This window comes from Manacus vitellinus, unplaced genomic scaffold (assembly GCF_001715985.3).
Source record: "Manacus vitellinus isolate BGI_N305 unplaced genomic scaffold, ASM171598v3 scaffold_13_pilon, whole genome shotgun sequence".
Classification (NCBI taxonomy): domain Eukaryota; kingdom Metazoa; phylum Chordata; class Aves; order Passeriformes; family Pipridae; genus Manacus; species Manacus vitellinus.
In genome coordinates this window covers 500,870-572,958 of record NW_021938999.1, presented here as the reverse complement: position 1 = coordinate 572,958, position 72,089 = coordinate 500,870, and the positions used below count along the sequence as shown (strand labels likewise).

The window sequence follows — 72,089 nt, the reverse complement described above, 5'->3', positions numbered from 1 at the left end:
GAAAGCAAGTGAACACTAGGATTGAAGAGTTTAGTCCAGGGAGAGAAAATTACCTGGTAAGGGGGAAATTCTGAAGCTTTTTTCTGTTTTTTGCCATAGTGCTTAGAGATAGAACAAGATATTTTTGACCCTTGTATTTTACAAATGAACTAGGAAACAGCAATAAAATATCTTCCTCATCTAACATTTTCACATGTTACTGCAAATTATACCCTTTCTTGAAAGTAATAGTAATTTGGGTTTAGATCCATGAAAAGATTTAAGCACTGCAATGGTTAGTATTGTACTAATTCTTTAAAGCATTTTACCGCCTCGTGGAATTCCCCCATCCCAGCTCCAGTGCTTATGCCTGAAGAAAATTAGGTGCTAAGAATTAAGGTCAATAACAGAAACAGGAGCTCATTTCTAAAGATAAGATCCATTAAAAACAGGAGGCAGCAAAAGGAGACATTGAGGTACCTAATAAGACACAGTGAAAACAGGGCTTAAACCCAGACATTTAAGTCCCAATTACAGGATACCATTCCTGTGCACTGGTTCCTGACGCTAGTTGTTTATTCCAACATCTCTGAAAGAGTATGGCTAGAAGAGGAAGAGAGTTTGGTTTCCTGTCCTCCTTTTCTCATTGTTCCCTCCAAAATTCCACACAATACAAAAATAACTTATAAGGAAATAGGTTTCTGTTACTACTTCCTGTTGAAACTGTCTTTTTTTCTCCATAAAATAAATACATTTTTGTAGGAGCAACAAACATTAAAACTTCCTTCCAATATATAGCACACTCCATTGAACAAAGAAACTAGGTGTCAGTAAATGATCACTACTCTATGTTAAGTATTCAGTAGAGCATATAATCAAAGATTCTTTCCCTATCCACTAGCCTGTGAAGTCATGCTTAAATATTTAATGCTGAACATGTAATCATTTTATATGAGCGAAATAGCTAAACCAGGAGGGACTAGAGTGTTGCTTTTGCTTCACTGGGCTGCAGTACAGAAACAAGCTGAGTTAACAGCAGTGGCATGGGTATGGAAGACAAAGGTGGGATGAATGTTTACATGGGACATGCCCAAAATCTGGAGAATCTGACCTTCTTTGCTGATAAAGCTGGAGAAAACAACCTATCCTCTTGTAACACACTTTGTGTCAGCCAGCAAGTGTACAATTAATGTCTACTAAACTTGGCCTCACAGATACTGTGGAAAAAAGAAACAAATAACTTTTTGTTGCTGTGCATATACAGTGGTAATATGTAAAAGCAGTGCCTACTCAGGGAAAACTGAGGCAATCTACAGTTATAGCTGTTGAATATGAGGTTTCAGAATCTAAATATGAGGTTTTAGAATATAAATTTTAGATTAGAGAATCATAGAATGGTTAAGGTTAGAAGGGAGCTCTGGAGGTCTGCCATGGTCCGAGGGGGGATGGGGCCGTGACACAGCACAGATGGGTCCAGAGACAAGGTAGGGATGCAGATGGAATGCTTTAATGAGGTGTGCACGGGATTTTTTATCAGTTCAGGTGGGGAAAGGACCAGAACTTGGGGTGGAGCATGAGACAGACAAACGGGGGAACTAATCGGGATAGGGACACAGGCAAAAAGGGAGGAGCCAGGGAAGGAAAGGGCGAATGGTGGCTGTCTCCTCTCCGCAGCTTCTCCGGCCAATCAGAGAGGGGAACGGGGAAGCAGGGTGCAGGGAAGCAGGCATGCCTGGGCACACCCGGGAAATATAAATATAGGGGCAACATAAAATGTGTATATTTATAAGCACATAGAAACTATAAAGTCCGTATAATAAAGTCCTGTCAATTGCTGTATATCTTCCTCCATGCCTGGAACTGTTCCCATCCGGAATCTTGCTCCTTCACAGAGGTCATCTGGTCCAACCACTCTTCTCAAGCAGGGCCACCTAGAGCCAGTGGCCGAAAAAGTTTCTCTAGTCACCTGGAGAAGATTCAGGCACCTACAGGAGTTTTCCAGATAGATTTAGGAGCTTATGTCCTTTTGAGGGTTATCCCATCCTATTAATTTTTTAAACATATGTCAGGTACTATACCAGTTAAAATAAATGTCCTTTTAAAAGAGGATCATTTCATTGTTCCCAAAGGTAAGAAATTAATAAATATAAATCAATCATATATCCATTCAAAAATAAAAAATACATAGAAATAATTCATTCTTATTCCTTCCATTACTGTTTTCTTTCCCAATTCAATTTGGTTTCACTCATCCTAACAGAAGGCCTACCAATTTGATGTTATTCTATTGAAACACATATGAATAACTGCTGAAAAATGCTTGTGAAATTTATTAAGTATTCATTGATGAACTGAGAGTGAAATCTATTGCTGTCCCCTCTGTAGTATTCTGCATTTATATATGCTCTCCTCCAAATGTTACGGTCAGAGTTTTCAGCTGATCTTCTGACCAATGGAACTAGCCAGTGCTTTCCTCAGAAACAGAATTATAAGCAGAGAAGTGTCCAGGTGATTGACTTAACAGCAGCACCCAACCTATTGTAAGCCTTTGGGGAGACTTAAGCACAAGTTTAGTACAGACATTGAGGTAATCAGATAAAAAAAAGTGTTCTGAATATTTACTCTGTGTGAGACTGGAATAATACTGGCAAATCACAGCACAGCTTTTGTTCCATTTCCTTGGAAAAACTGCTACTGCCTCCTTGCCTGTAGGCAACCAGTCTCTGTGGTCATAGCTTCTACCTGGCTTGTTTCCAGTGATTGTGAGATGTCAGTCCAGCTGACTGCTCCTGAAAAGAAGAGTCCAGGTCTCAGCTGGGTTTCAGGGACTCAGAAGCACACAGGCATTTGAAAATTATAATGATCGATAACGATGATGCTGGTAATGCAGGTAGTAGTAATAAGATTTTGAGCTAGAGCAGTCTTCACTTGGACATAAGAAAAGCATAGTGCTTGGTCCATACAACAGCTGTCCTTGTTTCTCAGGTATTTCCATCTTTTGACAGCTCTGTAAACCTCTGTCCCTGGCTTGTCTCTGATCTCCATCACAGGCCAATCTGACTGACAATTTAGCTGCTTCTTTGTGAAAGTTCTTATTCCTGCTATTCCTTGATCTCCTACCCCTGAAAAGTCCTGTTGTTACCTGCACTTTTTATTATTCCTGGTGAATGAATGACTCAGTTCTATACAGTGTTTCAAAGCTGAAAACTTGTCCTTAGCTGACAGAATTAATGTATTTTATTTTGCTATCTCTATTCAGCAGGATTCAGAGATTCTGATGATACTGGACTTCTTTACTGCTTTTAGCTAGACCATGGGAGATGATGAATCTCTAAGCCTTTGGTTTTACTCTTTCTTTTCTTAGCAGAGAACAAGGAGATTACAGAGGGTCTTGTCTCTACTGCTAATGCAACTTGTGCATAACCTATGAGTATGGAACTCAAGGGAATAACAGTAAGTCAGGTCCCTTTTAAATACTAGTATCTGGTGGTGTCTGAGGTAGCAGAGTAGTGTACTATGGATGAGGTGAGAATGGCTCAATAATACAGAGAATTTCCAGGTGTTAAACAAAAGTTTGAGGTTAGGTTCTGTGCCCATGACAGCCCATTTAGCATGTGCAGACCTGGCACAGTGTCATAGTGTCCTAATGTCTTGGTGTGCAAAAGCTGGCAGGAACCTTCAGGTTGGAATAGCTTTACATACGTCCTGGTTTTATCTGGGATAGAGTTTGTTTTCTCTCTAGTAGCTGACGCAGTGACGTGTTTGGGATTTAGGACGAGGATAATGTTGATAACACACTGATCTGGTTGTTGCTGAGCAGGGCTTAGCCTAAGTTAGGGACTTTTCAGTGTCTCATGCTCTGCCAGTGAGTTGCTGCACAAGAAGCTGGGAGGGATCACAGCCGGGACAGCTACCCAAAATGACCAAAGGCACATTCCATACAATAGAACGTCATGCCCAGTATTTAAACTAGGGAGTTGGCTGGGAGGGGCTGGTTGCTGCTGGGGAATGGGCTGAGCATCAGTCAGCAGGTGGTGAGCAATTGTGTATTGGGCATCACTTGTATTTCTTGGGGTTTATTTCTTTCTCTTTTTTTTTTTTTTTTAAATTACTATTATAATTATTACTATATTTTGCTTTTTTTTCCCTCAAATATTAAAATGTTTTTATCTCAGCCCACAACTGTTGGTTTTTTTTACTTTATTTTCCCCCACTGGAGTGGGGAGGTAGAGAATGAGGGAAGGATCATCTGTGTGATACTTAATTGCTTACTGGGGTTAAACCAGAACAACAGGGCAGCTCTTAAAAGATTGTGATAGTTGTATCCACTAGAAAATTGTTAAAATTATCTCATTGTTGACTTAACCTCTTCAATTTACATTTTCAGGTCTACTTAAGAGATGCAGACTGTCATAGATAGGGGGTATTTTTTCACCTGAGATCTGGAAAATATTGTATTCCTTATTTACTAAGTATATCAAATCTTTATAAATTTTGAAGTTACTTCCAAATCAGATTTTTATGTTTCAAATAGGATTTGAATTTCAATTGACCTAAAGAAACTCAATGATGAATTTGCTAAAAATGCAAGGGTTTTTTGTTCTGAAATTGTGCTTAGTACAACATGGCACAGTATCATTATTCTAGTGGTTTTCACTAGCTGAGAGCCAGCAAGGACTTTCAATCTGATATTCCTCTTTTCACCTGCCCCTTCCCTTCCCCCTCTCCCTTCTCCCTCCTCCTCCCCTTCCCCTTCCTACTCCCCCTCCCCTTTCCCTTCCCCTTTTTCTGTTCCATTCCCTTTCCAGTTTTCCCTTCCATTCCCTTTCCCTTCCCTTTCCTTCCTTCCTTTTCAGCAGAATTCTTTTCTACATTTGTGGACTGTGGGGAGAGCTAGGTTACTACTTTAACAGGTTAGGGACAGAACTGTGTATGAGACTGTGTGTGTTTGGTTTTTTTTCCTTCTTCCCTGAAACAATAGAACTTTCTTTTGAAGACAACAGCTCAGTAGCTCATTAGGTAGAGTATAACTTAGAAGGGAGAGTCAATATTAGAAGAAGAGCAAAACCAGAGGAAAGCAACTGGTTTCTAGTATGAACTACAAATAAAGGAGATAGAATTACCATTATAAGAAATATTTATATTTAGACTTATTGTCAGTTTATCCCAGATGATGAAATATGTCAGTCAATGATGTTGGAGGAGCTGGCACATTCTCATTTTAGAAATATCTACTGTTACTAGCTTGCAATTGTCAAGGTCTACTAAATATGGCCTGCTGGCTCAGAAAGCCCTTAAGGCCATTTTTTAATCTTTCAAATGCAGTTCCTTGTTGGATGTCTTTAGGAGACTATTTTTTTTTTCTTTTGGTGGGGGAACTGTAGGAGAAAGAACCAGCTAAAATAAGTGAAAGAATATGCTTCAATATGAATTCAAAAGTGTCATTTGAAAATAAGCAAGGGTCCACCTACACTGATACTCTCTTTTTGTTTGTGGTGACTTCTAAAGAATGCAATTAAAGAGGCCATAATATGCTCAGTTGTGTTACAGCACAGCAGTAAGCATTTTGCATCTGTTCCCATAGCAACAACAACACTACACAAACAAGTTGTTCAGGCTACAGTCTCTGTCACATTGGTATGGGGAAGCTCTCCCTGGCAGGGTAATAACTATAAGTTTCTAGGTCTTAAAAGACATTGTTTAGAACTCTATGACTAAACAATGACATACTTAACAAAGTCTTATGGTACCAAAGAAGGATGAACTGCAGATGAGATACATACTTCTATTTGTAAAAATAATTCAGTATTTCTAGTGACATCACTTTAAAGAAAAACAAAATAATTTTGTTGGCTATAGATACAGTAGGAGTTTTAAAAGACCTTGAAATTCTGATCACCTGGAAAGCTGTAAGAAATGGTAAACAGTAGAAAGTTACTAATCAGACCCAATCATGGCATTGTTAAAATAGTGTTATCGATTATGGCATTGCTAGAACTATTTTTTGGTATGTAGATGAATGTTTAATGGTTATTTGTTTTTAAAGAGTTTGTGTTTTTGTAGTACACGATAAGAGAAGAATCACTTTACACTATTAGATTAATTATGTGAACTGATGTTCAATTAAATATTGACATTCTTTCTTCAAAAATAAACAGTTTATTAATGTTTATCAAATATTTCTTCTATGTTTTATTAGAAGGGTACAGAAAAATGCTTTGTAAAAAAAGTAAGCTAAATAATGACAAGAATATGAAAATATAAGGACCTTTTTCTTCTTTCTTATGTGGAAATTCTTCACATTGAAACTGCAAGGATTAGTTGTATTACCGAGCAGTTCAATAAGAAGTATCAAATTAGAATACATTATCTTAACACACTTGTTCCATGGTTACAAACACAATAGTTAAGAATGCAAAATAGTTTCAGATATAACCTCTAATTTTCACACCTGCATAATAGTTTAAATCATCCTTTTGTGGGGACACTTTCCATATTTTTCTGTGCCCAAATTAGTTTTTTTTTGTTTGCAGCTTTTTTCAGTTTTAATGATACTCCAGCCAGCTATCTGCAAATCAGGGAAAAATACATGTTTGTAATTTAAAATATATTATCTCTATTTGTTTTAAAAGGCCTCTCTAGAAACATCTAGAATATGAAATAAGGAATTTAAGCCCAAGTCCAAGGAGAAAGTTGGACTTATCTTGGCAACATAATTAGGCAGATCAACTGACAGGCTTGGGACTTCCTCTATCCCATAGGAAGTTTCACTAGGGCTGCTACCTCTCTTAAGAAGACTTTAAAAAATCAGAGACAGCCAGTTACTGTGAGGGCAGACAGCTGGGAGTTACATGTGTGGCTTTCAGTTGTATCTGGGCCACATCAAGAAGAAAACTGGATTTTTAGTCAATTTTTTCCCATTTTTTTAATCACTTGCACCTTGTTGATATAAGCATCTTTCTCTTTGATTCAATGAGCGCTGGCGAATCCTGCTCATAAGTGCTAAGTCACTGAGTGGCACATCTTCAGAAAAGGACACTTAATTACAAGATTCTGTTTAATTTTTTTCAATAATTTGTGGACTTGAAAACCAATGAAGCTTTATGACTTAGCATGCTGTAATTATTTTTACTCAGATGATGAATTTGATCAAACAGGGACATAGCACAAAAACATTTACAAAGAGTCTGTAAAAGAGCTATGTATAGATTGTCCTACTCCTTTTACACTCTACCTTTCCTTCCAACCATACCAAACAGCGTGAACTTTAATCAATTATCCCCTCTGTTCTGACTTTGTGATACATCCATATTTGATAGATCCAGGCTTTCCAGCACACCAGATGATTACGCTGATATGGAGGATATGAATACAGGAAAAAGGAAAATAGTTGCTCTGGTGGAAAGAATGGAGAGAGATCATTGCAAAAACTAATGTTTGAACATCTTAATGTCAAATTCAATCCACAGCTCTGAGGTAAGTCTCTGGAGTCTCAAAAAAATACACAGGGGCGATGAGATTCCTGAGTAAAAAAGGCTGTGCCAGCTGCTCCAGAATGTAATGAGCCACATAAACTGCCCGAGTGTTCATAGAGCCCTGGTTCAGTCCCATTTATTTTGCACATATATGTATTTACACATATTATAGGTATCATCCTTCAGGATCGTCTTTCTGATGGCTTTAACCATACCATTCCCCTAGCAATGCATCAGCTAGTCTCATGAATGAGTCTTTTGCTCATTAATGTCTCTCTTGTGGCCTTTTTTCTACCCTCTTTCTTGCAGAAGTTTGTAACCCAGTAGCTCTGTTCAAACAGTTCCAGCTTCCTGGCATTACCCCATATGCTTTAGCAGACTGTCTCTCCTCCTTCTTGTTCTTATCCATTGAAATCCCCCTTATCTCTGTTTTTCTGCCCCATGGTTTTCTGCCAAGCTCAGAACTCCTGCCCATGTTTTATCTCGTTTTCTGGAGCTACAGTTCTAACAGCCTTGCTAAGTCCATTTCTTTCTTTCCGTATATTCTGGATTCGTACTTTTAATATCCCATTATCCTCCCTTCTTCAGCAGGATCCTTTACTCTGAACATGAAGGACAGTCACAAATGTGCCTGACTTCCCAGTCGCTGGCAGTGGCTGGGGTTGGCCAAAATTTTTATGCTGTAACTCTGCAAAAGAAAGACCATGACATTGATGATATTGTTTTATGGTTGGGTCAGGCTCCACCCAGGAGGATAGAATCATTAAAGGTTGCACACAATTACCATCAGTGATTCCTGCACTGGCAATTTTTCACAAGACACAGCAAAGCAGATTTTCATGACAAGTAAAAAAAGCACTCCTCTGACACATGGCAGCCCTCCTCCATTTCTAAGCCTTATGCCAAACAAAGAATATTAGTCCTGTTAAGGACTAAGGTCTTCAGAAGTTTTTAACATGCACTACTTTTTGAAATTACTGAAATTACTGAACTGCTCTGGTTAAGCTTAAAAATAAAAAATAAAGCAAAAATAAGTTTGATCTGAGGTAGGCATCAAAAAGAAATCAGTGTAAAACATACAAGTTTTATAAAGTTAAAATGTTACTGAAAATGAGGCAGTCTAATAGGAATTCTACAGAAGTTATAAAAGTATATTGCCTGACCAGCTCCAGATTTTACTCAGAAACAAACAAAAAAGCCCAAATCATTTGCTAAGGACTTTGGGACATTTTTAATAGCAGATGGGGAACAGGGGAGAAATGACAGCTGAGAGCAGGTAAAGGAGGAAACCCCCTTTTCTTTCATAAGAAAAGCAAAATACTTCTGATTCATATTGCAAGTTCATATTCTTAGTGGTTAGTTCAGGAGAAGCTGTTGATAGAGTCAAGAGGGATTAAAGGCAGGAGAAAGCCTGAAAGTGTATTCTTTGCCAGCCAATATAAATGAAAATATTTGGAGAACAGGTGGGCATGATAAAAAAGGTTACTATGAAGCTTCATTTTCTCTTGGCTTTGACAGAAAACAGCTACCTCACTACTTCACAATTGTCTGTGTAGTCAAGGTAAGATGAGATTGAGAAGAGTTTATGACTTAGTTTTTCAGCAGCAGTAGTCAAAGTAAAAGGCAAGTAAAGGGCAAGAATTGAGCTCAGCATTTTCATTTTCCACATGGGACATTATATATTACATTTGCATTTTATATGTTGCATGCAATTTTCTGAGCATTTCCCTTCTGACATTCATGCCATATGAGATGGTCGAGTATTTGTTCACTTGCATTACTGTTATCTCTTCTGGCTACCAATGCAAAGCATAGTGCTGTGAGGGCTGCTACAGGGAAATGGACTCCATCCTAACTCTGACCCAATACAGACATCTATATACTTATATAAGAAAAGCATGGTCACATTATTCAGAGAAAGGTGATGTATTCTTAAAATGGTTTATTCCAAACTTATTCAGATGAAACATGGAAACTAGTTTAGATAGTCCTCAAGGATCTTCACTTGTCACTTCCCAATGTGATTTGTGGTTTTACTATTTTATCTTTTTTTTTCCACTCCAATAAGTGCTAAGTTTAGCAATAAGGGAGGAAAAAGGATATCTGACTTTTAAGGGGGTTTGAGGGATTGTGTAACAGCAAGCTGAAAGCCAGGGCTTAGTGCATATACTGTGCTGTGGAAAGTACTTGCTTGTGTTTTGCTAATCCTAAAAATTCCCCAAGGTTCTCTGACTGCCTGTGTCTACAGTGAAGTGCATTAGGGAGTGCACTCATTCCCTTTTTAGTTCTCAGAAACCACAATTCACTGAGAATTTTTTTCCATGGTGCTTTAAGAGATTGTATCAATACCATTTACTATACCAGAACATATGTTAAGAGTGATTCTACCCTCTGCATTAAGAGGTGGCAAACCTAAGGGAAAAGGACACACACTGAAACTTGCAGAAATTTCCCACTACTCAGCAAACCTTCGCCAACTTGACTTATGAAAAAGCAGACTGACCATCTAAATCATCACAAGAGTTCCCTTAATTTCTAACTCAGCAACCACAGAACGACTATTAAATACACCTCTGGGAAACTTAAGGTTTATTGATGCACGCTTGATGTGAATTTTAAGTCCAGCTTGTGATACATGTCCAGAATGCTGATTGACTTATACACTCTGAAAAAAAATCTTCAAGACCAAAGTTTAATTCTTAGGTGAAGACTGTTATGAAAGACAGAGATTTTCTTTTTGTCATGATCAGCTAAATCAACAGTAACATCTTGTCCATCAGGGACCTGAAACCTACTCTCAGTAAAATGCATGGTTGCAGTTTCCCACAGCCTTCCTCTGATGACTGTAGGCAAAAAAAGGAAGAAAGAGTTTGGAAAGAATGGGAAGTGTCTTTTTCCTGTAGTGCAGACTTGAACCCAAAAGTGACGTATCATGCTAGCTAAATATTTAGATAAACATAGATGTGCTATAGAATTTAAATGTTTTATTTGAGTTTCAGGCCAATATAGTGCTTTGAGAATTAGACATTATTTTAACTGTACTGATTCCTAAGAGAAATACAGTCCTGACTCTCTGTTAAAAAGAACACTTCTTAAGTGCTTTCCTATATTTAGAGGAGGATAAATTTATGGTTTGTGTGTCACATGACATCCCAGCCTCAAGTGCTGAGCTATGTATACCACTGACAAGACTATTCTCCAGGTCAAAAGTATACTTATACATTAACAATGTAAAACAAAGGTAACTGTTGTGCAAGACAAATGTTGTTCCCTCTTTAATATGCGTCATACAGTGGCAATGGCAATAAAAAGGGACTGAAAAAGAGCAGATGGCAAAACTATTATTTGGAAGAATGTTAACAAGTGTCTCTGCTTCCCTGGTTTTTGTAACACTTGTAAACATGGAGGAGCCTATGCTCATTCCAAAACATTCAGGTCTGGGAAGGCTAGAGTCTTGCGACCTCCAGTGAGGAAGCATTAGAAGCAAATTTAATAAGAAAAACACACTTGCATGCCAAAAACTATGGCAATGCTGAGCCACATATTTTTGGTTTAATGTGGGATGTATTACATCAGCCACAGATATATTCTCTTAGCAGTATATCGTAGTTTTCACTGTGTTCAGACAATACAGCCAGACTCACAGAGGAACATATAAACATCATGAAGTTCATAGTACAGAGCTCTAGCTTTTTTTAACAGAGTTTTGCTAACCTCTTGCCTAACCTCGCCTGTATTTAGTTGACTCGCTAAAAAAGAATAAGGGAAAAAGAAACAAGTAATAGACATCAGACTTGTTTAGCAGCAGAACGGAGTACACAGACTTATCACCATATTCTTTATTCCTGAAATTTCAATTTGATGAAGTGCCTCACAAGTTGGCATAGGTGATATATGAACATTATCATTCTTCAAGTCATACTAAAATTGGAGCAGTTGTGATTGGTGTGTTGACTCTTTTGTGTCAATTGAGAAAATAAGAGTGGAGTTGAAACAGATGACACTGACTGAGTGTCGCTGTGGGCACATTTGACAATAAGCATGTTATAATGGCTCAAGTTCTTGAATGCTGTCAGTAGCATTTATAATGCTGTCAGTAGCATTTATAGTTACAGGAGTTTGCTGATCTGTTGGAGTAGCAAACAGAAACATTTCTAGATTTCCTCACTAGAGCAGTAAAAATAAAAACCATAAGCATATGAGTAGTTTTTACTCGTGTTCCAATGACACCAGGGCCAATTTTTGAGAAGAAAATGAGTGAAAAATAGCATATTTAGTGAAAAGTGAAAGCTGTCATAATGCAAGAGCTTCAGCACATTGAGATAACGGTGCATGCTGTGAGGGAAAAAAAAAAACAAACGAGGTGGTATTTTACAGTATGTGGCAGTGTTTTCCCATGTAAACTGTCTGAATGCAAGAACTGAACAAATTCTGCAAGTCTGGCAAAAGGCAGTATAAGAGAGTTCTGACATACAATATAATTTCATGGTTGCTCCTGGCTATTGGCACTTCTTGCACAGTTATGATGTCCAGAAATCAAACAATGACATTCTTTCAGGGTTGAGATACCAAGGCCTCACTATAGCTAACAGTTCTAAATTAATTTTCTAGGGAATAAATAAATAAAAAATAAAATTTTTGAGACTGAGGAGGCAGGAATTAGAAATACCAAAGGCCAGGAGTTCACAAAGTGTAAGAGGTGTTCATTGCACTCAGGTCAAAACAGATGCTGAAAAAACTGTTTAACAAAGATGTTGTGCATACTACATCTCCAAAAATGTCGACATGTTATGATATTTGGGTTACATATTTGGAAAAAGGGAATTTCCCGAAGAATTAGAGATTTTTTTTCTGTCTGATTTTGGCCAGCATTCCAGGATGTAACTATGTGCTAAAACACTTTTTATTTTGTAGATAACACTTCCCCTCTGATGACAGGTTTTTTTGAGTGAGTTGCTATGGATTAAATACTTACCGATTCCCTTTAAGACTCCAAGAACAGCAACTCTGCTCAGCCAATGGCAAAATGATAGAGAATATGGAGATATCAGAAGGTGTGTTCCTGTTGTTTTTTTCTGATAGGTTCTTTCGTTTACTGCTTAACTGCAATTGGAAGAATACTTGCTGTCAGCTCTGTGTATTTCCTTGTTTTGTTGGATTACTTTCATTGGCTTGCACAGTACAGAGGCTTTCCATGGTGTTTGTGAAAAAAATGTGTTTATTATTTTCTACAAAGTGCAAACAACCTCAGAAGAAATAGTGGCAGCCTAACTACTGTTAAACTGCACCAAATTATCTCCCAAATATGACATAATTCAGAGTTACACATCATAAGGGGTTGCTTTAAATACAAGTTTATGAAAAAGGTCAATTTCATGCTTAAGTCTTTCATTAACTCAATTTTCCTGCTTTTCTAACTCAATAATAACTTAATGAAAACAAATTTTAAAATTTTTTTGGAGTATGCAAGTGGATCATTTACAATGATTATTTTCAGGTTGGGTGGCAGACTTGGCAAAACTAATTACTTCTGCAGTTCCCAACAACATTCATGAAACCAGTTCATAAGTGACCAGGAGTTAGGGTGTGGGATCAGAGAGAAACAAGGAATGAGCAGAGCATTGGCTTTCATTTAGGTTCTTGGCTTGAACATTAAGGTTAGTGGGACAAACACCACCATTTGTGCTGACACAGGCAGTGCTAAATAAGAACCAGAAAGCAGTGTTACCCCAGAGCCTTTTGCAGTGCATGTCAACATTAGCATTATTGGCCCATCATTCTTACAAGCAGTGTCACATTTTCTCATACCCAACAGACTTAGCAAGCAGCTATAGCTTCCATAATAGTTGCTGCTACGGAGCAAGAGATAAAATTGGGCTTCAGAGACACTGTACCTCTCAGATCACATTTATCTGTGTATTTTACAGGACAGAATCCAGTTCAACAGGTACATTTGCAGTCATCCAGATGTGTTTCTGGAAGCTATAGATTCTACTGAGCCTTTGAAAGTAGGGCTTATTATTTCATTGATGCTGTCTGCAGCTCTGGGTGCTGAAGGAGTGAAGGGAAACTGGTATGGACCTAGCAATGGCATTTACAATAAGGCAGGTACATGATAGGACTGCAGCTGAAGGCAGAGACTGTTTAAAAGCTTGATGGATGAAAGTGAGTGAAATCTGGAGAGCTGACACTGAGATGTGACACCAGGAGCCAAAAGACATCAGAAAAACTGAAACATTCAGTCAGGAATAGCTAAAAGTTGTGGACAAGAAATGTTAATAACCTCTGAGAATGGTCTGCCAGGGAATTCAGCAGATATTTCAGGATAAAAAGAGAAGTTGAGGGAACAGAAGCCATTGGGAATTTAAATATAGGCAGTACACTTGGGAGGGTGTGGAGCAATGTGAGTAATTAAAATGTTGAATTTATATCTATAAAATAATTTAACATAAAATACTAATGAGGTCATAATTCTGAGTCCTTAACCTCTGCTTGCCTAGAATTCAGTTGTCATTTACAGAAATCTTTCCACTGCATTTTTTAAAGCAACAAATGCATTCTTTAAAAGGAAATTTTATATGTGGCAAGAACACTATCTTCAGTTTTCAGTTGAATGTGATTCTAGTGATATATATGTAGGCACTGTGGCAATAAAGATTCAGGGAAGCCTATTGACCATAGAGGTCATTCATTACCAAATACTCAGTCTGACATATATACATCTGTCATACAATTATTGTAAATGACACACTGGGCCAGTTGTGACTTTTTTTTTCACCTCAGTCATTACTCTTATTATAAAGCAGTATTATTAGCGTGTCTCCATTTTGTCTTTCTACCAGATCATTGTCTCTTGCTTACTTTATTAATGTATGAGCTTTTCATATAAAAACAACACCCACAGAGATAAAAAGGTGATTGTCAGCTGTTGTACGGTTACTTGGCAAAAAGGATCTATGTAAACGCAATAATTATTTAAATTGGGGGTAATGTTGTTACTTAATGTTTGTGAACATTACCTCCATTAGTACAATATTTGTAAAAGAGAATAATGTTTTTTCAGTAAGGTGCATCTGCTGACAGGGAGACAGATCACCCTTCTGTATTGCATCAGATCATAGACTGTCATGTGTCTTTATTAATACAGTAAGTAGATCAACACTGTACAGCTGTACAGCTCTTTTTTTTCTATAAAACAAAGCCAAAATTACTTAAATTAATATGTTTTTGAGATTTACTGCAAATTTATTTTTTATTATGATAATGATATTTATGAAGTTAATTATATTAGTTCCCAGACATGCTACCTGAAACCAGAGCTCTAATGTGTCAGACACTGCAAAAATAAGAAACATAGAAAAAAAGTTAAAGGCTGTTTGCAGAAGGAGGCTGTATAAAACTTCACATTTTCAACTGGAACTTTGAGCAGGATTGTAGATTTCTCGTACTTCACCTTCCTGGTAACATCAAGTGGTCTCAGCAACATGTCCTATGAATATCTATGCCTTGCAGACTTTCATTAAAAGTTAAAAAATGGGTCAGGGTTATAAAAACTATCTTATACTTTAACATAACCCAGAGACCCCAGAGTGGGTAAAGGGTAAGTACACCTGGAACACTGAATGACTCTCAAGAATTCTCATAAAATAGCATTTTATCACCATGTTAAATTCTGTATGCTTATTCTTGAACAAGAAGATTAGGATAGGATAAAGAATCTCACTTTTGCTGTTTCTTACCTTGTGAGTGCCTGTTTTGGCTTTTGTTTTTATGTCTTCTGCGTGTGTTTTGAAGGAATTTTCCAGATTGTCAAAGCAAAGTGCAAAAATAGGTATTTCAATAAATATCATCGTATTAACACCAAAATGCTCAGAATCTATATGTGGACCTTCCTTGTTTGAGTTTATGAAGTAACTGAAACTTGGAACAGGTTGGCATGCAGTAGGGAATAGAGTAAGCACACTAGAAAACCATTTCAAGTTATCCTATATATATGTGTGTGTGTGTGTGTGTGTGTGTCTTCAATAGAGGTTTGCCTAGAACAAATAATATCAGACTCATCTAATTCCTTCTTTCTATTCCAGACTCATACAGATGAGAAACTGAAGGCTTTTGACAGCATTCAATGATATCCTAGTAAACAGACGAAGCAAACATTTTCTAGAAGAAACTGTTTAAGGTTTCAATGAAACTGGTCAGAAAACTACATTTGGATAGAAGGTGACAATTTTACATTGTCAAAATGAAAAAGTTCAAAGACAAAGGGATTCAGTTGCAAAGAGGAAGGATAAGAGACAGCTGGCTAAAACTAAGACACAAGCACATGTGCTATTGGTGTCATGTTCTTATGAGTAATATCATACAGAGCCATATAAACAAAAACATGGCTTCTAAAATACATAAAAATCACTAAGCTTTTATCTGGAGTACCATGGGTATGGTACTTCAAGAAAGATTGGACCTCTTTGAGTTTAGAGAAAAAGAGCAACTGTGGTAAAGGTCTCAAAACCATGACTTACAAAGATTAACCCATTCTGTTTGATTCCTGGAGTCCTTGTCATGTCCTACCATGTTCCTGTTTTTTCTTCATTTTCCTTACTGGGATTCCAGTTCCCTTCATTATTGATCTTCATGAAATTTTCATCACCTCTGCCTTTGTCTTTTTTCCTCCAGGCTGCCCATTCAAAATAGTTTTTTCCTGTTCTCTCTTTTAGTTCTTGTCTCACCTATATTTGATTGTTATAGTCACACACATAGATTATTCCTGGGTACCTATAACTAAGTAGTTACTGAAAACAGAAGGGAGAGAGTGAGATAGTCAACATAAGGTACTGAGACTCAGTCAAAGTAAAATTTCAGGGTATGTGAAATCTCTGATGGTTTTATTAGTCAATAAACCACTATAAAGCATCTACCATGTAATTGGTAACACAATTTGTAAAGTTCTTATGAGAACAAAAAATATCCACTTCTCACTGCCACATTCCCAGTCCCTGCTCACATGGCATATATTTCTTACAGAAAAAGGCTGACCACATTTCTACATGTCAAATAAAAATAAGTAAATTAAATCGAGCCTGAAGCAGACACCTGGCATAAAAAAATCTTGACTCAAACAATTTAAGTTTAGTAACTTTGTAAATAATGGAAATCAAAGCCATATAATGGAAAGTGTTGAACAATCTTAGTAAAAATCACTTGATATCACAAGCTCTACCTATAATAATTTTTCCTTAATGTAACTGTATCATATCCTTCAACTCTCCAGATAGAGGCTCATTTCACAGATATCTTTGTCATTCTGAATAAAGTTCAATGAAAAGAATTTTGTGAGAACAATGGATGTTTATAAACAGAAGCTCAGGGAATAACCATGGTAAGAGCATTCTTTTTTAATCTCTCTGATATTATAAAAATATTATTTTTGTGCTGAAGCCACAAAAGATAATTCTTTTTCCCCTAAAGTTTAAAAGTCTATTATTTTTAAATGATGACCCACTGCTTCACTCCTAAGAAAAAAAAATTAACAATGAAGTGCCATTCTGACACATAGGAAAAAGAATTATTAGAGATATTGTACAAAGATTACACATTAATGTAGTGAAGAAAATAACCTGTCTTCTCTTGTGCATAAAATCTGTGCAAGAACAATTAAAGTTGTGTGACTCTTTTACTTCACTTCTGGTGTTACACAATAATCAGTAGGAGTGGAAAACTGTGGAGTGGTTTGCTATCCTCTGTGTGTGGATTCAGGGGGAGCTTTGAGCTTTGTGTTCTTCTGAGCAACAGGAATAAGACTGATGTTTCTGGTAAAATTTCTGTCTTGTTGTAATTGTAGTATTTGCCTTCTTATTTGCTTCTCTGACAAAAAAGTTTTGTCTTGTTTGCAGTCCTATTCATGTCTTGCTCAGATGATTTTCACCTTTATAACCTACATTTTATATAGTCCTAAGTTCAAACTGTAAAATGTATTTTCAGCAATTTCTGTTAAAATATCATAATCAGATAATTCCCATAAATCCATTGCAACTTTTACCAAGGTCAGAGTTTAGTTTCTTGCCGTCACCTTCAATAAACTGTGTAATACTCCCTTACCTACATGTGGACTGTCATTCCTTCCTTCTTTGTTGTTGCTTTACAGGCTCATGTAAATATACCATCTTGCAACTGCCAGAAATAATTGTGTCTCATGGAAGGCACACAATTCTGAGTTACACACAAGTATAAGGAGTTTTTTACCTTTTCTGGCCCAAGGATGTCTGTATCTGTCTCCAACAAGTATGGGGAGAGGTCAAAACCCCAGAATTTTCCCAGAGATGATGTTCTCAGCTTCAGACAAAAGTCGAATAGGCTCAAAATAGCACTCTCAGAAGTTCCTGGTCCTATTTCAAAAGTGATCCATGGAGATACTCTATTGTCTGAAATACCAAGTTAGGGCTGATAATGATTTATTAAAATTGTCCGTGCCCTGTAAGAAGAAAGTAGTAAATTTCCTTAAGACTAATTGGAAGGTTTAAAAAGGTGGTATTGATGTGGTAGTGCCTGTTCTGGTGAGAATGTTTCTATTTAAAAAAGGCTGCAGAAATTACTCTGAAAAATATTGTTTATCTTCCTAGATATGATTTTTAAAATTTGTTTTTAAGAGTTGTATCTTGGAGAGATAAGACAGAGAATTATCATTTATTTATTGATGAATAAGGAAGCTTCGGACTCAGATGTCTCACCTTTGAAAACACTTCGACTTCTTTTATTTGATTTATAAACTTTGCTCGTGTAAAAGGAGCAAAATTATCTCATCGACCAAAATATTTTCCTAAATTTCCTTTCCAGGAGGATGGCTTGATCAAAAAACATGAAAAAACTGGAATTATTTCCTTTAACTGAGTATTGAAATTGTGTAAGTGGATTACTTGTTGTCAGGATATTTAACAAAGGACTTTCTTCCTCAGTTTAGATTTTTTTTTTATGAGCATATGATTTTTCACTTTTAAATTGCATTAATTTCATTATTGTGGTGATTTCTAGAGGTTTACTTATTATAAGTTTACTGCATTGACAATGGTTTATACTCAAGATGCTCATCACCTTTCAACAGCAGAGCTCATAAGGTCCTGTAAAAGACAGTCTGGATAAAACAGAGTAAGAACAGAACTTGACCACCCAGGAAAATAATGTTAAATCCCATCAACTTCCACTAATAACTAGTAAGTATTGTCAATATCTCCCTTGTTACTCAAGTGTCAAGCAACTAACGCAGGTCAGTTGGACTCATAAATTATCTAAAAGCCTGTCCTTTACACTTTCACCCATAGTAGAGCCCTTTGTATTACTTGTTCACTTACGATCCTTTTCCCCTCCCCTATGGATCATTTATGAGGACTGCAAATAAAAGAACTGACATAAATGCACAGTGGACAGCAGCCTTTGAATATTTGATGCAGGTAACCTTCTAGAGTATTGAAATGGGTACTAGAAATTTAAAGCTCTAAGTGAGGTTCAGAGAACAGCATGATGGTCAAGATTCTTATATGTTCTCCCATTGTAAACATTTTCAACCAACCTAAAAAGTATATGTTGTTGTTGAACTCACAGACCTTTGTATGACTGTTTATTTGTAAAATATTCTCCTTTATGGGCAGTAAGACATTAGCTGATACAAGCAGCTATTATTCTTGGACTGAAGTTCAGAACCACTGTTGTCAACAACAGGGGAAGCAGTGTTGTTTTTTTAACATTGCAGTTCTGCAAATAAAAACCATAGGATTAATATCTCAATATAAAGCAAGAGTGGTAGGGATACAAAGAAGCACTCACAAAATGGAAGTAAAGATGCAGTGAGTTTGGCCTTAACCAGACCATTTCTGTCAAATGTTCAGATTACCAATGGCTGTGCAAATGCACTCACATTCAATAGCACATACTTGAAAACTGCTCTCCTAAGACCATAAAGATGACCAAGTGTGGTAAAGTCACCATCTTGAAACCAGAAGGCTTTTAGCAGGATCTCTAAAAGTTAGATTTATATCCTCGAGGTAACAAACTTTAAACTGCTTTGCAGAAGTTTCTTATGTTCATGAGAAACCAGAGCTATAAGTAGAAATAACATGGTAATTTTTATGTTTTCAATATTTCCAACAGCATCAACAGCTTTCATAAAAGAAATACAATTACATTCTCGTCCCATCAAAGCATTAGGAAGCATAACCTATAGTTTAATTATTAAAATGTTTTTATTTTCAAAAATCAGTAAGCTATGATCCTCATTCTTTAGTGTCTTTTTAAAATATATCATACATTAGAGAAAAATAGATAATACAATACAGATGGAGGAATTCTAGGCAATCAGACACCAATCTGAATAAGGAAAACTGTATTTACGATACAGTTATACAATGCATATGATATGCATATTCTAATTTTATAGTACTAAATAAGGAGGTAGAAACCAAATTCACAAAAAATGCTATGTGGGAACCACAGCAGGTGCACAGAACATGAGCTTCACATAGTGCTTTCTGGAGGGAATTCATCTTAAGTAGTGTTTAAGCACTGCTTCTTAAAATGTCTTCAGTTTCTGCAGTGTTGTGGGTTAACCCTGGCTGGCAGCTCAGGACTACCCAGCCACCTGCTGACTCCCCACAGTGGGCTGGGGGAGAGAATTATGAGGGTAGAAGTGAGAAAACTTGTGGGTTGAGATAAAGATAGTTTAATCAGTAAACCAATGCAAAGCAAGGAATTAATTCACTAATTCCTGTTGGCAGGCAGATGTTTAGATATTTCCAGGAAAGCAGGGCTTCATCCTGAATAGCGGTTACTTGGGAAGACAAATTCCATCTCTCCTGACACCTTCCTCCTTCATCCTTATTCTCTGCAGATGTTATTGCAAAGCAAGAGATCATATGATATGGAATATCCGTCTGGTCAGTTGCAGTCAGCTGTCCCTGCTGTATCCCCTCCCAGATTCTTGTGCACCCCCAGACTACAGAGTGGTGAGACAGTATGAGAAGCAGAAAAAAAGTGCCTTGATGATGTGCAAGTACTGCTTAGCAACAGCTAAAACATCAGTGTGTTATCAATACTGTTTTGGCTTTACAAATCATAGCCCCGTAGAAGTTACTATGAAGACTTACTACTCTTTCCCAGACAAAACCAGTACATTCAGTAGAATAGAGTGCGAGACTAGAGACCACTAGCCTAATAGTTTACATAAAATGCTCCCTTACAGCGTGCTTGTGGTAAAAAAACTCAGCTTCATGCTGCTGTTACCACGCGCAGTTTCTTTTTTATAATTAGTGTTGTCACATAGCTTTTTCCTGCACTTTTTGTACATACAGGAGCTTCTGCAGGCTTGTGCCTTGTGCTTTAGGTACTTTCTGTGCATTTTGAATAATTATGCAAAGTTTTGTAACTACACAAATCATAACTTCCCTTATCTTAAAACTGCTCTCGTGCTAAAAACTGTGTGAAAAAATAAGATATTATTTGCAGGGCCTTTAGATTATGTATTCTTGTCTGCTTTTTAACTACCAACATTCAAATTTACAGGTACTACTACAACTTCTGCCAAGCATTATATTATAGAATCATAGAATCATTTGGGTGAGAAGGGACCTTAAAGATCACCTAGCTCCAACACTCCTGCCCTGAGCAGGAACACCTTCCCACCTTTCCACCACTACAGTCTATATTTTTTTTTCTGTTACCCTTTACATGCAAATTCCAGTCTGCCATCCTACATACTTACAAGATATATCAGGATCTTTCTCTAAACTGTTTGTTACTTTTATGTTATCAACATTGCTTTCTCCTGTATTTTAAATGCTGTCTTATCTTGCGTCATTTTCTAGAATCTTAGCTATTACATATATCATTTTGCTTTGAAATTTCAGCATGTGCTAATACTGTATAATTTACACTAATAGGGCCACATTTTAAAATGTGAACTCTGGTAGCTGCAAAATCTGCAACTTTATATGCAGAAAATCTACATAAGCAGTTCACTGGCACCCCTCTGAAAATGCATGTGCAATGTCTTGGGTGATTATTTGCAGATAAATCTGCATAAGCTGGATGTAAATATTAAACATGGAACTCAATCTTGAAAAAGAATCTTGCTCACTGATGAGAAAAAAACTTTCAATTTGGAACAGTTTATGAGAATTCCTTCCCCGTGTCAAACCAAGCAGCTTCAGTTGCTTAGGATCATAACATGGAAAACACATCAGCTTCAAAGGACTCTGACAGAGTCTGAATTAGCACATTAGGAAAATCAATACCACCCACCTACATCATGTGCCAGATAATACAGCAGAGCTGGGAAGAGAGAGAAAAGACTCATCTGATGTGACAAAATTATAAACTTCTCTGGTGGGCTGACCTTGGCTGACTGCCAGATGCCCACACAAGTGCTCTCTTACTCCCCTTCATCAGCAGGCCAGTGGCTGAAAATTAGATGGAAAAGCATGTGGTTTGAGATATGGACAGGGAGGTTCCTCACCAATCACTATCAGAGGCAGACCAGATTTGACTAGCAGAATATTAATTTAGTTTATTCCTAATTAAAAAGAAAATATTAAAGTAGGATAGAGAGAAACAAAGACTGAAACCACTTTCCCCTTATCCTACTCTTTCTTCCCAAGCTCAACTTCACTCCTTTGTTCCAAAATCTTCTACCTCCTCCCCACTCTACTAGCAGTACAGGGAAGATGGGAAATGGGAGTTGTGGTCATTCAAAACATTTTGTCTGTACCACTTCTTCCTCCTCAGCTCTTTTGCTGTTCCAGCATGGACTCCCTCTCGCTGGATACAGTCCTTCACAAACTGCTCCATTGTGTGTTCATCCCATGGGCTGCAGTTCTTCATTAACTGCACTAGCATAGGTCCCTATGCCAGAGTTCCTATCAGAAAACCTTCTCCATGAGGTCTCCTCTCCTCAGACTGCAGCTCTTGCCAAGAGCCCGCTCCTACATGGTCTCTTCACAATCTGCAGCTTCCATCAGGACAGGTCCACATGCTCTGGTGTGGGATCCTCCACAGGCTACAGGTGAATGTCTACTCTGGTGCCTGGAGTACCTTATCCTCTTCCTCTTCACTGACTTGGGTGTCTACAGGTATTTCTCTTGTATTTTTCTCACACCTCTCTCTCACAGCTGCTGCACAGTGTCTTTCATATCCTTTCTCATGTATGTTTTCCCTGGAAGGCTCTGCCACTATTGCTGATGGACTTGGCTTTGGCCAGCAGCAGGTCTAGAATAGATATTTCCTCAGAGTTTAATTAGAAAAGAATAAATGTAAGCAATGAAGGTCATTGTTGAAAAGGCATGTTCTTATTGATAACAATATAATTTGTAGCTGCTTTCTAACTAAAGTATGCTTAAATGGCTAATTAGAACATCCAAATAAGCTCTTTTAGAGTAAAAAGCCTTTCCTTCCCATGACACATTTCTCAGAGATGTCTTTAATGCTGACTGTTCTTCGGGGAATTCATGTTTAAACAGATAGATAATTAAAAATCTGTCTAAATATTCCTGATTTTTGTTATGCTTAGCTTTTGATTAGCTTTAATCCTTATCTTTGTTTTATGTCTGTGTTTAATACCCTGCAGAACTTTCCTGAAATGCATTTCTACAAAATTGTACCTGGGCAAATACTGCAACATAGTGAGTACAAGTATTTCACTGAATTTAGAAGAACTTTTTCTTCAACCATATTATGCTTTCAAAATAAATATTTAAATAACTGTGTTTTCAGTCTTATACCTTTTTCCCCCAAATAGCTTTTTATATGAGTAAATGTACTCTTATACAAGGATAAACTTGTACTTTTCTTAGTTTTATCACTGATTCTTCCATACCATTTGGTATTCTATTTCCCTCCATTTTAGTAGGCATCAGGTCTAATAACAACAAAACACACATGACAAATTACAACAAGACATGCAATACAGTTCAAAACATACTATAAGTTGTAATATACTTCTTCAAACTATTTATAGTTTATATAAACAAAACTGTTACTTAGACCACTTATGTAATAAAACAACATAATTGTGGAAGCAGAATGGGTTTTATATAAAAAAGGTTAAGTTTATTAGAAAACTTATTTGTAATGAGTAAATAAATTTTCTCTACCACAGTACTTGGCATGTAACTCTTTAAATCTAAAGAACTGAGAAAATGCATCTAGACCTGTATTTATTTAAATAATTTGTTTTTTTCTAATTTTTGCTTTTTTCCCTATCTTCAGTTATTTACTGCACTGATTGTTTTGCTGGGTGGGGGTATTCAGACTTCAGTTTTAGTCATCCAAATTCCTTCCAGCATGACTAAGGAAGGGGCTCACTGAACAGCCAGTGGTGCCCTTATGAACAGATGGCAGAAACTGATGCTGTTTGCATCAGATCACCCATTAAACTCTGGTGAGACTGCAGGGGCTAATTCTGCATCCATCCCTGTAGACTATTACATCTCAATGCACTGATTTAACTATGCATGAGAAAACTGAAAGCAATTGTGGGAAAAGGTTACTTCCCCTTCACCCTTTGATCATTTGAGCTTCAGATATGTTAAAAGACTGTATCATCCACTGGTAGAAGTGAAGAATTCAGTCTGATCTGAGAACTTAAGAAGGAGAGCTGTACCTATCACTCTATTAAAGGATCAAATAAATATATCATCATGCAGAGTCAAAAAACATTATTGTTGAACAGTATATTTGGGGATAGTTGAGCTCCTTTACCCCTTTTCAAGTAGAGAAGATAGGCTATGGCATTACATGGAAAGAGAAAACTGTTGTAGAGCCCACTGCCAAGGCCTGTGATCAGAAAATGAAATCATTGTTTGTTCACTTTCTCCAGACTTTTTTTGTTTAATTATTATTTATGCATGCCTCTGCACTTTGAGTTACATGTTTTCTCTTAGTGATTATTTATTTCTACCATACAGCATATGTAAAATCCTGCTGCCAGAGAATGGGTCCACAATAAGTTAATCATGTATATTATACTGCAGTTACACTATGACCCTGTCTGCTTTTCCACCTTGTCAAAAGCGATTTAAAATTTCACCTTACACTTACCAGTAGTTGGGCTCGATTTCCTTGTGAAAGTTTTATTCATATCTGGTCATTCTCTGAAATAAGTAGCTACATGTTTGTTTAATGTATCCTTGGCATATGGATTAGCTCCCAAACTGACAAGCTCTTTAGCACTCATGGCCTGGATTTAAGAATTCATTGCCAGAAATATATCAAAACATTTTCTCCTTCTTATCACGAGGAGAAAATGCTGATCACTCAAGACACATTTATATTGGCTTTAGCTGCATATTCTTGGTATATTTTGAAATAAGATGTTTTATCAAACAGTATATTGTCTAATTTAGTTTTGACAGCATCTATAATGAAAAATTATGGCAGATACTTTAAAAGGAACAGACTGTATTGCAGAGAACTTTCACACAATATGTTGTGTACTATGGCATGTGTGCCACTGAATTCTGAACAAACTATAAGCATGTGACTGAAATAGAAAAGATTTATAAAAATTTCTTTAGAGAAGCAAGTGTGACTGAAGAGAGTGAAGAACATTTTACCACATTGAACAGAGACTGTGATTTGCATACAGGTTAAAATGGGTGTTGGTACTCATAAGAACAGAGGATGTACCTGATTCTGTAGCCATTTCTCACTGAAATCTTCTGCAGGAAGCAAGGCTGTGAAATAGATTTAAGATATTTATTACAGAAATTAGTTTCTGGCATTAGCCTTCAAGGATATATTGAAGAAACTGCTTTCCATAGGCTTATTGAGGTCAAATGAGAATGGCTTCCAGAGGAAAGCTTTATGGCAGTACTATGTGCTTACGGAACTGCTTCTTACTGGATAAATCAGACTGCATTAACAAAAGTAGAGCTTCTTTCTGCAAGTAAAGTAACTACCTCTCTAAGTATTTCAAGGTGTATGTAACCTGTAGGTCACCCAGTCTGATAATGTCTGCACCAAGAAAGTTATTGGGCCATATTGCCACTTGATCTGGACCTGTGTGCTTGGTTTTGTTTGCATACCAAAGAAGAAATGGGAGCAGAAATCACAGAGAGGAAGATAATGAGAATAGTGAATGCTCATATCCTGTCATGTTGAGGAACTGGGACACAAATGAGAAGACTTCAGGTCAAAGGCCATCTCAGCATAAATCTCTTTTCTGAAACTGGCAGAACTCTGGAGAACCATATAATTAAGAGGTGGCTTCAAATACCTTCTTCAGACACCTGTGTTACTCAACAAACTGGTTTGTTGCTGAATGTGAGGAGTCCTTATGCCTCAAAACATCCATAAGTTTCCATGGTAGTGCAGTTTAGCTGCCTCAAATATTACACAATCTTTTAATAGGGTGTTCCTTGAATTCTCATGCCTTTGGTACATGCTCACAAAGTCTCAATCCGTGTAAAAGACTACAAAGAATAAAATTTTTAGACTGATGTTCATGCCCCCATTAGTTGATGGTTATTTTATTATACCAGCATGTGGAAGACCCCAGTTCAAAGCTTTATATTATTTGATATCTGACAACCACCAGTCCAATCTGCAACATGCCGGTAGCTCAGATTATGGCACACATTATCTCACCATGATGTCATTTGTTGCTCTGGTGTGAGTGTCTTTGCGTTTTCATTTCTGAAGAGTCTTTAATGTGTAGAAATCATATTTATTTCTATTAGCAAGACAGTGTTTCCAGATTCTCAGGGGTAGGATATTTAGGGGATTATATCGCATCTAATTTAAGTCTCCATTTCAAAAAAAGTAGTATTTATTTGCACGAAATGGATCAGTTTCAACACAAAGTCTCTACACATGGCCTTTTGGAAAGATTAATACAGTTAACATATTTTGAAAGGGGATGTGAATCTTCATGTTTCTTCTTAACATCTCCTCATGAGTTTATAAGTTTCCTTGACCATTTTGACCACCTCACTGAATGCCTGTCTTGGATACATTTCTGTTGCTGTGCCTTACAGCTCAGGAAGGTTTCAGTATTGCAAATTCTTCTGCATATCTAGGCTTAGTCCAGTCAAAGTTCACAACTCTCAACACTTACAAACCACACTGACAACACTACACCTTTAAATTCACTTTAAAGGTATCACTATCTGTTCCTGAAATGTTTCTACTTTAACACTATGATGTGCAAGTCATTACTCTTAGACATAACTAAGTGCACATAACTTTCTCATTTGCTGGGAAAACTGTCATCAAATAATTATTCACCAGTAAGTTTTTACTGTCTTTATGTATGTATTGTCATCACTCATCAATAGTCAAACTGAATTTAGTCCACAAGAAATTGAAGTAAGCCTCGGTGACAGGAAAACTTAGGTTCCAATTTTTGAAGTTGCAATGCTTATCTATAAGGTTTTTTACTTTATTTTTCATAATTCTTCTTTGCATCCTATTCCCCTTCACGTACGCTTTCTACCACCTAAACTGTAAACAACTCAGACGTTGTTTAGAAGTATAACTTTACCATAACATATGAGCAAGATTATATAAAACTGACATCATCAACAGAAGGATTTATTTACCTTTATTTACAGATTACAGGACCATCCATCTAGACTTGCAGTTCTTTTTAGAGCTAAGCTTTATAATTACAGAATTCAAATTAAACTACTGAATTCCATTACCACACTCATAATGTCAAAAGCACACAAATTCTGAAATCCAAGTACCCTATACAACTAAAAAAATTCTTCTCCATTTTCATTTACTATCTCCATAAATGCTCATGAAAACAATAGATGAGCTAACATATCTAGTCCCTCTCCCTCATCAAGGTACACTGCAAAAGCATTTATCTTTCAAATTGAATCAATGCACTATTAAAGCTCTTATTGATATAAAGTGAATGCATAGGAGGCAAGCAGCCTCAGTTTCATAACTGAGCAGAAAAAACACAAAGACGTTGAATGTATCTTTTGAGAAAAAAACCCAAAAGATTCTTGTGGAAAATACGAGCTGCTGATTCTGTGTCTCATTTGAGTCTTATTTGTGATGCCTACATTTACCCTCAGAATATGGTTGGAATCAACAAACAAGTAACAGGAATGTGTTGTTCTCTAGCATTTTTTAGCTATTCTGATAAAAACTGACACTCAAAAAGATGACAGAGATGTTTTCAGCATTTCAAAATGTACAGGAAGTATGGGAGGTGGTGTCACTGAATCTGTGGAAGTGAGGTGCTGATCTGTTAAATATTTACTTGTCCTGATAACATTACAAAAAGGGTTTCAGTATAGCATTTACAGAGAACAGTTCTGTTATTCCCTGCTTCTACCTTTGCAAATGATCAAAGTACATATAAGGGTATTAGTCTCTTCACAAACTTTTACTGGTGGAAGCTTTACACTTTTTTTGGTCTTAAAGACAATACCATTAACATTATTCAATCTAAGAGCGCACTCGTTCTTTAGAGTTTCATCTAATGTGCTTTGCTTTGTTAGGTAATAGTAGAAGTGAGGTATCAGATGTCCATGCTTTTCCCCCAGCATGAATGATGTTTGGATAGAAATGGTCAACGACCCATTTTAGGTCAGGAGAAAAACAATCTCGAGTGCTACATGTGCGGAAGTACTTTAATCTTGTGAAACATGACCCTACTAAGTCTATCTTGCTTGTCTTTGATCTTTTAACGCAGTTCACTTGTTCTATTACCTCCTTTTAAATATAGCAGTCCCATCTTCCAATGTTTAAACTATATGTTGTTCACAGCCAGCTGTACTTCTTTCATGCACTCATACTGGCCCTCAAGCTATTTGAAAATCTGTCCTGAAATAAGCATTCAGAGTCAAAACTACAAATGCAGTCTGGGGTCTGCATTTTGACCAGATAGGCTTTTCCATTTCCAGCAGAAAACAATTTTTAACTGCACACACCAATTCCAACTTGATAATATACTTACATAGTGGGATAAGAAAACCTGGAAATTTGCATTTGAGCACATATTTGCTAATTCGTTGCTACAACAGATTCCTTTTCTGGTCCAGCGAACTTCAAGTAACTTTTTAGAACTGAAACAGGGATGAACCACCTCTGGAAAATACTGGTCTTGCCAGACAACATCACTTCTGCAGAGCTGCCTTTGGGAATTTCACTGGGAAGAGTGGCTTACCCATACAAAGAAGAAAAAAGCTAAAGAGATTTCACAGAGACATTTATCAATATGCAGCCTTTATCTTAGTGTTTTAAAGTGTTTAAAAGATCTGAGGTCTTCTTAGGTACAATATATGTTAAAATATAGGACTGAGAAAACTGAGAGTTTATATAAGGAACTGAGTTCCTTATAGTTATAAGGAACTGAATGAAAAAAGAAGAGACCAATTTTTTTCCCCTGGTTTTACACAGTGTTTTGCGGGCCCAGGGTACTATTGTCATATTAGCACTCAGCAGCAAGAGATGATTCAGAGTAGAGCTGTCCTACTGTGGTTTCCAAAAGATATTGACAAAAGGAGTTGCATAAAATAAAATCTGAATGAATGAATCTGAGTGACGCATTTATGTAATTTCAAAAAGTTAAATTAACTTAGGTTTTAACATGAAATATTATTTTCTATTTGGACCAATCCATGGTGAAACAATTAACAAAATGCTGAAAGTGTAATATTTTCGTACTAACTTGACTGTCTAAATGCTGGAAACTTTGCTAAAAGAAGATTTTTTTTCCTGTCAGTCTGATACCAGTCCTACAAAATCAAAGCAGGAAACCTAGAAGTTTTGGAATTTTTTTTAATATTTAGCTTAATACAAAAATTATAACCAAGCTCTTCATCGTTTGGAAGCAAATTCACCAGAAAGTGATGAAAGGAGAACACATTTTTCCCTTATCTGGAAATTTTCTCCAATTTAACCTTCTGCAATTTTCAACTTTTTCCCATTCTTTACTGTATGTATAGATACATTCACTTTCATCGGAACCTTCATTTCTAATATAAAACTCTTCTTTTAACTGAACTGCTAGAATTCTTAATATTTCAGTATCTTTATTGCCCACCAAGTATCCTATCTGCTGCATGCAACAGTTACCATCCCTTAGTTTAGCAATTCTGAAGAATATTTTTCCCATGAACAGATATAAAAGCTTATGTTGCCTCGCAGAAAATAGAAAGAAGCAAGTCCATTTTTATTAGTAAAGCGTCATCATCTGTACTATCTTCTTATAAAAAACTCTTTTCTACATGGGAATTTTGCACCTTATTTTCAAATAGTGTTTTCCTCAGCAGATGTTGAGTGTGAGACAATGACAAACTTATTTTATTATAATCAATGAATAGGGAGTGAGAGTGTACACGCATTACTAATTTTTAGATTGCCAGTCTGCAGTAATGCTACAGCTGGGGACTACAGGCAGGTCTAGTTATCCTAGTAAGACAAAACCCAGGTGTTCCCTTTGCATCTCTTTCGTCTTTCTTCTCAGCTAGAGTATTAAAAGACTTGTGTTCAGACTGCAATTTTCAGCAAATCCTTTGCACATCAACACTGTTAACCAGCAGATATGCTGTGACAATTGCTGAAGTCTTATTTTCAGCAAAACACATTTTGCTCCCCTCCACATGCAAGCGTTTCCACATATGCTTCTGCTATCACATTTACAAAAGACGTAAATTAATGTAAAATTACCATATGTTCCTGACAGGATTGAATTCTTCCTACCAATTTTTCATGAGATTTTAAATTTTTGATACTGAAATCCAAATAATATATATCATAAAGAAGAAACATTATTTAACCTGCCGTTTGGCCTGTCAGATGGTTATCAAAGTCAGAGGTCATCACTAAGAAACAGCAACAGGCTTCCTTTGGGAATTGGACATTGCAATAAAACAGAGTATATCTGGGTATTCCAATACATGAACCATTCCATTGCCTATGTCCTAAATGTACTGAATCTGAATATTCAATCTTTTTTCTAGGTATACGATTCTCAAACTTGCATTGTGAAATAAGAAGGAAATTATGTAGTAACGCCAGGGACTGAAATCCATTGCATGAGTCCTTAATTTTCAGCAAGGAAATTAAAAAAGGGCTCAATAAAAGGTAGAATAATCAATTTTTGGTCCATAACAGCTATAAACAATTTAAAGGCACTATTGAATGTCAGTACTGCATAAAATTTAATTAACAAATTAGCAGAGCACCTAAGAAGCTGCTATCCTGTTAGAAAACTGATTCTTTTTAGAAACATTAGGAAGTCACAAATACTCCATTAATTAATGTTAAATGTGTTTATCAGTCAAGTGTTCACCTGAAATTTTGTCTGTACCATTGTGGTATTTTTGGCTCAGATTAACACTCCACTCCTCACCAGTGAACAGGCTGAGGCCCAACTGAGTCTCAGTTTACTTGTGTGTAAACTGTCCCCATGTAAATCATGTAAATCATGTGGGAAGCCACAAGTAGACCAAGTTTACCCAAAAATGCACACTGCCATTTTATGAATCTATTCTTACAGTTTCAATACAAATAATTTTTTACTCTGGATGAAAAATATAAAAGCCTACACTGTATTTTACAATTTGTTCAGCACATCCTTTGAAAACACAAGTTAGTTGAGACTCCCCTGCACCTTCTCCCTACCTCTGGCCCACTTTCCCCACCCTGAGGTCCAGGTAAACCATTTAAGGTAATGTCTTCCAAAGGAATTTTTGTTAGTTGCCACTCCCATGGAGCTGTGTGTGAAAGATTTGTCCATGTGCTGCTACTAGGCAGAATCTAATTATGAGATCCTTTCTTCCTATCAGTAGCAGCAGCAACATCTTCCAGAGTGGTTAGCTGCCCTTCTTTCACAAATCATCTGAAATACAGAGAAAAAGGTGGAAAGGCAGAGGGAACAAAGCAGCAGCAGTTCTTCACTGGTGAAAGCAAAGGAAAAGGGGAGAAAAGCAACAAAAGAACTGCAGTTAGACTTGCTGCTAAATAATATTATATTTGCTGTCTATCTGAACCCTGTGTCTTCCACCTCCCTCAAATCATGATTTTACTTAGCAAAGTGAATAATTTATTAATCACCTAGACTAAGTTACTTGCTTTACTTGTTACAAGTAATCTTATACCAAGTTGTCCTGTAAACAGTCAGCAGAATCATTCATCATTCTATACCTACATACAAAAAAGAAAGGAAGCTAAAACAGGAAGATGTGATCAACTCAATCAGAAAGGAAGTTGTAGCTTTACAGAGGTCTCTGAAGACATGCCTTCTTACAGCTAACAAGGCTGTAAGAAGCCTTTGGTCTTGTTAATGAAAAAAGAATGACTACTGTATTTCTGAGTATAGAAGCATTCAGGGATCATTTACCATTGCAGATCTCCCCTGAATTATATTGATCTTTTTCCCTTGAAACTCAAAATATTACTGTGAAAAGATTCCTTCTGGAAACAGCATCACAACATAGCAGTTTGACATATCCCTGGTGAATCAAAAATTCAGATGAGAGCATTCACCCGCTGACTTCACTCTACTTGTTATTAAAAACAATACTGGAAAACAAAACTTGTCTCCTGAGTAAGTAAAATAATGACTTAATATTATCATCCCTTTGTAATTACTCATATATGATTGCTAATTTCTAAGGTGCCATCAACAAATGTTAAAAAGGATATTCTTCAAATCAGAAAGAGCTTCCTGGTGCCCATTCTTCTGTCTCAAAATTAATTCCAGAGGTACAGCATTCCTTTAATTAACTGTACTGCTTGGGAACCTGTTCTGCTTCAAAAACATTTCTGATTCCGTAAAAGGCAGATGATCTTCCCACCACTTTGTTGATTCTTCTTTTATCTAGTTACAACGCAACAGAGCATAGCAGGGGCTTCTGTATGGAGCAGTTCTGACTGGTCTGAATGAAGAAAGGGACAAGTTGGCAGGAGTCCATCACTAGTGTTACTTACAGGTAACTTACAGGTACTTGCAACTGCCTCCAAACCCCAATCACCCTAGGCTTTGACATCACTTAAAGCCACAGGAGGACCAACTGTCTATATTGCTGTTGGCCTGTTTTGGTTTTTGTCTAAGGTAATTTTCAGTTTGTTATTGGCCATTAATGTCTGACAGGAGAGAGTAACCTTTAAGTTATTGGGCTGCTATAAGCTGTAGTACTTATTTTTAATAAACAGTTGTCAGATCTGAAATAGATGCCATGTTGCAATTAATATAATAGTAATGACACATCTCCAGGGCATTCCCAAACAGTATATTCAAAGTTCACATTGTTTAATGGAACAATTAATGCAATAATTTTTACTCTAATATATCTTCACTTGTAAATCATCGAGTCATTAACCTTAATAAAGCCAACCTGCTGTCATTCATCATGCTTATCTGAAGTGCTTGATACTGCAATAACACAATACTTCACAGTATGAAATGTTCAAATGCCCCAGTGAAATCTGATAAATACAGCAGCCTTTTAATGCACTGGGAGTACTTTGTAAAGAACAAAGTCAAGGTGGAAAGATACAAAAAAGAAAATAGGCCAAAAAACCCCAGATAATGTTAAACATAACAAAAAGGAAGGTAGTGATGGTGACTATTGTCCCTGAATTATAACACAAACGAGATGTATAGGAAATGTACAAACCCAGAACATCTTGGCATAAAATAATAAACTGAATCAAATAGCTAGTGAGTGTGGACAATATGTGTAAGTATTCCCTTGCAAAACAGGCATGAAGGTGAGTATGATTCAGTAGCTGGAGTATACCGTGTTTTTCACATTACAAAGCAATACAAAACAATACCAAGGAATGTTCTTCGACTACAGTAATTTGTGAGATTTTTGGCCAGAAAAGTTTGGTCATAAAAACTAAATCACTTAATTATAATGTAGATACTACCTCAACTCTTATCAAGTCAAACTCCTTTTTACCGAAAATGCTTAATCACAGTGCAGGTTTTCTCTTACAGTTCCCTTCTTAAAAATTAATTGACTCTTAATGTGTTTTGTTTGCCAAAAATAATTGATTGATATATTCAAAAAGGACTAAATAGCTCCCAAATGGAATAATAAGAAGCACAACAACACATAAGAAAAGAAATTAGAAGTTTTTGTAGTAAGTGGATGGGTAAAAGAAAAATTTGAATCCTGTGAATAATGGAGGGACTCCTTAACAATATCATGAAGAATAATTTCAGAACTAAATGACCGAAATAAGGTTAAAAAAAAAGGTTCAAAGGGAATAAGCAGATTACTACAATAATAGTTGTCCATTGCATACAAAAATGGCAAAGGTGAAAGTGTCTATACTCCACACTACTCTCCTAGTCATCAACTGTCAGCATTACCTCACCTCATGCTTATAATGCTGTACTGGTTATACACTAAGTTGAAAGAAAATCTTGAATAGCAATTTCTAGAGGACACAGAATACTATTTAAATGTACTAGCCCAGATCAGCAACTGGCATAAATCATTGTAGTTCTGCTTAAATCAACACAACTTGGGTATCTGACTCAGATTTCCAGAGGGAAATGATCATATATCTATGAATATCAGCCTGACATTGTCTCCTGGTTTATAGGAAAAGTCTATAATTGGGCACAATCCCAATTTAGACATTTTAAAGTTTTTGAGATACTGGCTCATGTTAAAAGTACATCTGTTACTATCTATAACAGACACTTGGCAAACAATCTCAACAAAAATAGCAGATTTAGTATTTCATATGAAATGATGGTTTGCAGCAGTTCAAGGCAGGATAATCCCCATATTATTCAGTCTCACAGCATGAGAGAATAGTCTGTTCAAAAATAATACGTGAGTTGCATTACAGGTAAATTATGTGCAATAACCATAAACAGACATTATTTTAAACCATAGGTTTCACAGTATTTACTGCTCTACCAGCACTTATCTTCCACAGGAGCCGTGATTTCATTAGTCCATGTGCCTTAGTTAAAAAATATATGAAAAAATATCAATGTAATATATAAAGTATCAACATCCAGCTGCATCCAGTTGGCGGCTGGTCACTAGTGGTGTCCCCCAGGGATCAGTCTGGGCTCAGTTCTATTTACTGATAATCTGGATGAGGGGATTGAGTGTACCATTAGCAAATATGCAGATGATACCAAGTTGGAGGGGAGGTTTGATCTGCTGGAAGGCAGGAGGGCTCTTCAGAGGGAACTTGACAAACTGGAGAGATGGTCTGATTCCAACGAGATGAGGTTCAACAAGGCCAAGTGCCGTGTCCTGCACTTTGGCCACAACCCCATGCAGTACTACAGGTTGGGGACAGAGTGGCTGGAGAGCAACCAGGCAGAAAGGGACCTGGGAATTTTGATTGACAGGAAGCTGAACATGAGCCAGCAGTGTGCCCAGGTGGACAAGAAGGCCAATGGCATCCTGGCCTGGATCAGGAACAGTGTTGCCAAGAGGTCCAGGGAAGTGATTCTTCCCATGTACTCAGTGCTGGTGAGGCCATACCTGGAGTACTGTGTCCAGTTCTGAGTTCCTCAGTTCAGGAAGGATATTGAGGCGCTGGAGAGTGTCGAAAGAAGGGCAGCGAAGCTGGCGAAGGGACTGGAGCACAGGCCCTACGAGGAGAGGTTGAGGGAACTGGGGTTGTTCAGCCTGGAGAAGAGGAGGCTCAGGGGAGACCTCATCACTCTCTACAACTCCCTGAAAGGAGGTTGTTAGCCAGGTGGGGGTCAGTCTCTTCTCCCAGGCAACCAGCAGTAGGACAAGAGGCCATGGTCTTAAGCTGTGCCAGGGGAGGTTTAGGTTGGATATTAGGAAGAAATTCTTTACAGAGAGAGTGATTTGACACTGGAATGGGCTGCCCAGGGTGGATTCACCATCCCTGGAGGTTTTTAAGATGAGACTAGATGTGACAGCTATTACCATGATCTAGTAACCACAGCAGTGTTGGATCAAGGGTTGGACTTGATGATCTCAGAAGTCTTTTCCAACCTGACTGATTCTGTGATTTTATGATCCCTCATAGTCATCTAAGGAGACTGGATTTTTTTCCTTCCTACATCTCTTATCACCAACAGGTTAGAATTTGCTTCACAAAATATACATATAGGGGAGAAAAAATTAAGCCTTCATTGCAAACATAGCTTCATGGTTCCTCAATCTATTATTGAAAACCTTGGTCTAGGTACTAACACTGCATTGGAAGGCCCAGTGAGGTAACAGAATCAGAAAGAAGACCCTTTGTAATATTAAAACCATAGGATTGGCATTAGCCAATTGTACCACCAGCTATGAAGTTCTACTTTGGCAATGTAACTTAGCATTACGCCACCTATAAATAAATTTTTTCAGAACTCTTCTGAGTGTCCTTCATTGGATTAATTGAATTTCAACCAAAGTCTCAGAGAGCTTTCTCCAGTCCATCATTGGCTTGGGAACAACATTGTAATGATGTTTGTGCATTTGGCAAAGTCATGTCATTCTTGCAAGTGACTTTCTACACTTTCAAGTGCCCAGAAAATCAGTATAGAGGTATATTGTACACCTACTCAGTGGAGTAGGATGTAAAGCAACCTACATTTTGATTTGGCACACTTTAGTACCATGCAGGCAGTCCACCTCTGTTTGGAAAACATCTGGGCCACCTTAAATCAGAACTGCCTTCTCTGCTAACACAAACATTTTGTTTCTGGCTCTGCAGTCAGTTTAGTGCATGGTATCAACACTGATAGGTCCACACATCTGAAACCCTGGAAACACAACCTATGCCTGTTGATCAGGGCACTGGTCCTGATCAAGGCAGGATGAGTTCAGGTTGTAAGTCATAGACATGCTGGGCTGGTGAGAGAGCATCAGAACACCAAGAACTCTGGAACCAAAAGCTGAAAAAGTGCTGCTAGTCTCCCTGGACCAGACAAATGGATCTGAAAGTCTCCATTTTCCTGAAAAAGTGTAAGAACTTCCAAGGGGTTTCTAATTTGACAAATGAATTATTTCAACAAATTTGTTTCCGAACCTGGTCAAAACTTAGAAGACCAGAAGTATAACATAAAAACAGATGAAGAGAAAATCTTGGTCTGGAAATTCATGTTTTGGACATAGATTCCTGTTCTTTGCCTGTTAAATACATACAGTGTAATCACTGATAAATATGGGCCCAAAATAAAAATGAGAGGTAAGTAAATAAAGAACAACTATAAAATTCAATGTATAAAGTTGCTAAAATAGCAAGACAATATCAGAAGTTAAAGAGTGAATATTCACAATTTATAAAACATAACAACTCTATATCATAAAACATCCATTTCACCACATTTTCTACTATTTCTGGTGCTTAGGATGGCAATTAATATTATTTGTATTACAATTATTATGGTACTTCTGAGATAAAATTTCATAGCAGATGGGTGATATTAGGTATGAATTCGTTATTATTTATTTATTTTCATGTCAAGGTCTTTGGTCTTTCTTCTTGTTCACAGCCTGGAAATTTTAATCTTAAACAATCATTGTGCATCATCCACCATTTTCTTTCATTTTACTCATGTTTATATATATTGGTTCTTTTTAGGAATGTAGAATACTTCTACTAGCATGTGCACATCATGGGTATATGCAGTGTGAGTTATGTTTTCTTTTTACTGTGCAACTCTCCTTAGTAAACCCCCAATTTCAAAATTATTTCTAGTTTCAGTTTCCAGGTTGTTTCCTCAACGAAATTAGAATGAAAATAAAAATAAATCCACTTAAGTCCCTAGAGTTAAAATACTATGTAACTATGTGAAGAGAATGATCAAGTATAAATTTAGATGCTATACTATGTTGTAGGAAAATGTATAAAATTGTATAAAAATATGAAGAGTGTTTCAAAGACAACTCAGAGCAATAACATACCCAGAACCTGATGAAATTCCACTACAGCAAAAACCCATTTATACTTTTGAAAAAGTTTCACCTTTGTGAATGGCACAGAGAAACTAAATCTGCTGGTTTCCTCATTCTCGTGAATGTGTTAACTTCACAAGCAGTTCTACTGATTTCCTGTTTCCCTTGAGAAATTCTCTCCAGAAGTGCCTCATTCCTCCTATATTCAGCTGTCTCCTTCTAAATATCTCCATATCACCTCATATTTGCCACCCAGCTGCTCAAATTTTGGAAATCCTACCAACTTGATAATATGCCTTGTTTCTTAGGACATATCTTGCCTTCCCTTTTGCTTTTCTTTCCATATATCTGCATTCATTTGCTCTTATTGCTGTCTACAACTACCTGAAAGGAAGTTGTAGCGAGGTGGTGGTCCAACTCTTCTCCCAGGTAAGAAGGGGTAGTACAGAAAGTAATGGCGTCGAGTTGCACTAGTGGAAGTTTAGATTGGGTATTAGAAAACATTTCTTCACTGAAAATGTTGTCAAGCATTAGAAGTGGCTACCCAGAGAAGTGGTTGAGTCAACATCCCTAAAGGTATTTAAAAGACATGTAGATGTGGCACTTAGGGACATGATTTAGTGGTGGGCTTGGCAGTGTTAGGTTAATAGTTGGACTAGATGGCCTTAAAGTCTTTTCCAATCTAAGTGATTCTATGATTCTATCTAGCTGAAAAATAATCTGTGTTTATTACAAAACCAAAAAAAAAAATCAGAAATCTAGATTAACAGGAAGAAAGAGAGACAAGAAGACCCTATTTGTCTTAAGTTCAGAGTTTTTCTTGTTTGCTGGAAGAATTATTTCATGGATCATTTATTTTAATATTAGCCTTTTTACAAGATTTTATTTCCTAGACATTTCTGCTTGCTTCAGAGATAAGCTATATTCAGAATGGTAGTTCTGAAACAAGTGCAGGATGGAATATTAGTTTTCATCCATGGTCTTCTGCCTTTTATAAAGAAGAATAAATCATGTGAGAGAAAAAAAGATATGACTTTATGTGAACCTCAGTATTAGAGCAAAATGTTTTGTGATGGATGTTTGAACACAGTTTTCCTTGTTAAATGAAACTTTCTTTTCCTGGACTTTACCATAGTGATTCAATAATACGATACTTTAATAAGTAGAAATGTTCTGATGCACAGAAAACTAGTATGAATAGTGACAGTATTCTTTTCAGTACATAAAACAACCTTGGATATTAATTTGTTTTGTGGGGTAAAAAAACATAATCTGCAAAATATGTAAATTGTTCTTTGCTGTGCAAATTAATGGTTGGCTTACAGAAAATCTTGAAATTGTAATGGAGTAATCCTACATAAAGAACTTTGCAAGTTGAAAAAGGCTTAACCTTTACAATTTAATTTCCAAGAAACTGAGTGAAATTCTCCTCAGGATATAGGAAATAATTTTCCGAGATTTACTATGAATTTTCAAGATAGTTTGCTATTCCGATTGGTTTTAGATTTTTTAAATCAAGAAATTCCAACAATCCAGAAAGCTGAGTGACCCAACAATCCCACTTAATCTACACTACATAAATACTGAAATATCTTCCCCTCGTAAAAAATCAGAGTGAATAAAAGAATTATATTTAAATGCATCCAATCTCTGTTTTGATGTTTAAACCTCTTATAACTGTGTTAGTGTGTGGCTCAGGATCTCACCTTCTGTGAGTCTATTAACTATAGTATGGTGGGTCATTTTCTCTGACAAAACCTGATCCCTTCAAGGTACCAGCATTCCAAGACAGAGAGAGTGCACAGGTTAAAATCCCATGATAACATGAGTCTTAAGTTACTTACAAAAAGCAGGACCTGTTAACTACAGGAGAGGGATGGAAAATAAGTTGAATGTATTCCTTCTTGATTCCTGTGCTCTGAGTTTTGGTCAAAGTATTATTCCAGAACCTTATTGACAAAAACCCATTTTTTCCCCACTATCCCACATAAATCTGTGTCTTTCCGAGAACTCAGAGGAGCTCCCTAATGACACAGAGTCAGGGTTACTAACTTTGTATACAAGAGAAGCAGCCACACTGACCCAGACTTTTTGTATTATAAAAATTTGCCTGACTGAGAGAATCTAGAATAGAGTTTCTATATAGCTATTAGTGTTGATGTCTAAATCAATATAGAATTAGACTTCCATAGAGAGCTGTTATACCGTCCTTTTTCCTGTCTCATGGAGACATTGAATAATTAACCCCCCGAAACTCAGCTTTTATGCAAAACAAGAAAAAGCCACACATGTTTCACAGGCCCTAAACAGAATAAAAGTGACAACATCTCTACTGTTACAGGAGTTAAAGATTTTGAAAATCAGCCAGCTAAAGGGAGCTAGATTCTCTCAAAAATTTTATCCTAGACTTGAGTTATATTTTTGTTCAAATTAGACATAAGAACTTTCAAAGCGATAGAACCCCAAAATGTGCAATACTGTGACAAATTACTCAGTGCTGCACTCAAATATTTTTTCCCATACCCATCATTACTCACTGTAATGGGCAATGACATAATCAACTTGAAAAATAAACATTAAGAAGAATTCAAAATGGCATTAGAAAAGCTTTAAGAAAGCTACCAGTTGGTGTTTCATACCAGCTTGCTCATTTAATATTCTAGAACACCCACAAGTGCATGATTATTTATATTAATTGACTCATTTCCATGGCATCTTTCTGAAGGCAATCATGTGATTCAGGGCAATGATTAAATCAAGTAGCAAGCACAAACAGATATTCATAATCAACTTTAAATAAATTATCCTTTTGTTATATTCTGAGCTCTTGCAGATTGCAGAGGAAGCTGGCATGGAAATACTCTGTCTACCTGGTGACTGACAACTTGCAGAAATTACTAAACTGCCAATGATAAATCCAGTCATTCATATTTTGGAGCATCAGTGACTGCATGTATTTGCCCACCCAGATCTGTGACTGCAATATGAATGCCTAAAGCACAGATCTGGATATATGTACTCAAAGCAGCACACATCTTCCAAAAAAATAACAGTTTTAATATGCTTTTAAAAAAGCATATTAAGTATGATGGTATTCTAAGGTAGTTCTAATGAGACAGTAATACCAAAATCAGATTGATATTTAAAACATAAAATGACAGTTTTAAAGTTATCACTTAAGAGGACTAACTTCCTTTTTTCAATTGCAAATGACATCTAAAATGTTAGGTTAATATAATATTGACTTTATATCATTTATATGCTTGGCATAGAGTGAAATTTCTAGATGTTTCAAGATTTGTATTGGTGAATCCATAAGCAACGCTTACTCTAACATGATCTTAAGGTTGTAAGAAGTTGTGAAAACTGGAGGATATTGACACTTGAAATGTAATCCAAGCACAACTTCTGCCTATATACTCTCTAATAAAATTCAGTGTTTCCTTGGGATTTTATTTTCCTTCTTTCTCAAGCACTCCAAGCTTATTTCTGTAGCATGTAGAAAGCAAGCGCTGTAACAAGCTGCTCTCAGTAAGATAGTACCAGTCATCTAATGAAAAATTCTCTTGCACTTATTTGAATATGTATATCAACAGGGTTGATATTATAGGGTTGATGAGAAGCCAGAAAAACATAGTTTCTTTACTATTTAGACAAAAATGCTTATGTGTCCAAAACAGAATTCAGCTAAGTACATATCCTGAAAACATAGCCATTCTGATCCTGAAAAATGTCCTAAGTAAAGACAGAGAACACAGCATGAAGTTCGTGTAGCTTGAATGGCAAATTTAGAGAAATTGGAAGTGAAAGAAGAGTTTAAGAAAATGAATAATGGTAAAAAGCTGGGAGGTTTTGAGGTTGTTTTTCTCCAGGAAATAGTTAGAAAATTATTTACACTGCGTACAACTCAAGGGAAAATATCTACTCTTCATAACTCTATATAAACCTCAAGAACAAAAGGACTCCCCTGTAATATACCTCAGACTTAATAGACACTGAGACAAATCAACAACCAAAGGTTTATTAATAACTTAGATTTCCCCCTCTTTTGGCTGTATTTCATTCTATAGCAGATTTTCTGAATTCTGATGCTCAGTAAGTATGAGACCTCTACAGAAACCAAATGAATATCTTGTCTTATACTTCCAGTGCCAGAACTTACATAGGAGGATGTGTCTTATAGGACAATATATGATTTTGTGCATTTTATGCTTATGGGTGTTTCAATTCTCATTTGCTTCTCAGGACTTTTCCAAACATTAGTAACTAGATTAAAAAAACAATTAAGCATTAAGACTCATAGAGAAAATATTGAATTTTATTGGAAAGAAACAAACATCCAGTCCAAGCTTGATGTCATACCTAAAAAGTAACAAAATCTTAACTGTGTCTTTTATTTTTTATTAATTTTTAGCACTCTGCATTTGAATTGTGAATAAGAATATTTTCTTTATAATACTGAATCAAAATTTCAAGATATTGCAACTATCTTCATGGAAAGCTTCCAATTACAGCCATATGAAAGCAAATCCTGAAAGCTGTGCTTAATTTCTAGGATGAGAACGCACGCAATTATATTAGCTGTCCTTTTTTATGTAGGGGACCTGTGTCATTGAACTTGAAAATTCATTAACAATTCATTAATCTTTATAAGATATATCTCCCATGTTTGTCTGATGGAGGAAAATTTCAGGGACTTGCATGCTACCATTCATTTCAAATATGATGCTAAACCTTCACTGGGCTTAATTTTTTTTTGTGCTAAAAGCCATCACTGATGCACTGAACTCAGTGATTTTAGTCTTTTCAGTTTTAGACAGATGCAGTGGAATAAATCCAATGCCTAAAATAGTGCAATGCAATACCTAGTGAAAGTAGGATGAAGGTTGTTGCAAGGAATGGATATCTTGAAGCCACTGCCTAGGAGTTTGAGATTTTTCTCTTTAATTGTACTGGTAATTAATTGCATCAGTAGCCAGATGAATTCCACATTCTCTGCAGAATGTGAAGTAGAAGCTCAACAGAGAAGTTGCTCTCTGAGACAAGTCCAATTCCTCAGGAGAACTTGACTGAGACATGATTATATGCCGGTTGTTTTTGTTCTATTTAGTTCAGTCCCGAAGGACTCAGGATATTGTCACTGTCTCTTGAAATTGAGCTCCATTATATTGACCAATGATTTATTAAAAGAACTTTTAAGTATGACTCTTATAACTAAGAAGTTTTTTTAAGTACAGTGGGCAATTTTACTTTTCAAGCGGGACTACTCCAGACACATACACTCAGATTTTCAACTGTCTGTGTCATCCGTGTTTATCCATAGTATCTCCATACATTTTTGCATTGCAAATGTTTTGTGAATTCCTTGTTTATTGCTTCAATTGTTGGATGTGGTAGCAGTACAAAGGTGGCAGGTGTGACAATTCAATGTCAAGGCCTAGATGTGCAGAGAGTGGGATGTTATCTTCCCTCTTTTTTGCCAGAGTCCTTAAAGCAATGACCTGAGTTCATCCCACCTTGTCTTTTGGTACTTAACGGAGACAATTAATTTAGAAGCCTAATTACTGAAAGTGTCTCCTATGGAGAGTTGCAGACATCTTGACAGAATGATTCATATCTTACACAAGCTGACTCACTTTTTGGAAATTAATATCTTTTTGCACTAATAATAGAGGGAAGCCTAAGGTGAACAGACTCCTAATTTAGGCAGGCCAGCTAAAGACACAAAATCAGATGAGTGAAGTTAGGTCCACCTAATTCATTTCTAGCTTTCTAAAGTAGTCTCAGTCAAAATTGCCTCATACTGGTGTCTCAAAAATGAGGGCATTTTTTAATTCAGGAGTGGATTTAACACAATTTAAACAAAAACATGAACAAGGTATTTCCATTTTGGGGAACATTTTTTAGCTTAGCTCTTTTAGTAATGAAAAAATTTTCTTCTTTTTTTTTTTTTTCAAAATCAGATGAGGAAAAGCAGGGTGCTTTAGTTGTGGAAGTTCTATCATTGCCTCAAGCACACATCCAGTCATTCAAAGGTTCCTGAGCTGTCAAGGTGATGAAGAAAGAAGAAAGAACTAAAAAGGGGAACAGTATCAGGGGAGTGAGTGCTTTCTCATTTGGAAGATTTGAGAGTGACGTTTAAATACCTGAAAGCAGGAAAAGAGGGACTAATTCTTGATAAGAGGTTCATATATATATATAGGACAAGACAAAAGGATACAATCATAGCAAAGGGAACTTTTCTGAAAAGTTGTTCTACAATATGTTTGGTTGACTAGCTCTGGTTAATGTCAGTGCTGCAACTCCAACTCTAATGTCACAGCCTTTCTTGTTCAACTTTCCAGGGAAAGATGAGTTGGATGCTACAAATGTCATGAAGATTCAAGGCCATTTTTAAGTTTCAAAATTACATTTGACCTTTGGATACAACACCCTGTATATAAGCAAGCAACAAATGTTGCTATGGATAGGAATCAAGGTAAAGAGACATGCTATTCATGTTTTTCCCTCATGCAGTCCTAACTTGAACTGCATTTACCACTGATTTGTGAGAGGAGATAGTGCAGTGTTAGTTCGAATTGCATGGTTACTCTAAGAGATGGGTGAATATAAAGAATTGAGGTGAGGACCTGCAGTTATTTGAATCTATATTTAAAACCATATTTTAAACTCTTTTTTGGAGCATTGTAAGAAGTTCCAAAACACTTTTTGCTTACATTTGTCCATAACAATCTGTAGGATAAGTTTTCACACAAAACTACAACTTTTAACACCAGACTGGAAAAACACTCATTGTGAAGCACATTTCAGAGCAGTTTTTGTGGAAAGTGCCTGAAAAAAAAAAACAAATAAAAAAACCAACCAAGTAAACAAAGAAAAACACTTGAAGGAGAAGAGGTTGGAAACATATGCTTCTATTCCTTATTGTAGTACTTTAAAATGTAAGGGCAATATCAAAACCAAATGAAACACAGCAAACAAAAATTCAACTTAATTTTAATTCAATACTTAAAAGCAAACACTATCTTCATCCGTGCAGCAGTGTTTCATTTCTCAAATATATATGTATAAGACTATTTTGGCTCTCTACTGAGTGTCTGGTGTTTTATAAAATGGTTATATTATTTTATAATTTCTCTTAGAGATTCTGCTCAGAAACTCATAATGTAAAACAATCAATTCCCTTCTGTAAATGTATTCCCTTAATCTTGGATTTTACATTCCCCAATTTTTAGTATGTAGATGATGTAGGCTATGCAGAACATACTTTTGCCTTCTTGTCTTTAATGTAATAGTCTAGAAACAGACTTAAACAAAATTAAAACCTTTTAACTGGAAATTTTCTGGGACACTAACCTAATACCATCTTCCTATACTTGCATTGGTCCCCATAAAAAAGTGTGCCATAAATTGATGAGAGTTAATTCTAAGGACACGTAATGGTTTGGTCTAGGCCTCTTCCTGGCAACCTGGTCGAAACTAGGAAAGTATCTATATTCCAGTATTTCATGCTATTCTTTACTTAAGTAGGAATATAAATAGAAGTTGGAGGAAGTTGGTTGGCCAGGTCTCTTCTGGCAAAGTTGGTGACAGCAGGCTCCCTGTGGCCGGTCTCGCTCCTGTGGGAGTGAGGCCTGTGAGGCCTGTTGTTTTTCTGATTAGAGAGGAGAGATTTGGTGGAGTGGCTTTCATTTTCTTAAGGAAAGTATTAAAATTTTGGTTTGTTAGTTCTTTATTAGTTAGGTATATCTGGTTTTTTTTTTTGGGGGGTGTTGGGAGTTTCTTTCTTATTTAATTGTATATAAGTGTAAATACATATATATAAATATTGCTTTAGTTCTGTTATTTCATTTCTTTTGTTTTCTTTCTCCCTTTCCTTTATGAAAGGGAGGGGGGAAGCCCTTTTCATTGTGGTCCTGAGGAACTGGCAGGGAGCCAGGTCCAAACTACCACAGGTGATATGGTTTGAAGCTGGCTCCCTGCCAAGTCTCCAAACCTCGCCACAAAAACTCCCCCCGCCTCCTGAACCAAGGGAAAAGAAAAAAAAAACCAAGAGAACCGAAACAAGAGAGAGACAGCTAAAGCAATATATATAAATATATTTACACTTATATTACAGTTATATACAATTGAAATACATATATACAATTTCAAAAGGAAAAGGGAAAGGGAAGGGGGAGGGGGAAGGAAAAAAAAGGAACAAAACCAAAATAAAATATACACGATCAATAGTTCAAGATTTAGCAACTAAAAGAATTAGCAAAAGAATATCTTACTACTCTCCTTGGGACAACAGAAAGTTGCGCTGGAATGACCGCCAGCAACGTCTGTCTCCCAAGGTCGGCAAGGCCTTACCAGGCCTCACTCACCAACACAACAGACTCAACAGCAGGGAACCTGCACCTCCAAAGCCGCTGGAAGGAAAGAAGGGCGAAGGCCTTTCCTCTTTTCTTCTTATATCCCGGCTCATGTAAAAATCGTAGGGAATACCAGGTAAATCTGGGCACTTCCTTGGTTACAGACTGGTCACCCAGGAAGGCCTAGACTAAACTACCATAACAGGACACAAGCTAATTATATTGTCAGATTTAGCAGGCATCCATGATTATGTAAGCATTTAAAATCTTATATACTATTTTCAAATTTGGGCCTTATGGAATGGGAAAAGAACAAACTCACTATAAAGGCCAAGAAAACTTTAATAAATAGCATGTATTTATTTATTTGTTTGAATCTCCTTTTTGTTTTTTTTTTTATATATGTTATCAGAAATATTAAAATTATATCCATTTAAAAATATTAGAAGAGTAGTGTTTTCATTTTCTTTAATAAGAACACAAGGAACACAGCAAAGAATACTATCATTTAATGTATGCCTGAGCATTCAAAAGTCTCATTTGCTTGTAAGGATGTAGAAGACAAAATTAGTTACCAAATTTCACTATATTCACTAAATATGTTAGGACATATTATTTGCTTTAGTCTGTAGGTGTTCAATGATTATAGGACTTTCTTCCCCTAGGTACTTAAAGACTAAAACACCAAGTGAGAATTATAGTTTGGGGATCAGAATGCAAGTGTAACAACAAAGTAACAACTTTGCATTTTATGTGAGTGACTTGAAAAAAAAAGACACAATAAACTTGGATGCATGCTCTGCTGTTTCCTCTAGGACACAAGACAAAATTCAAAACACAAGTACTTGTACATCAGGATAATGCCAACCAAGAGTGAAACTATATAGAACCATATTACAGTAGATATCCATGTAGGTAAATCATTTGCATGAAAACAAGCTAAAATTTACAAAATGTCAAGCTTATGACTTGATGCTCCATAACTTTAGGGTCCAGTGAAGAATTAGATGCTTGGGGAGTGGTAAGGGGTCTCAAGCTGGACAGGACTTAAAGAACTGTTAGACATGCTCCATAATTCAGGAGACCACTGCAGCAGTCTCTAAAGTTGTGACGAAAGAGCAAAGCAATCACTCTCAGTGAGAAAACTTCTAAGCTCCTATCTCCTGCCTGACACAGCTGTGAAGTCAGGAGTTTTCTTCCAGCTTGACTTTCTAATTGGCACCTTTAGTAACTTCCTGAGTCAATCAACTCTATTAAGTCCTCTAAGATCACTAAATCACCTTTTTCCTTGACTATCAAGATCAGTCCATAAGCCAGATCCCTCCTCCCTACCTGATATTCTTTCAGTGGAGCAAACTCAGTCCCTCCCAAAAAAGGCACGATTAACCTGTTATACAGGTTAATCTCAGATGCCCTCTATCTTTCTGAAAGAACATAGTAGACATTAAACTGCAAGTAAGCAAGCATAAAACATATATCCTTCCTCATTAGCTTTCCCTAGGATCCACCTATAGAAAACAGCAAAAGATGAAATTTCCCAGATGACTCAGAAAACTTAGGCTAGACACTTGCCCTGAACTTTCTCCTGGAAGAAGCCATACTTTTTTGTTAACTTAGAGGACATCTAGACAAAACTTCCCTGGTTGGTAAACATTAGATTTGTGGATACGCAGCTGTACATCTACCAGGCTCTGTCTGCTCACAGACCTAAACTCCGTGAGACCTTGTGCAAATTTGGAGCTGGCTTCCTACCAAGTCTCCAAAACTTGACAACAGAGCCTTGCTTCCCAGAGAGGGGAGAAAAAAAAAAATCAAACAGCCAAAGCTATAGCAAAAATGTATTTTACATATAAAACAGATATATACAGTGAGAATACTATATACCTATAACCCCAGAAACCCTAAATAGCTTCCTAAAAGGGAGGAGGGGAAGGGAGAAGGGAAAAAGGACAAAATAGGATGAAAAGGGACAGAAACAAAACAGGTGTACACAATCTAAAAACCTGGTAACCAACTGTGGTGGGGGAAAAAAAGTTTTCCCCCTGAAGTTATAAAATGGTAAACCTCCAGGGGCTGGTGACCCTTGGGGTTGAGCCAATGAGTGCTTCTGCAAAATATAAGCATATCACTCAGACCGGAAAAGAGGGGTAGTTGTGGATCTGGTAGAGAGCTGTTGTTGGAGAGTGGTCATGTTGTGAAAGCCATGAGCTGAAGGGGCAAGAGCCCCTCTGGGGGGCCACGGCCCCCCAGCCCCCGACTGGGGTCATAGAAACTAGGAAACAGTGTTAAACTGGACTGAGGTCTGTGACTGAGAAGATGGGAGTTTTTTCCCCACTGTAAACAACAGCAGGAGCAGCGGCAAAAGCAGCAGCGTACAGAGGACAGTGGCAGAGAGCCAAGAGATAAGAGAGAAGTAGCAGAGACATCATGCAGCCAAGGAAGACACAGAGATCTCTAATGGAGAGAGAGAGAGCAGAACGAAGCTCTACAGAGACAGAGTTTGGGTAAGAACTGAAAACAAACCCCCCCCCAAACTCTTTGGAGACCCCTCCTTGAAAGGAGGGGTGGAGTGCCTCAGCACTGCAGAGAGGAGCTAAGAAGCTCAAGGTGTCCTGGAAAGCTGGATGGGGACAGCCAGACGGAATGTGGAGGGGGTGACCTTGGCCCCCCTCATCGGTGCTGCCAAGCTAAGCTAGCAGCCTGAGATCAGAGAACAGAAGCTCTGGTAGAACTCTTGAGGCAAAGGCCTTCAACTGAAAGCTGCCCAAGACGTTCTGACTCAGGGGTGAATCCTCTGAGGAAGGGACCTTCATGGGATGTCTTACACCCCATGATATGACGTGGTGAAGCGAGTTTTGTCCCTGTAACACAGCCCACAGAAGAGAAGACCCTCTCTTGGAGTTGAAGGGCTGAGAGGGGCTTGGATACCTCCCTCGTGTGTACTGGCAGAGATCCAGCTACATCTGCTGCATGAAAGAAGAGAGCCTGCTGCTCTGAAAGTAAAAAAGGATCTCTTCCTTCTTCCCTCCTGGACTTTTATTTGGAGAGAGAAGAGATTTGATCCATTGTAAATACTGCTTTATCATGGTAGAGATAGTTGAGATTGTGTGTGTAATGTATTATAATATTCATTTGTACAGAGTACAGTCATTGTAATATATTCCCTTTCCCCCCATTTTGAGTCTCGTGTGCTGTCTGGAAAACCCATCTCACACTGGGCTGAGATGTGGGAGGGGAGCTTGACTCGAGAATTGGATTTTGGGGCTCTCAAACCACGACACCAGCAAAATAAAGAACTGGTAAAATCTCACCATTTCCCTTGAGAGAAGCAGGACAGCTTTATGCTGCCCAGCTCTCTCCCCTCACACGTGGCAGACGACAACAGTCCATACAGGCCTCAACTTCAGATAAGCAAGACCGCGTACGGATCTACTGTTCTCAAACCTCGCCAGAAGAGAAGAGAGCTAAGGTCTCTCTGGTTGGCTTATTTATACCTCAGGTTACGTAAAGGAATAGCATAGAATACTTCCTGGGTCACCTTCCTAGTTCCTTCCTGGTTACAAGCTAGTCTCCAGGAAGGCCTAGGGTGAAAACTATTACAGACCTATTGTTTCAGTCTTTCCCAAGTGATGTCATAAAATGAGAACAATTCATATGTTCAATAGGGGAGTGGATCTGTGTTTTGATGTTTGGCAGCTGATAAGACAAATGCTTGCTTGTATCTAGAAATCAGATTTTTCCATGTCTTTCTAGTCCCTTTACTGGTGGGTACACCGACAACATTTAATAATGAAGTGTTTTCTTCTGTGGTATAAGTTTTTCTTCTGTTTTGTAGCATTTATTATAATACAGATCTCCAATTTCCATATTTGCAGATTTTGACTTTTATGCATTTTGTTGGTACATTTACATGTGCATTATTTTCAACTTTGATATAGTCTGCCTATAGAATAAATCTATTTTTCTTCTCTGATTTGGATGTTATTTGGAACCAAAATATTGCTGGTAATGGATGTTCATTCTTTGAATTACATAGGAAAATATATTTATTTTTTGCATTGTCATGCAGATTTTCTCTGAAAAAAGGCCTCTTTTTTCCCTTTCCTTTCTTTTCAGCTGAGATCAACCCTTGATAAATTAACACTTGTATTGCAGGCAACCCTCAGGAAAAGAAACATAGCAAACACTTATGATTAGACTTTTTGGATCAAGAATTGATAAATGAAATTACTTCCGTTTATTTTTAATATCTATGAAGACACAATCTATGTGTTAGTATGTTTACAATATGGCAAAAAATTAACAAATGGTGAGAGTGATTAGGAATGAAATTACTAGCCGTAACTACAGTGTGACTTGGCAATCACATGAAAGAAGTAAGAGACTGCACAACAGCCCATAGGGCCTTTTATCCTCAGCTAAATGTGCCTGTTGAATCTACTTGCTATTTTTTTAAGGAATGTGTTATCTCACCGCTAGGTGTACACAGTTATTAAATAGCTCAAGTTCTAGAGTACTGTGCTTGTGTTTACTAGTCTTTTGCAAGAAAGATTCTACTTTTCTCTTTACACAGGTATTTTATGACAGAATTTATTATCTTTTATTCACAAATATAGTTTCCAATTTTTTTCTAAGCAATATTCACATACTATTATAGTCTTCATCGGATAACAGCAATAAAAAAGAGATTTAAAAAATCCCAAAACAACAGGGCACCAGCTTTTCACATTCAACTGATAAAAAATGTGCAAATTATAAAATGATTATGTCACTGTGTGTGTGTATTTCCTTGTGCACATATACATATGATTAAGATTGAATGTATACCGTTATGATTAAAAGGCACGTATATGTGAAACATACATGAAACAATATATAATATATACTCTATAATATATGCCTTCTGCCATCTTCAGTGCATTGGCAGGAGAAGGAAGGATGAATGCTTTGTCGAGGGAAAGAAACAGAATATAGATGGGCAGCAGGGAGGAGCAAGTGGAAAGCAAAAAGTTTTCTTGTTTGTGAATGAATGTGCTCACAGAATCTAAGAAGATGGGAAGCAGTAGTGCTGAGACAACAGACTACCAGACACTTTTTCAAAGCAGATATTTTTTTTCCACAGTCCAGTAAATGAAGTACTTTTCATTTACTTCACAGAGGACATTACCTCACAGTCCACAAGGCATGAGTGTAAGTGAAGAGAATGAGTCCCAGAAATCCTTCCATCCATGCCCAGTATAAATAAAGGATATTAACAAGCCATTCTTTTTCCTCTCAGTGCTGCTGTAGGTCCTTTACTATGAATGTGCATATTTAACTCTCTGTGTTCCCAAGATCTTTTTATGATATTTACGTGATAGCTGTAGAATATATGCATGTGGAACTATTGTACTTAACTGGTGAAATATGAAGAAATGAGAAGGTAATGTTTAACCTCTGTCCTGGGTTGTTCCTTGAAAGAATTTTAGGAATTTGCACACCTTAGACAAAATTAATATTGGGAAAAAAAACCCAAACAAGCCACCAACTGCCACTGAAAATTTGATAGTCTTCTTTAGAAATATTGCAGCAAATAGTTAGAGTAAATTTAAATTTTACTATGAAACAGACTAGTGATTATGATCTAAGTCCAAGGTTCAAAGTATTCTGAACACTTGATCTGCTATAATTTCATTTATAATAAAGAAAACTCTGACACAACATGATTAACAACTTTAACTATTTATAAGAAAAAAGATCCCAAGGAAATATAAATTAAATGCAATTAAGCAGTAATACTAGTCTTTAAAAAATTGCAACATATTTTCCCAAGTGGTTAGATGACTGAAGGTACAGAATTTCTTTTTTTCATGTACTCATGCAGTGTTTATAATTCATTTGTTAAGGTTTTAGGTCAACAGCTTGGTATGGTGTTCAATACAAAGAGTGAAAAAAAAAAAAGGCTTGATATAACCATGCAATGGAAAGAAGTTGTGATGCTGGCTTTAAAATGCAGCCTCTAAAACCATTTTTATCTTTGTCTCTGATTCAATTTTTCCCCATGGTATTGTTGACCCATTCCACCAAAAATGTTATTCTTACCGCAAATCAGTCAGCTTGGTGGCATTATACCAGCTGTGATTTTGTATACTTTCTCTACATGTCTGTAAAATATAGTTTAATAACAGAAGTGCAGACAGTGTAATAAGGAAGACATTGATTATTTAACTGAAAATTTGCTATGACTTGCAGTGGTTTGTAGTAGTAGTGATTCTGAACTGTCATTTGAGATTACTTTTCAAGCATTCAGTGGCCACTATAAAAATTTCTTACACTCCATTTGGGGTACTGAGTGTTCCAGTTTAGGTTCTTCTATAACAGCAATGTCACTGGAAATGGCATTGAGTGTTTCTCCAGAAAAAAAAAGAACACCAAAATCCAGCCCCTCCAGCCCCCCCCAAAAGAACAACAACAACAAAACAACAAAAAACCAAACAAAACAAACAAAAATAAAAACAAACAAACAAAACCAAAACCAAACAACCCCCCCCAAACCAAACACTTTTCCATTGGAATACAATCTTTCATTGAAATATAAGTATTCTTAACCTCTCATTATGTATTCTAGGAAAGCTTGGAAAAACATTACAGACACAGGGAAAAATTGGAGTGAGCTGTTGCTAACATCACAAAGCTGCCTTGTCTATGAAGTCATACAGGTTTACAGCCTGCCAAGTGCTGTAGGAATGACAGGGAAGAATAACAAATACTTACATAATGAAGTGCTTGGATATTAAAATGCCTGAAAAAGGAAAATAATAGAAAAGGGATGAACTGAGAGTGAGGCAGTTTTGAGGCCCTATTTGCCTTCAGTATTCCTAATATAACCAAGACTAATTAATTTCTTGTATTATTTCCATCTCTGTCATTTACACAATTTGGAAATTCCCATGGAGTATATTTTTGGTATGGAAGGGGCTGGCAGGAATAATAAAATTAAATAAATTGTTTTACATGTTCCTGGATTTTTCCTCTAATTACTAAAGGATGTGATAAAGTGCTGGTTTTATGACATTTATTAAACTATTATGGCTACTTAAAAGTGGTCATTTTACACTCAATTTTATTTGGACTCTTCCAGGAAAACAAATTCACCAGATCATTTAAGTGGTTTTCTTTGAACTACCTCTGTTCTTCCTACACAGACAGGTAGGACAATCTGAAAAAACAACTGCCCTTGTTTATATCCATCTTCCATGGAGACCTAAGAAATAACTCCTATTTTTATGTTTCCTTTATCTGTTTATTCCACTTTACTTTGGACAGTAGAAGCTCTGAGTATCATCAAAGCTAACCAGTCTTCATTAGATCATAGCAGCACAAGGCTGTAGTTTACATTCTCTAGTTATTTTAGGAATTGCTTGACTTGCTGAAAATACGTCATTCCTACATCCGGCATGGGATTCATCTGATCTGAAGCAGGCATCTGCAACACATGTCTGTCTGTGCCTGAGACCACAGTGTATATTCCCTTCATAGCCAATGGAGAGAAACAAGCATTTCTAGAATGCAACTCACGACTGCTTAATGTAGATTCCCAAACTAGGTCAGATGAATCACACCTTAAAAATTGATGTACCTCTATTGTGTGTTAAGCATGTTTGGTGACTGGTTCAGATACAGATAAATGACAAGCACTCTTTCCAAACCTGGCAAAGCTTGTTTGCCTTATTCTTTTCAAGAAAAAAGTCCTATGCATCTAGTTTTTAACTCCATTACATTTTAAAATAAATTTTATCTTAGCTTTAATTTCCACAGTAGTGTTAGTTAATGACATTTAATTTGCTGACTGCCTGTTTAAGACTGATCATTGTATTAGGTCCAGAGTTGATACAGGGGAAGAAAGATGTTCAATAGGAAATTTCAGAGGCTAATTAAATATGTAAATGGGTATAAATTAGAGTATGAGTTTATAAATATTCCTTGACTGGTCCCCTCCTGAGACTAGTCCTTTCTGTGGGATAGAAGCTAACATTTCCAAGACTGGAATAAAGTTTGCTCTTTCAAAAGAAAGAGAAAGAAATTATATCATGATGATATACTTTTAAAAAATAGTTTAGAAGTTAGGTACATAACTGGTTAGGTTGAATGAGTTCTTTGAAAACTCCCAGACTAAGAAGAACATTCAATCCAGATGCTCAAAGTAATAGGTCATTCGGCAACAGATGGATATTGCTGTTTCCTAGAAAAGAATAGCAACAAATAGGTCAAGCTGTTGTTGCCTATTTTCATTCCTAGCACATGAAGAAAAGTATCTGTCCTGGACCTGATTCTTACAAACAAGGAAGAACTTGTTGGCATGTGAAAGCCAGAGATTGCAGTGCTGATGCTCAAGATCCTAAAAGGAGGGAGTAGGGCAAGTGGCAGGTCTGCAATCCTGATTTTCTGGAGAGCAGATTTTGGTCCCTTCACAGACCTGCTTGGGAGAATCCCATGGGATATAGTCTGAGAGAGAAGAGGAGTTCAGGAGAGCTGATCGATATTCGAGTATCACTTCCTCCAAAGCTCAAGAAAGAGTTGTACTGACAAGCAGGAAATAAAGACAGCATATGGACTGCATGGAAGAGTAATAGTCTTTTAACTGAATGTAGGTAAAACAGTATATCTGATTTGAACACAGAGGCAGGTGACCCATATAGTGGCTGTCCAGTCTTGTTGGGATACGGTTAGGGAAACCAAGAGCTGGCTTTCCTGGAGTTGAATCTAGCAAAGCCAACAAGAAAGGGTACATAAATAGCAAAAGGGAGACTAGGGAAAACAGTACCCCTCTGCTGAATAGGGAATGGGATTTCGTGACAGATAACATGAAATATGGTGACGTACTCAAAACCTGCAGAGGCTACACAGCAGCCCCCAGCTGGGGGGTTTTCAGTTGCTGCTTTAGACTCCATTGTTAAATCTCATCAAGCCCTACTTCAGGTCCTTTTTTTGGATCTAACCCAGAAAACTTTCTTCAAAGCCTGAATGGTGAATTAGAGAAAATCTTTGAGCACAGTTGTCTCATTAAGCACCAAGCTGCCAGTTTAAGTTCAGAAATATTAGTCTGATGTTCTTTCGTCTGCATAAATACATTTTTACAGGACATTTGGCCTTTTTCATTCCCACAGTTTTCTAATAAATATTGAACTTCATAGGAAAAGAGAAGGGCTGTTCTGGTTGAGAGAAAAGAATAACACTGAGGGAGCAACTCTTTCTCCAAAAATTGAATTTCTCTGACTCAGATTGTTACATATATATGATATCAAGAGCAGAATGATTGACATTGCAAAAAGAGAAAAAGACAGAAACACCTCCAGAATACCATAGCATTCCCCTGCTATTTTAAATTGTATGAAGAGTCTTAGTTTAGTTAAGTAAAAAATATGCTACTATTTAAAAGGTATGCAATTAAAATGACCAGAAGTCATAGGTTACATTTTACATTGCATTTCTTTTCCCCCATTTAAAAATACTTTTCATTACTATTATAGCCAGGCACCTCATTGGACAGAAAAATAGACAAGAAACACTTGGACTTATTCTTTGGCTCCGAGCATTTCCAAAAACTCTTCAGTGGAACATGAATCCATCAACCTATTACTTTTACAGTCATAATCATCCCACTAGTCCTACATTATCATGGTGCCTTTATTTGGTAATCAGGTGGATAATTTCAGTGTACATGTTTTTTTGTTTAAAATTGTAACTTTTTTTTTTTTGGTAACAGGACTCGAATTTAATTCTCCAATTCATCTTTTTTTTTTGTCTTTTGCTTTTTGTGGGGTGGGATTTACTTGTCCAGTGACGGCAGTAAAATTAAATAGGAAGTTTAAGCAGTTCCAAATTGAACTCGTAAGTTAACTGTGAAGAAGAAAACAGGGTTGAGGAAAGTATGAATGTCTTTAATGGACTTGTTTTTAACCTTTTTGATATAGCAGTCATGGATTTTTTTAAAGAATGAGAGTACTTCATATTGACTCTTATAAATAGAAAGAACATAATTAACCAGAAAATTGCTTAAGAGAAGAAAGCATACCAATATTCATAAATGTAAGATTTACTTGGTGGGTTGTTTCTGGCTGGCAGCCAAGAACCCACACAACCTTGTTTCCACTGCTCTGGCAAGGGTCCTCCAGAGACCGCAGTTCCTTTAAGGCTTATCCCCCATGGACCACGGCCCCTCTTGGTGTGTTACCAGTTGTCTGTCTCAGAAGTGTGGCTGAAACATGGTGGGGTTGCTTCATTTTAGTTTTACAAGGAAACAAAATTTTGTTTTCTGCAGGATTTTGTTCCTTGCAAAACCTAACTTTGTGACTTTCTATTTTAAAATATGTCTGATTGCTTCTTCATTCAGATTTCACAAAGCATAATACTCCCTCAGTAGCTAACTCTAATTCCGAATGCTGCATACTACAATTTACAGCCAGTAAATTGTAGTTCAACTATCACAGGATTTGGTCGCTACAGTTCGTTTTCCTGATGCCTCTCAGTTGTGTCGAGGCTGTCATTATATGCAGTGGAGATCTAATTGAACCAGTGCATAGTCAGAGAAAATTGCAGTCCTGGTAGTGAAATAAGAGCTATTGCAACATTGCAGCAGTACCAGCACTATTCAAATCTCATAATGTTAGAGGAAGGTAATTGTTAGATTGATGGAGGATACTCAAATGTGTATTGAAGCTCCTTTAACTTTGCATGTTTGATATCTACTCTTACAACGGAACTTTTATATTCAAGGCCTTTCAAAAATACTGGTACATTACTTTATAGGTAAAATTATTTTCTTCAATGTATTATACAATGATAATAGGTCATTGAGCACTTAAAACATTTGAGGATATTCTGGATATTTTTCAGATCTGAGAATTCTTCCAAATTTTATTATCACTACTTTTGGTTTGGTTTTCCTTTTGTTTGTTTGTTTGTTTTTCACTTGTGCCTCCATAGCTCTCTAGAAATACAGGAAAACAAGTTTTCTTTTTTCAGATCATCTGACTCCACATTTCTTACTTTGATTAGTGTCCATAACTAAAATAGAGAAATAAATGCCTCTGAATATCTCAAAATCCTTAAATATTTCTGAACATTTCAGCAGATATTTTAAAAATTTCAATGAGGAAAATAAAGTCAGTTATAGACCTCTACTCTTCCTGATAGATTTAGTAGCTAAGAATATTTATAGGCAGTAGATTTGCATAATACTAACAAAATAGAGCGTAGTCTCTATATCTGAAAAATGCTTTAGAATATGTTGAATTAAGCTCTGGTGTAGGTTTGTTACAAATCTCTTGCTAGCATAAAGAGTGCATAAAATAGTCAAAGGTTAGATGTGAATCTAGACAACAACTGGTAGCCAAAGTCATAAGTTCTTGTTCAAGTGAGATGGAATTGCAAAAATGAAGTAGCAACATTACAAGTTCCTTTATAAACAAGAATAAGAAGTCTCAAGAGTGTCAAGGTTCATGACTACTGATTTATGGGAAATTCAAGCTACAGATTTTAAGACTGAGTCCAGAGGAGGCCATCAAGATGATTAGAGGGACAGATCACCTCTCCTATGAGGAAACGCTAAGAGAATTGGGATTGTTCAGCCTGGAAAAGAGAAGGCTTTGGGATCTCCTAATTGTGGCCTTCCTGTACCTGAAGGGGAGTACAAGAAAGATGGAGAGAGATTATTTACAAGGGCATGAAGAGATAGGACAAGGTGGAATAACTTCAAACTGAAAGGGAGTACATTTACGTTAGATATAAGGAAGAAATTATTTACTGTGAAGGCAATGAGGAACAGGTTGCCTAGAGAAGCTGTGGATGCCCCATCCCTGGAAGTGTTCAAGACCAGGTTAAATGGCGCTCTGAGCAACCTGGTCTAGTGAAAGTTGTCTCTGCCCATGGAAGGAGGGTTGGAATTAGATGACCTTTAAAGTCCCTTCCACCCAAGCCATTCTATGATCTCTGTTCTATAAATGCTGTTGAGCTTAGCTCCTAATCCTTCTAAAATGACCTAATTATGCCCAGAGCTTCATAAACACCTGTGCAACATGCCCAAAAGGCTTCTGAGGTAGGCACATAGAATGAAATACTGAATAAGTTAAGTACATATTTAGTCCATTTGCAGAGTTGGGTGTCTCTGAATCATGTCTTAGAACATCAGCTCACTGGTGAGGAACTGCCTAGAGATTCCTCAGAGGAACTGCTTAGAATTGGGGTTTAACTGTAGAGGTTTTGGGTGCTTCTATCCACTTGAGGTCCAATGCCCCTTAATACTCAGTCTGAGAACCTGTGAAAAATGGAAGAGATCCCAATGTGAGAAAATGCAATATCACCTTTGCTTTATTAGAAAAACAAGTTCCATAGATTATCTGCTTTAAAAGCGGGTATTCAATTTTTTGAGATTCAATATCTCATTTTTTGAGAAAATGCACTCTCTATCAAAACTTCTGCTCTTTCAACACTCCCACTTAGTCTGTGTCATTCTGCAGCAAAGAACACATGCTGCACAGGGAGAGCTGGTGCCTTAGAGGGGTATCGCAGCTTGCTGACATGTTAAAGAATGAGGCACCAAGCAAGAAGGATATGCTGCAAAGACCAGATAGGGCCTAGGACACTAAAGAAGGTGTCTGAGTTCTCCTCCAGTGAATAAATGTCTTTTAAATCAATCAAGAACCGTTTATTGTCAGACACAAAGATAACTCCTGACTATTAACCCTTGTGTTGATAACTTTCAATTGCAGAGAAAAAAAAATCAACTGTTTAAAACTTCTTTACATACCATCTTTATTTAAAAGGTGTTTCAAGACTGATAAGGTCTTAAGCTTCTCCCTTATTTTCCTCTCATTTTAATTTATTGCTAGACATTGTTCAGGACAGCCTTAAAATCATAGTATCTAACAAAGGTTTGCATTCCTTAGTAGGTGAAATCTATAAAACCAGTTGTAAACTCTTAAATAAAAATTGACCTTGTCATATCAGAAGCTACCAATTCTACATGATGTCCATAATAGCATCTCAAATGTAACCCTAGCATAGAGTTGTGTAAAATTCATATATCATGGAAAACACTTGAACTATTTTATGTTTGCTCTTGAATCAAGTTGACAAGATGACAAAAAGTACTTTTCTTTGTTCTCTCCATACCTAGTAAGGTCTCTTGTGCACTTAAAAAACGAATAGAAATTATTGCTTTCCACCACAATTTCCCCTCAATCTTCTGTCTATGCTGGACTAATCAGGTCACTGCACAGAATACTGCAAAAACATTGCTGCCATGCAACAAATTATTACGGGAAAAGCTGGAACAAAAGTTCCAACATTTACCTCAGACGAACCTATGAAAATTTTCCAGTGTTGCGTAACCATTTTAGACTGTCAGAAAACCCAAAAACCCCAGGAGTTATGAAACTCCTATTAAACAGTCTATTAGGTTTAAGCATAGTAATGATGCTCATAGTAATGATGCTCCAAAGATACAATAGACAAATACTATGCTAAACAGCTTCAATTGCGTTGTTCAAGAACTCTTTTGAAAGCCTCTTGTACAGTTGCGCAGTTTAGAAAAGTAATACAACTAAGAACAGCAACTGGAGCTTTACAGTCTGTCTACCAAATTTTAGTTCTCAAAATTAAGATGCCATAAAAGTGTTTGAAATCTCAAAAATTTAATGTTTTGCCAATTACTAAATCAAAAGACAAATAGCTAAGTAGAGATATTTATATCTCCACAACTGATAGACTAAATTTCAGTCTCATGAAGTCTGAAGTTGCAGAAATATTAATATCACCCAAAAGAAGTGGAGTTTGAACTACAGTGTTGGTGCCAGTGGCAGAAATGTTTAAGAGTTTTTCTAGTGTGGCCATTTCAGAATTAATACTACTGTAATTTTAATTCATGTAGTTTCAAATTTTGTTTTTAAATTTATTTGAGTGTGCTCAACACTTGAAACACCCTTACAGCTATATCTAAATCTGTATATTTTGTTTAAAGATATTTCGAGGTCAGTTTTCTTCAACAGTCCGTACTGCATTAAGTGCAGGTAAGTTCATTGTTTCTATTTCATTGTCACATGTGAAATGTCCATGTGCAGTGCTCTATTGATTTTAAGCAGTTTTGCACCTTTGACTGAATTTTCCTTTTGATCAAAACTCAATTTTCTTTCCTCCATTACTGGTGAACAGTTTTAACTTTCAGAGACAGAGAAGGGAAGCAAGTTGGAATTCTAAAGCTACCCCAGAAAGTGGCTAAATGTTTGTGTTACCATACATAAGATGTGTCCACCCTGTGAAAATACTGGATTTATGTAGTGATAGAACAGCTGACTGGACCAATTCAGTCTTCTGAAAAAAAACCTTCAATTCCTTCCATATTATTTATTTCCTGTATTGACCTTCAATGAGTTGAAGTTTTAACACACAGGTCCTATCTGTCCTATAGGAATAATATTGTGGGAGGCATTCTGGTTTTTTATAGCCTACAAAATAACTCCTCCCCATTATAGTTACAAGTAATTCTGATATAGTCCAAAGCATATTCATCACTGTGTAAGTAATCTGTAAAATGCTGGAATGACTGCATAAATTTTATCCTGTAAGCTTGTTGTCTTCCCTTTTCCCCTCCATCTTCTGCTCAGTATTTTTCTTTATGGCAATTTGTTTTTTAGCTTTTTACTAGACTGCTTTCACAGTGAAGGTAATACTGCCCAGAACAATACTGGGCAGATTTCTAAAGCTTCTCATTTGTCATGCCCTTTCCTGCAAATTTATTAGATAAAATAAGTGTCTCTGTTACTGAATATACTAGCACCTCATTGTCAGCTGCAGAAAAACTAATCTCGGCCCTGAATGAACACAGTGATATACACAAAACTTGGAGAGAAACGTGTGGATTGTACAAAGAAAGAGACAAAGACAAGCACCAGGAAGCCCACGTAGTTAATCAGGATTTGTAGGAGGTTTGGTTTGTTTCAGCTAACAGGTCACAGCTGGGTATGCCACTGCCTGCCACAAGTTGCCATCAACCTTGAGTTTCCCATTGCTGCCTTGCTATCTCTTGGCCAAGATGTCTTTGCTGATGGCCTGTTATAGCCCAGGTTCGGCAAAGCAAGTGGTTCACACCACTCCACATGACTTTGGGGCACACTTGTGCTCAGTGACACTGATCTTTCAGAACAGAAACTGAAGAAGAAGGGATTTAACTCCCGCTTGAGAGAGTCCCACAATTGACCCATGACGATTGTCTGATGACAGCCATTGACAATTTCCATTGTCATCACATGAAGTTTGCTCATATTTAGTATCATGTACTTACTCCTTACAGGCACCAGATCAGTGAATCTATCCCACAGGACTTTACTTGCAATTATTTCTTTCTATGTTACCGTACCTACCTGGGAAGAAATCTCACAGTAACTGCTCAATAACTGTTGGTTTGGTGCTAGCAATCCTTCTTCTCTGCAGTGTTATCCTTACTTTTTTTATCCTGTTGTAACTTAAGCAAACAGTGAGCTTTGATTGCTATATATGGCTATATACCTTAGTACCTTCCCTATCAAAGATCTTTTTTATTTCCTTATCAGATTCTAGTATAGTGTGAATCAATCACTGTAATAATTTTAACTTTTTTTGTGTGTTCTTTAAATCTTTGCTTTAATGGATTTGTTTGAAATAACCCCAAGTGTGCTGATTTTTGTCCTTTTCCATCACTTACTTTCTACAATTTTTTTTCTACATCTCCTTTGCTTGTTTTTATAATGTCCCTTGTTTTCTCCAGATAATGTTTGCATTATTCACACCTTTTTACTACCTTAAATATTTTGTACCACTTACATAGAAATACTACATTTTAGTACACTCTATGTCCCTCTTTTCGGTTACTGACATGAAGTTTGCTTGTAGCTTCTGAGGAAATACAATTTTTCAATTTATCTTGCTAATACATTATAGTCTTTCGTAGTACTATCTTCCTTAACTTTCAATTTCTTTCAAAATTTGATCTTCTAAAGAGAAATGTTTGTCATAGGTTAATCTCTATAAAATGCTTTGTGCTGAAAACTGTAGGATATATGTTAGAGGTTAGAGGTGGGCATATCATGGTTAGTTTATGGGATTAAAGGCACATCTTTATGAACCGAAAGGAGCCCAAAGGAATCATGGCAGACGGGGGAACTCCAAAAACCTCATGAAACCAAAGGATGACCCTGAGGCAGCTGCTCCCCAGGAATATTGCAGGGGAGCCTCAGCCCATGTCCCCAGGGTGGTCACCAACCTAATCATTTTGTCAACCAGTTTCAGGTGATAAGAGACTTTGGGAATATGGGAAGTATTATAGGATGTCAGGAAGAGCCTTCTGAAATCAAAGGCAATGAAAGCATCAAAAAGTCTGTCCTATCCTCTTGTTACACTCCATTTCTAACTATTTTCACAGGTGCAAGGATCTCTGTCCTGTGTGCACATATGTGTCTGGGGATTGGAGTGCAGCAAGAGTGGGACAAGGGATCTTAGAGGGACGATGTGTCTGTGGTGGGTGCAACTGGAGAGATCACAGAAGGGACTCATTGTGTTCAGGTGTGCATGTCAGTGTGTCCTGCTTCTTGCAGGACCACCTAAAACTAAGCCATATACCTCAGAGCATCTTCCAGATGCTTCTTGAACTCTGTCAGATTCAGTGTTGTGACCGCTTTCCTGGAGAGCCTGTCCAGTGACTGACCAATCCTCAGATGTTCAATATGTCCATAGAGGGTAAATCTAAATATGGAAAATGAAATTATTTATTCATCTGATGTTTTACAGTGTTGCAACACTCAGTTTGTCTTTAATGACAGTTATGAGAGAGACTTCTTTCTCTCACCCTTCATGTGCATATACATGCATACTCCTTGAGGATTATGGCACTCCAAATGATTATTTTAATTCCTTATTTAACTATACAAAATGTCAGTCTAATTGCAGATTTTCCTGGAAACTTCCATTTTCTGTCAATATGACAGAGTCTCAAAGTACCAAAAAAAGTAATTCCTAGTTGTAGAATCTCAGAAATATTAGTCCAGGACAACTGTTTTATTTAAAGTGTCTTTATCATTTCCACTTATACTGCAGTTTAAAATATATATATATATATATATATATAATATATATATATATATATATATAACTATATTTTTATTTACTTTTTGTTTGTGTGTGTATATCTTTTTTTCATAACTGGGAATAACTTTGCATGGAATAGTGATATATCTTCAACTGAAACTTTAAAGTACTTGAGGTATAGAATGTTAGGATGAATAGCTTCTAACTGTAGTCTCAGAAGCAACAAATAGAGTCTTCCACTTTGAATTATACTAGTTTAAATTCCTGCAAAAGATTTCAGGAATGTTTTATTGAAAATTATTTCTTACTTCAATGTCTTTGTTTTTAAAGAAAGCAGGAGGAGATTGAAAATGTTTTGGTTATGTCCAATACACCTGCATTTTGTTTGTTTCTTATATTCTTAAGAATATATTTTTGAGTTCTACATTTGAAAGTTATGCATCTAGTAAGAATTTCTGCATTTTGGTTTAGCAAGTAGAGTTAATATTTTCAGTGCTGTAGCAACAATCCATGCTTATTAAAAAATATATTAATTGAGAAACTAATTATTTATTAATCACAGAGTCATAGAATATTCTGAGTTGGAAGGGATCCTCAGTTCTAACTCTTAAATAAATGGCCATGATCTTGGCTTTTTTAGCACCATGCTCTAACCAACAGAGCTAATGTTCAGAAAGTTCTTCTCTAACATCAAAAGAAAAGTGTCACCACTCTCAGACCCTTTAAATGCCTTTTGAATGAAAATATAAAAAATACTCCCAAGTCCCTCTCCTCAAAACTGAAGAAAAAGCAACAAAAAATTGAGTGTAAATTTCCAACACGAAGGGACAGCTGAAGGTGCTCTTTTTTAATTCCAGTGGCAGCATTTGTTCCAACCCTCTCAAATGTTCAGCTAATTCCATAGCAGAGAGATTTTAACTGAGATCAGATCACATTATCGATAAGCAGCTTCCTATATGACTCCTCCCACTTCCTCACTTTTAATCTGTGTAATTTGCTCATCAAAAGCAGTCTAACTGCAGTAGCACAGATCTCCATGGTGTGTAATTTATTCCTAGGAAGACACACTAGGGCACATTTGGCTCTTAGCATGGGAGGAAGGAGCAGGACTTGACCCTGTTAGTTGGAAACAGGAACCAAAACATAATGCAAGAAGCTGTCTATTGAACAAGCGGTACTGAACAAGCCTCTCATAGGTAGACCTAGTAGATTCATGTCTGACTTCTTATTAAACTCATGTCCATGGAGAATGAGTAATCAGGACTGCTGTCATCAGAACTGCACATTAGTGCAAGGCAGTTAATACAGGGATTGGTGTGGGGTGGAGGGCACAGGGGCCCAGAGCTGCTACGCGACTGTTATTGAACTCAGTGCGGGGACAGTGGTGAGCTGCAGAATGAGTGACAGCTGGTTTCCTAAAGGCTGTGTTTAGATCTCCTTAATAAGTCCTGTGCTGCAACACTGGGCTAGCCGTACCTTTTATTTTTTAGAGTTCCTGTGTCAGGATGTATTATTGGTACTTCAGAGGTATATATGCGTTAATCTTCTTATTGGAATTATTCTTGGAATTCACACCTGCTTTTCCTTATTTTGGTCTCCATCCTCTACTTACCTTAAAATTTCCACAAAATGTGTCAAAATTTTTTGTCTCTATGAATTCCACTTCTTGATTTGTTTAGAAATTGCCCACTTAAATTATATAGAGAGGCACATAGTCAGAGGTACTCAATATAGTTAATTCTCTTAATAAATCAGGGATCAAGACTCCACTACTAGCTCTTCCTCAATGTATCGTCTTGCACTGTAGGACTCTAACTTTGATCCAGAACAAGAATCAAAAAAACTGAAGACTAAACTTGCTGATTGAGAACTGTAGCAAATAGTACTGCTGTTTTGTGCTTTTTTGTTAGAGAATTTTATTTTTCTTAAAACTCCACCAATTCCCTGCACTTTAGTGTCATTTCAGTCAATTTACTTGGAAAGTTACCAGATGTTCCAGAAACTATTGATTTTTAGCAAGATGACCTTGTATTCTCGCTGGCTATATTAGAAAGTATACATGTTGATTTGGAAATATGCAATGATTTCTTCACTGCTTTCAATTTATTTTCTTCAAAGTGTAGTTTGAGCATAAGAGAACAAGAACTCAGCTCAGTTCAGTGCTATCACGTGTTCTGTACATTCTATTTTGTGCAATGCTGGTGCAAAGTACTTTGGTAAATATTGAATTACGTTGGACAAATGAAAAACTTTCTAGAATTGGCAAATTAGTTTTCAAAGCAAAATTTGGAAATAGCTGTGAAAAAGAAACATTCATTACAGCAATAGTGGTATGTTGATCTGCAGTTAAGTGAATTGCTAATTTCTAACTCTATATGAAACAAAAGCAGAAGCTGACCTCAAATAATCGTAAATTGCATAAGAAAAACTGGAAAAACCAGAATTTTGGAGTGAATGTTTGGAATTCAGAGCTTGCACATCCATTTTTCTAAGCAGGATTTTAACTTCTATATGCTTTTTGGTTTATAACTATTCAATACTGGGAGCCTTTGGAAGTGCAGCTGAGCTGAATCCGTGCTCTACAGATTAGCATATTTTGTATTAAGAAGCCTACTTACAGTCCTTTTAGACCATTCTTTTTAATTCATGTTCACCTTTACTGTACTGCTTTGAGGACAGAATGTTTGAAATACACCTCATGCTATGTGTCTTTTCCCTTTTTTCTCTCAGTGTTCAAAAGAAATAATTCTCAGTCCCTCATTTAGATACTTACTTGTCATTTCTCTGTGTCTGTTTGCAGCAAATACTGTATGGACTTGTAATTTCTGTAATCTTAAGAATAATGAGGATTTAAAGGATTGTTCTACATTTAAAGTCTAGATAAAACGATCTTCTTTTTTCCTTCAGGCAAAAAAGAAGTAAAGACAGAAAATGAGTGAAGATTTTATCTGGGTAGTCCTTTAATCTTCTCCTTATAAACTAAAAAATCCTTAGCTACTTCTTTCTCCTTTTTTTATCTCAGGAAGAAAAATTGACTACAAAATCCTACCATTGAAAAGCTACTTTCTCATATTTAAGAAGCCATAAAAGACAATCTTGACAATATTCTTTTCTTGCAATCTACACTCTTAAATGAGGACTAGGTTAAAAATATTTATTTTTTTTTTTAATTTGGAAAGATGATATGTTTGGTTTCTACTCTTTTTACACAGAGTAAAAATAGTTAGACTAGTATTGACATAACAGGCTTTCTTTAATGCCCATGAATATTATTCCATTCCCATCATCTCCTGATGATACAGAAAATCCTGATCTATCCCACCACACTTTTTGTATATATTTTGCATTAAGAATTTTCCTTGATTTGAGATTTGTACAAATAGGAGAATAAAACAACAAAAAAGGATGGTTCCCATATTTTTGTTATCTCACTAAACTCTTTGTCTCTTGTCCCTGTGATATCTGAGTGTACAAACATGTATCATTACATTAAATAATACCTGGTAAAATATTTCAATAGCTGCAAATTAGGAAGGAGTAAAAATTCTATTTTTCCACATATAAGGCCTGATGATGTACAACACATTCCATGCTGATCTGAAATTGCATTTTTTTTTCCTGGGGTACACCTCTTCATCTCAGTTCACATGCTCGGAGATGACTCCACGAGCCAAACTTGGTAAGAGGGTATAATCAGGAAAGTCACTTTAATAATGTACTATTAAACCAAAAAGGTTGTTACTTCAGAAATAATCACAAATATTGTATGCTGGATGAGTTATCAGATTTAAGGAAAACATTTTTTTTCATGTTTCCTACTGTTGAAGTTATGTAGTTAAAAATTTTAGCAGTAAAATTTAAGACATGATATCTTAACTAATCTTTACCCATAATACTGCAGCCACATAGCTTTACCCATATAGAAGACTTGAACTGAATCATTGTCAGAAGCTGTAACAAATGTCAAATATTAATTAATTTTGCATTGTCATGTAATGAATTTTGCCATGAACTCAAGTTAGTGCAACCAAGCAGTTCTTTGGGAACTATGAGACAGAAGCACTGACACAGTAGGTACTATTTTGTTTTACCATAAATGTAAAAGACAATTCATTACAGTTCATGATAATTGACACAATTTTTGATGGGAAATTATGGAAAATCTAAATATCATAATTTCAATATCCAATAGAAATATATTTTTATTTTGTGATACTTTTAGTTTCACTGAATTGTGAAGCACTTTTGGTTTTGGTGAAGGAAAATGGATAAATGCACTAAATGAATCATTTTAAGAAGTCTTTAGTACATTAACAAATCATTGCTTTGTCTCACCATAATGGCAATAATTTAGGATTTAAGTAAGTTAGTATGTAAACTAAATAAAATAAAAATACACTATTACATCTGGTATAACATAGCCTTATGCCCCATTATAGCAGTAGACATTGATAAAACAATTGAGAATTGAATAAGTAGCATTTATTTCATATGCATTCATCTAATCAAATCTAATCAAATCTAGTCTAAACTATTCGTAGTTATAGACCCTAAATAACTTTTGACAAAGGAGCACCACTTGATAGGCTCCTTCATTGCAGAATGCTTTCCTTCTTGATTAGTGCAAGTGCCATATTTGTTACTCTCTGTTTTTTCTATTTAAATGTGTATTGCCTTCTTCATTTTTATTCTGACATAATTCTGCGTTTTAGTACCAATAAAGTGAACAAATACATGCACAGTTTAAAGATTTTAAAATTTAAAAACCTTAAAATTTAAAATTTAAAAAATTAAAGAAAGGATGGGCCACATGAAGTAAACTTCTGTGGCAGTTTCCTCTCCAAGTCCATATTAAGACTGAGCATTGCACAGAGTCTAAAAGAAAAGAATAGCAACTCACATGTATATGACCTTAACAAGAATCTGGAAAGGTAGATGGTCAAAATGGCATAAAAAATGTTATGGTCTTAATGAGTGAGATGTTTAATGAACCGGGAGGTACTATAGGTAAGATTCATCACATTGACATCAGTTTAAAGGTACCTCTCTGTAGTGTGTTTTTGTGGCTGGGTTTTGGTAGCAGGGTGGCTACAGGGGTGGCTTTTGTTGGAAGATGCTAGAAACTTCCCCTGTCTGGTGGAGCCAATGCCAGCCAGCTCCAGGATGGGCTTCCTGCCGCTGGCCAAGGCCGAGCCCATCAGGAGTGATAGTAAAGCCTCTGTGATAACATATTTAAGAATAGAAGGTTGTTGCACAGTGAAGAATTCCGACCAGGGAAAAGCAGAGTGAGAACATGGGAATAACAATGTAGACACCAAGGTCAGAGCAGAAGGAGGGGGAGGAGATGCTCCAGGTGCGAGAGCTGAGGCCCCTGCAGCCCGTGGTGCAGCCCATGGTGGAGCAGCTGTGCCCCTGCGGCCCATGGAGGATCATCAGGGTGCAGAGACCACCTGCAGCCCATGGAGGAGCCCATGTTGGAACAAGTGGATGCACTTAGGAGCCTGTGATCCTGTGGGAGGCCCGAGATGGAGTAGGGTCTTTCCAGAGACCTGCAGCCCCAGAGACCTGCAGCCCATGGAGAGGGAAGCCCACACTGGAGCAGGTTTTTTCCTGGATAGGACTTGTGGCCTCTGCAGAGGACCCACGCTGGTACAGCTCATTTGTGAAGGACTGCACCCCATGGAGGAGTGACCCACAGGACAGCAGTTTTTGAAGAACTGTTGCCTGTGTGATAGACTCATGCCAGAGAGGTCTATCAAGGACTGTGTCCTGTGGGAGGGACCCCACGGGAGCACAGGAAGGACTCCTCTCCCTGAGCAGCAGCAGAAACAACAACTGACCATAGCGCCCATTCCCCGTCCCCCCACACTGCTGGAGGGGAGGAGGGAAAACATGGAAGAAAGGAGGGGTGGAGGAAGGTGTTTTTAAGGTTGTTTTACTTCTCATTCTTTTGCTCTGATCCTGTTAGTATAAATTCAATTAATATCTCCACTTTGAATCTGTCTTCCCGTGATGATGCTCAATAAGAAAGAAATTATATGGATTAATATATAAAGAAAGTAAATTGAAGTCTCAGCTGTAAATACTTGCACCATTTGTTCAATAGCTTGCTTTCTGCAATTAAAGAAGCCAAATTATGGAACTTTATACACCCAAAAGTTCTAATGAGACTTGCGAATGGGTTTGTTGCTCTTTGAAAATGACTAAGAGGAAAATTATCTTTAAATGTACATGAAAACCATGCTTTTTGCAATTTCTGCTACTTCAACTCTTTTATATAAGTATAACCTGTATAACCTGCATTAAAACTGACTAAGATGTTGCCTTTTGAATTCAATTTGTTTGGAGCTTCACTTATGAGAGAGCAAATACCAGGGAGCTACAGAAAAGGCAGAGAAAAGTATGTTTTTCACACACTCAATTACTCCAATCTTGCTATAGTGGAAGGATTTGTATTACTGCTGTGTGCTTTTTTCCTCTCTTTCAAAAACCATTACTTAAATACAGCTTCAGGAATTGAGTTTTAATAAGCAAAATTCATTGTTGACTTTTACCTCATGGTTTAACAGTTTTTGGAGAGAAAACTGACATAACTATTAAAATAATAGTTGCAAAAACTCTTCTGAATTATGAAGGATATTGCAATGTACTGAGCAGATACTACAGATGGCTTCTGATTTAAAATCATGATTAGATCCGCAGGTGAAATTGGGTTATCAACTTTAATGAAGTTCCAGTTCATATTCTCTTTAGCACATTTATGTTTTATGTATAGAGTGGTACTGATCTTTCCAAGTTTAGTTCACCTAAAAGGCAGGGGTCTTGCCTAAGGTAGCTGGACTTAAATCTTCCTACGCTCAGAGAAGAGAGAGAGGCACCTCAGCAGATAATTAATTCTGTCTTAAAACAGAATATTAAGGTAAGAGAAATGAGTGTGATGTGGAGGTGTGCCCCAGGGGATATTCTGTAATGAGACTAATAACCCACTAGATCTCACAATGCTGAATGAAGAACTAGAGACTCCTCTAGAAAATGATCCAGAGCATCCAAGATGACCCATGGAGGAGCCTCTGCCTTTCCGTTGGCTTCAGAGATATTAAATAGCAAGAAATGAACTTTTGACAAATCCTCTCCTTTTCCAGTGGTTTCATAAGGTAGCCTTGGTGACCAGCTTATAATAGATGCTTCTTTTTTTTGAAAGCTAAAATTAGGAGACATGAATCCTTACCACAGATACCTCTCACAGGTTTGGATTCCAGCTGTTGCTCTTTCCTGTGTATAAGCATTGCAGAATTGAGCCCAAAATTGTAAATTATAGTTCATACCTAAGACTCTTAAATTCTGCCTTAAGTGTCTTGCAAAAATGGAAGAATCCAGGAATTCAGCTTTCTGTTTCTTATGTATATCAGTGGTACCCCTGCATGTACAAGGAAAGCTAATTTTGAAAACTGGTAACACTATGGAGTGAAAAACAATAGCTCAAATTAAATGATAGGAAAATTATCTCTGGAAAGAAAAGAAGCATCACTCTCTCTTCCTCCATTGTTCTAAGTATCAGAATCTTGCAATGTCCCTTCAGTTGTATCCTACAAGCCCTTTTCTTTAGGAATTGTCATTCCTTCGCTGACCTTTTGGTCTTTGGACTTTCCACCATAAAGTAAGTTGGAGAATACCTAGGATATTTTAGAAGTTTCAGAAGATATTGCGTTTATCTCACTGTGTGATAACATAATTCTCTGAGCTTGCATTTTTTAATGCTATGGGAAAGAAACACAAGAAAACAATGTTATAAACTTCTACAAAGAATTACAAAAGAGAGGAAAAATAATGATCAGTAGAAGAAAAAGAGTCATATAAAATATTGCTCACAACATGCACTGCAAATGCTCATAGTCACTCAGGGCAAAGTGGTTTTTACCCCATTTAGCAAACAGTTCACCTGCTACAGAGACTCTTCCTTTGTTGGTGGGAAAACAGGAATAAGTGTCAGCAATTCTATAAATGAGCAAAATAGGTGACCTTGATTCAAGTTGAAAATGGAACCATAAAACTGAACAAGGCTAGATCATCTAGTCTTGTTAATATGCATTAACATAACAGTGCTATGTTATTTGTGTAATAGTTGTATAATCTCAACTCTTTGCAATATTCTGATTTCAGAACAAAAAAATTAACAAAAATCAACATGACAACTTTCTTTACATCTTTCATAAGTTTCATATTTGTACTCTATTAAGAAATCAGGGAGAGAGAGTTGGACTGATCCTAATATGGCTAAATGAAATGGATGTATTCAGTTAATTACATTTTTATAGCATTGTTCAAGGCTGTTTTTCAAATAATCGGTTTTGTATCCTGTTGTTCTTTTCTAGCTTTATGCTCTATAATCTATTGTCATAGTTTTCTCTTCAGGAGTTCTGCACTATATGATTCTTTTTGTTTGTATTAACTCAGCAGGTGGGTCTCCAAACTATACATATGCAGAATTTGTGCAACATTTAAAGCACAGCTGGACATGGTCCCTCTTCACTGTTTCATGATACAGTTGTACTTTACATGATTGGGAGAATAATTCCCTCTTTTTGTTGTGTGGTTTTCTTACGAGAAAAGAGGAAGAAAATGCATTGCAGGACAGCATTATTGAAAAAATTAAATAAGAGAGCTGTGATTAGTAAATATGACTACATATAACATTTTTCATGAGGGAGTTAGATTGCATACTGTTGTATCCCAGCAGAGGAGCTGCCTCTTATATAGAAGGAGGCCTCTGGACAGAAGGAGAACTCTGGAAACATAAAGTTATAGAGACTGTAACTCATTTGTGCAGAAATAATATTTGAAAAAAATCACTTTAACTTAATTAGACAGCACAAAAGTCTGAATCCTTGCACGAAAACAGGTCGTGTAATCTTTGGTATTCAGAAATTTCTTTGAATTTGGTGAGTGTCAGAGACTGAAACAGTTACTGACTTACACATTATAAGATCACCAAAAGACTTTTGCAAACTGAAAAGCAGCTACTCACCCAGCAAAGCCCACTCACTCCTTAAATACTGCCAAAGGACCTTCAGATCAGATAAGTGGGTACCATTGTTCAACTATCCTAGGTGCAAATGCCTGCCTGCTGAAAACTGGATAAGGGAAGAGGCTGAGAAGAGGCAAGTCCAGGAAAAGTGGGAAAATCTCTTTTATCATGACAATGGCCTCCCTTTACATGATAACTCTGAGCATCTAGCCTGGGCTATGCATCTGAAATATTGGACCATGATGGACCATGAGTGATACTGACCCAATAGGCAGCTGCAACTGTCTTCAGGAGTCTGCTGACATGGCCC

General features: G+C 36.7%; 2 long non-coding RNA genes across 3 annotated transcripts; one reads left to right on the top strand and one right to left on the bottom strand.

Annotated features, from left to right (window-relative positions):
- Positions 1-19,884: 19,884 nt before the first annotated feature.
- LOC108638832 lies at positions 19,885-49,044 on the bottom strand. The gene is made up of 3 exons (XR_001920095.2): positions 48,969-49,044; positions 25,119-25,165; positions 19,885-22,700 (listed from the first exon to the last, which is right to left on the bottom strand). It is a non-coding gene; the product is annotated as an uncharacterized LOC108638832 (long non-coding RNA).
- Positions 49,045-50,821: 1,777 nt separating this feature from the next.
- On the top strand, positions 50,822-62,215 carry LOC108638834. 2 transcript variants are annotated; one of them, XR_001920097.1, is made up of 3 exons: positions 50,822-50,942; positions 52,778-52,845; positions 62,093-62,215. It is a non-coding gene; the product is annotated as an uncharacterized LOC108638834 (long non-coding RNA). The 2 variants fall into 2 exon arrangements; XR_001920098.1 differs by lacking the exon at positions 62,093-62,215 and adding an exon at positions 53,935-54,163.
- The last annotated feature ends 9,874 nt before the right edge of the window (positions 62,216-72,089 follow it).